The 72,089-nt window shown below is 35.6% G+C and overlaps 1 protein-coding gene across 4 annotated transcripts; it reads right to left on the bottom strand.

The window, feature by feature from the left end:
• Positions 1–12,835: 12,835 nt before the first annotated feature.
• LOC129245558 (uncharacterized) lies at positions 12,836–51,318 on the bottom strand. 4 transcript variants are annotated; one of them, XR_008582414.1, is made up of 3 exons: positions 15,522–16,771; positions 13,366–15,372; positions 12,836–13,279 (listed from the first exon to the last, which is right to left on the bottom strand). XR_008582414.1 is itself a non-coding variant. In XM_054883775.1 (3 exons), exons 2-3 carry the CDS (start codon positions 16,671–16,673, stop codon positions 14,044–14,046), a joined length of 2,481 nt encoding a protein of 826 aa, XP_054739750.1. In that variant the 5' UTR covers positions 16,674–17,049; positions 51,244–51,318; the 3' UTR covers positions 12,836–14,043. The 4 variants fall into 4 exon arrangements, 1 of the variants encoding a protein (XP_054739750.1); XR_008582413.1 differs by having other exon boundaries at positions 12,836–13,614; positions 13,677–15,372; XR_008582415.1 differs by having other exon boundaries at positions 12,836–13,816; positions 13,879–15,372.
• Positions 51,319–72,089: the final 20,771 nt, after the last annotated feature.

Below are 72,089 nucleotides of genomic sequence, written 5' to 3'. Positions count from 1 at the left end.
ATATAAGATGAAGTGGTGGTTTAAATGTCATGATATTAATGCCAATGTTATGGCGTTGGCCGTAGAAATTTGTCGATTACTGACATCACCGCTACTAATTATTAACTGTATGTTAAATTGTTCAGGGACGAATGATTATGAAGCTTCCCAAGGTGTCTAGAATATACAAGGTGGTATCTTCTTTTTCTTCTTAATTGGCGCGATAACCGCTTACGCGATTTTGGCCGAGTTTAACAAAGCACGCCAGTCGTTTCTTTCTCGTGCTAACCGGCGCCAATTGGGCACACCAACTGAAGCCAAGCCCTTCTCCACCTGATCTTTCCAGCGCAGAGGAGGCCTTCCTCTTCCTCTGCTCCCACCAGCTGGTGCCGCATCGAATACTTTCAAAGCCGGAGCGTTTGTATCCATTCGGACGACATGACCCAGCCAACGTAGCCGCTGTATCTTTATTCGCTGCGCTATGTCTATGTCGTCGTAAAGCTCCAACAGCTCATCGTTCCATCGCCTGCGATATTCGCCGTTGCCAACGTGCAAAGGTCTAAAAATCTTACGCAGAATCTTTCTCTCAAACACTCCAAGCGTCGCTTCATCGGATGTTGTCATCATCCAAGCTTCTGCGCCATACGTTAGGACGGGCATGATGAGGGCCTTGTAGAGTGTTAGTTTTTTTCGTCGAGAGAGGACTTTACTGCTCAGTTGCCTACTTAGTCCAAAGTAGCACTTGTTGCCAAGAGAGATTCTACGTTAGATTTCAAGGCTGACATTGTTATCGGTGTTAATGCTGGTTCCTAAATAAACGAAGTCTTTTAAAATCTCGAAATTATAACTGTCTACAGTCACGTGGGTGCCGATATGCGAGTGCGCCGACTGTTTGTGGTCCCTTCTGAATACTGCTAATTTATTGTTTGCGATTTTGACAACCGGATGGCGCCTGCGTTGCGATAAACAAACAAAAGAGAAATAAGTTACTTGTTTGTAAATATTTCGAGAATGGCTTGGTAATATTGTGATTTTTAAATTAATAAATTTAATGAAAGCGGTTCGTTTAAGTGGTGATTAGCGCTTTTGACCATTTGTTGAAACATCCGCGCTACCAACAAGTCATACGGGTTATTCCGTTACGACTATATCCATTTTGTGCGATTGACAAAAAATATAAGGTTGTTTACGTCTATACGAGCCAGCTCTTCGAGGTTCTCAAAAAGAGGTTTGCCAAGGGTTAACACCCTAACCTTCCATAGGGCAGGACATTCACAGAGGAAGTTAAAGATAATATAAGGGTTACCCATTTGGCTTGTTCACCTATGGGTCAGAAGTCAATTATCACTGCCGTGGGTCTACCGGCATTACTTCGTTTCATATTTATCGATGGTGATGTTTGTTTGTGGTTGTAGGTGGGCCATAACGTTATGCTAACTTTGCATGTCGTCTGATCCCCCCATCTACAATCCGCGATTTCGTAGGTATTTTGAGGATATTGCATTCTTGATTGCACCCAGTGGTGTAAATACCGATTCTGTAATAATATTACTCATGGCAGCTCCCCTCTTGCCAGTTCGTCTGTTTTTTCGTATCTTTGTATGCTCTAATGTCCAGGAGCAAGATTAAGGTAACGCTATCGTTTTTGTTCCACCAGTTTAGAGGGATATTGTAGCCGAGTCCAGTGCTTGGATTGCAGTAAGGCTATTCCTGTTTTGTTCCACCAGTTTATGGGGATGTTGTAGTCGGATCTAGTTCCTGGATTTCAGCTTTGCTATCCGAAAGAATAGCGATATTGCTCTTAAAACAGAAGTCTGCGATTAGTAGCGTACAAGATTCCCTCTATTGCCAATACTTCGGCCTTTAAGACACTGCAAGTAACAGAAAGACGCACAGATTTTTCATTTCTAAGTCTATGAGAATATATAGCTGCTCCAACACCACAATCCATTTTTGAATCATCTGTACAGACTCTAGTGTCGAAGTTGTTTTGTGAAAGTCCCTTATACCATTCCTCCCGAGATGGAACAATCAATCCTATTAAATGCCACCGTTGGGACGATGTAATCAGTACTCCCCGAGGTGTACTGAGTTTGTCGCAATACTAGACTGGCATTACCATAATTTTTTCCTTCCAGCGATCAAATTCATGTAGTCTAAATGCAGTCATGGTTGCCATCTTTTTATTATACAGACCAATCGAAATAATATGTGTCAGTGCATTAAAACCCTCCCTAGGATCTATTTGTACCGACTGTTATTGCACAGGCTGATCTTTATATTCTCTCAATTAATTTGAAATTGTAATCTATTTCTAGAGCTTTGCATCAAACTAACGGTCAGTATGATAAAATTTGTAGTATTACCGCTTTATACAACCATAAAGTATACTTAGGTTAAAGCCCCATCTTTCGACTTCCGTCGAGCCCAAATTTTCAGCATCAACATGTTGATATTATTGGGGCCAATGAAAGCTTTAGCTTTTTTGATGGTGGCCTGGACTTTATTGCTGAAGAAAGCAAACGGTGCAACCAGAGAATGTTAATGCAATGAGAAGGTGCAAATGTTACTGTGAGCTTTTTTTAGTACAATTGAGATTTGAAAGATTTGTAATAAGGTAATTTAGCACACCGAGTTTATAGGCATTAACATTCTCTGGTGCAACATTGCTTGGCAATTTGTGCAACCGTCTGGTAACACGATGTTTCGATCTGTTTGATTTCAAAAATGAACAGCAAGTTAAATTTAAAGTTTACTTAATGCTACAGTAGATGACTGATTTTTTTTAAATAAAACCATGGTATGACTTAATTTTCAATTAAAATGTAACGAAAACAAGAATAAAATGTGAATTTAAATGTGAAAAAATATATTTACTTAGTCTTTTTGGGCATTCCAAAACGTGAACACTTTTGTTAACGTGAACTGTCTTGGTTTGAATTAGTTCATGTTATCGAGCGTGCGCTGTACTTGCTTTCAAGACCCTTTCACCAAATGTAGTGGAACTTACACTTGCTACCGAGGGTACCTCGGGATTATTCTAGACTAATAAAGTCGACTGGAAACGAAACATCGAAGACAGGCTAAGAAAAACCCTCACTATCCATTAGCAAGCAGGGCAAGTAGAATACATTTGTATGCTCTGAATAAGAAATATAGAATATAGAAATTATAGATTTAGAAATACGATTTTTAAAGCAAAAGCCTACCCTTTCCTACGACAGTCGGTTCTACGTTACCGGAACGTCCCGATGTTGGCCAGACCTCTGCATTCTGTACATCGTGTATTTTGCATAGATAAATGAAGATTAATACGTAAATAAAAATAATGCAGTTTTCTATAAATATTTTCCTTGAACATTTCATTATTAACAGTAATTTACTATTCTTATGATGCCGATTTAAAAGAACAGTTGTGATTCAACTCTAACAAGCCTCTATTGCCGTTCTACGTTACCGGAACGACGCAGACTGACTTTGAAATGGAAATTAACATCAAATACCCCAATTTTCAAAACCGGCAAAAATAATGATGTTACTAACTATAGATCTATCTCTAAGCTGTCTACTATTTCTAAACTGTTCGCGAGTATAGTGAAAGAGGAAATGTGTTTTGCCGTTAAGAGTTCAATCTCACCTCACCAGCATTGCTTTGTCGCGCTGGACGGTCTACGCTTACAAACCTAGCGGTTTTAACGAATACTGCATTGACATGTCTTATCTGGACTCCAAGTTGATTGCATATACACAGATTTTTCCAAACTACAAACGACAAAGTATCCCATTGCATTCTACGAGTATTGCGCAGGTTGGTTATGCTTGGTTTACACTCTCAATTTCTGAAGTGGCTGAATTCCTACGAGTATTTAAGTAATATCTGCTGCGTGGCCTCAATCGAGGCGGTTTCTTATATTCTCTCTTAATTGCATCATCTGACATACCTCAAGAAGGCATCTTAGGACCTTTTTTTTGTTTTCTAGATTCTTACTTTACGTGGACGACCCAAGAGTTTTCTCTTCGATTAAGAGTTCTGATGAATTTTCTAGGGATCAACATATTGCATTTATGGTGTGGTCGGTCGCACCTATTTCTCAATAGTGATAAGGTGAATCACTTTATGTTCCTTAAACTAAGTAACGTAGTGGGAACGTCGTACATTACCTGTGGTGCTCCCATTCAGTCTGTTCGTTGCCTCAGTTCGATGCCTTTTTTTATTCAGTAACCACATCAATTTTATCATATCTTTGTTCGTTGAAATCGTTGTAATTTCACAGATTCCTACACTCTTAAATTTATCTACAAAAAATTATATAAAAACTGGTTGATTCGAGCAACATTTGAGTGCTTTTGTAATCATTAATGGTTTCCAAAGATTCTACACGAATTTTGTTAATTTCGCAAATCGGTTTGTTTATTTCCTCAATTATTATTAAAATAGCGAACTATCGAGACACATAACTTTATCATAAATAAGATCAACTTTATTTGAAACTTTTCACGAAGATTTGAAAATGAAGGTAATCCTTAACACACATGAAAGACAATCGATCTGCTTTGTAAAACGTCACGTAGTATCGCTGATTTTAATGCGACCGCCTGAAAGTATGCTTTGAAAATTTTTAATACCCCAATTAACACATACAATATCAAGGTGCACAAATAGGAGGAGTAGCTCGGTCAAACACCCAAAACGGGTGTACGCGCCAATTATCTATACTAATATTATAAAGAGGAAAACTTTGTTTGTTTGTTTGTAACGAATAGGCTCAAAAACTACTGGACCGATTTTAAAAATTCTTTCACCATTCGAAAACTACATTATCCAAGAGTAACATGGATTACATTTTATTTTGGATAAAAATAGGGTTCCGTAAGATATTTGGATTTTTCGGACCCAAACTGAAAAAAATCTTATATATAAAATAAAGTCAACTTTTTGTGTGTGTTCGCTAACCGGCCGTGTCTGCACCGAATTAAACCAAACTTACACACAATGCTAAGAAGGTATTGAAGATGGTTTCCGTATAGTTTGGATACCTATTGGTGGATAGGGCTCGAGATATAGGTCAAAACGTGAACCCGGGTAACCTTCGGATGTGTATGTACAATATGGGTATCAAATGGAAGCTGTTGGTGAATGCTTTAGTTCAGAGTATTTTTCATGCCGCTCCGTGACTAGGGTCTCGGATAGAGACCAAAACGTGGAACCTAGAATGTGTTTGTACAATATGGATATCAAATTGAAGCTGTTGGTGAATGCTTTAGTACAGAGTATTTTTCATGCCGCTCCGTGACTGGGGTCTCGAGATATAGGTCAAAACGTGGGCCCGGGTAACCTTTGGTTGTGTATGCACAATATGGGTATCAAATGAAAGCTGTTGATAAGTGCTTTAATACGGGGTAATTTTCATACCTATTGATGACTAGGGTCTGGAAATATATGCCAAAACGTGGACCCGCCGTGTCTTTGAACCGAATTAAACCAAACTTACACACGTTGTTAAGGAGGTATTGAAGATGGTTTCCGTATAGTTTGGATACCTATTGGTAGATAGGGTCTCGAGATATAGGTCAAAACGTGGACCCGGGTAACCTTCGGATGTGTATGTACAATATGGGTATCAAATGGAAGCTGTTGGTGAATGCTTTAGTTCAGAGTACTTCCATCCGCTCCGTGACTAGGGTGTCGAGATAGAGACCAAAACGTGGACCCTAGAATGTGTTTGTACAATATGGATATCAAATGAAAGCTGTTGATAAGTGCTTTAATACGGGGTAATTTTCATACCTATTGATGACTAGGGTCTCGAAATATATGCCAAAACGTGGACCCGCCGTGTCTTTGAACCGAATTAAACCAAACTTACACACATTGTTAAGTAGGTATTGAAGATGATTTCCGTATAGTTTGAATACCTATTGGTAGATAGGGTCTCGAGATAGAGGTCAAAACGTGGACCCGGGTAACCTTCGGACGTGTATGTACAATATGGGTATCAAATGAAAGCTGTTGGTGAATGCTTTATTACAGAGTATTTTTCATGCCGCTCCGTGACTGGGGTCTCGAGATATAGGTCAAAACGTGGACCCGGGTAACCTTTGGTTGTGTATGTACAATATGGGTATCAAATGAAAGCTGTTGATAAGTGCTTTAATAGGGGGTAATTTTCATACCTATTGATGACTAGGGTCTCGAAATATATGCCAAAACGTGGACCCGCCGTGTCTTTGCACCGAATTAAACCAAACTTGCGCACATTGTTAAGTAAGTATTGAAAATGGGTTTCGTAAAGTTTGGTTGTAATTAGGAGCACTGGCAACGGGTACAGCGTTCTTTTGAGCCAGCCATAATGTCGCTTACTTTTTTAACGCTTGGGGCGGAACTGAACTGTCAAATTGACAGTGTGAGTTATAATATGTCAATATTTCTTTCTGATTTGGATGCCATAAGGAAAAAACGTAAGTGCAACATGTAAAAATTGTTTGTGAATTTTTTTGGAGTGGATTTTGGAACAGTGAATAATTTCTTACGAAATTTGAGAATTTAATGTGAAATCCGAATGAAATTAGTGTTCGTGGAAAAAACAATTTTTTTCGTTTTTTGTTTTTTTTGAAAAATATAAATGGATAATGGTTAAAAAAGCTCCAATGCTTAATAAAACATATAAATTGAAACGAAAAATTCATGGATGATCAGGAAAAAAGACGATTGTTTCTTAGTTATTCATATGCGTTGATTTGAAATTTAAAAACAATCTTCTTTTTTCCTGATTTTCAATTTATATTTTATATTTACTCAAAAACAAATAGAAAAACAAAAAATATTGCTTATGCCAAAGCCCTTGAATAAAGAATAAAGAAATAAATAATATGAAAACTATATATTTTCTGTTCTAAACCATATCTATTCTATTTTAGTGTGCCCAGCGAAGGGGGCCGGGTTTGCTAGTATAATATATAAACATATATATAATATATATAAACACGACACGATGGCTTATTCCGCCAATTTTTTGTTAATAAAAAAAAGAAATAAAAAGCAGATCAAGTTTTTTATTGAAATGAAAAAGTGTTTGCTCCAACCACTCAAAATCAAAAAGTTAATTTAAACCACATAAATAGGTGAATAAAAAAGTTTAAAATATAAAATGTTTCCTTTTATTCAACGGGTTTTATTTAAAAAATACATCAAAAGTGGGAAAAATATCTGACATCTGCAGAAGTGTTACTAGATCTTGCGGGAAAGGACACGCAACCTGAACCAGGGAACTTGTTTAATGCAAAATAAGCGTTTCGGTTGCGCAACTTGCACTACATCAGTTCCCCCACTGTGTTCTCCAGCATGAGATTAAAGTATTCACACCCAATAAAGGGTCTTTCAATACACGCGCCTTGATGCTGTTTTAAAATAAAACATGTAAAAATTTATATTCTTCCAGGTTTCACTATTTTTTATTCAAAACTCGTCTCTTCACAAATATTGTATTTTTAAATTTTATATTTTCTTTTATTCTACAGCGATTTGTTTGCTGATTGGCAAAGGTTAAGTATTCATCCGATGGAGCTCTTTCTGCTCTACAGAGCAGGAGGCAAAAATCAACATTTTCGACATCTGCTCTTCTTTGCTTTTCATCGAGGTCAAAGAGATGCCGAAGCAGCCCGAGACATTTGCGACGTGTATGGAGAAGGTGTCATAAGCGAGTCTACAGCACGGAAATGGATTGCAAAACTAAAAATTTGCGACTTTGACGTCGATTATACGTTCCGCAGCGGAAAGCCTTCTGAATTCGATGAAAAACGTCTTAAATTACATTTGAAGGAGAACGGTCGCCAAACTAGTCGGGAATTGGCGGCAAATATGAACTGCGATCATAAAATGATTCTCAATTACCTGGGGCCACACGAGCTCAACAAAACAAAAAAAACAAAGAAAATCACCTTCAAATTGCGTCTCCGCATCTCGCCAGCCATCGAGCAATACGCGGTCATAAACAGCGCTTTTTGTACCGAGTCGTCACTCGAGATGAGAAATGGTGCCTTCACATCAACATGAAGCAAAGAAAGGAGTGGGTGGTCCAGGAGATACGCCACGCCTCATCCAAAGATCATGATATGTGTTTGGTGGGACTGGGAGGTCATGGTGCACTGGAAAATGTTCGAAAAGAATGCCACGGTCAACCAAGATCTCTACATGTCCCATGTACATCGCGCCAATGAGGTCATTCGACTGAAAATACTTGATCGACATGGTCACACCACACTCCTTCACGACAACGCCAGGCGACATGTTGTACAAGTCGTCATAGCCGCACGCTAAGAGGTCGAATGAGAGTTTCTTCAGCATCCGCCGTATTCCCATTTTTTCGGCTCCCTGCCAAACCATACGAAGGGCGTTACCTTCGATAACAGAGAGGTCCTTAAAAACTGGCTCAATAATCTAATCCAAATCCAAATTTGGTGGAACGGCATCAACAAATTGATCGAGAGGTGGGAAGAGGTTGTAAACAGCAACGGGGAATATAAAATTGATTAACTTCATATAATTATTGATTTTTGTTTAAATAAAAGTGTTCGGTAAAAACGCTACGAACTTATTCCCCAACTTAATACATGTGAAAAATTACATAATTTACAAACGTCGAGATGTCGACGCTACAGCAGCAATATTCTCAACAGAACTTCCCCCTGCAGTCGCTTCTGCGCTACCGGAACGTCCCGGATTTACTATATATCCGGTTAAGGACTGTCACTCCAGTAACACTCCCCGCACGTGTATGGGAAATGTTTTTGCTGCTACAACAACAACAACAACAACAACAACAACAACAACAACAACAACAGCAGCAGCAACAACCACAACAGAACTTACAGTTTTTGGTCTGCCAACCCTTTTCCTATCATGTTGTTGTTGTTGTAGCAGCATATTCATTCCCAATACGTGTACGGGGAATGCTGCTTGAGTGACAGAATATATATCCGGATCCTTTCGGCAACGCTGAACCGACTGCCCTATTTCTATTCTCGACAGAACCAGTTTCTTGAACATTTTTCGCCAACCTTTGAATTTTCGACTCATTCGGGTGATTGTTTCCACCAAAAAATTATGAGTTTTGCGATATGTTGCCCTTAAAGATCGACCATTTTCATAATAAGTTTCAATAGTTTTAATATCTATCGTGCAAAATAATACATCTGTCCACTTGACAAATGTCAAAGATGACTAAAAAAAGGTACCGACTAGGAGTTTTTCACTACTGACATCTAGGCGTCACTTTTGAAAGACCCTTTACAATGCCTTGAATATTGCTCGACATCAACTTCCACTGCTGGGCAAATCGTATATTTATGCAACAAAATGCAAGAAGTTCTAATGCGCACGCATTTTCCTAGGTACACAAGGGCCCTTGCTTATAACACTGTTAACTTGAGAACCAGCAGTATCTCCGGGAACATCATAAGTTAGAAAAAGGTTAAATGGTAATTATGGTATGTCCGTCCAACGGAGCATACATCTCAAGGACTCAAGATGGCATCTTTTCCGCTGAATTACAAGCGGCCTATGACCTTCCAAGTCTCCTTCTCACAAATATCGTAAAGGCTTGCCTTAACGTTTCCACATATCGGGAGTATCGACCATTAGTATTGATGCTACAACAACAACAACAACAACAACAAACATTGCCAGAGTGGTTTTCGTCCTTAAGGGAGGCAAGGCTTCGTATGTGAAACGAAAGTCAATAAGGCCCACCCCCTTCACTTTTGAAAGACCCTTTATAATGCCTTGACATTTTCTCGACATCAACTTCCACTGCTCGGAAAATCGTATGCAAATATTGTATATAATTGATTTAAAAGCGTTTTCAGCTAATTTTTAACTTAGTTTTTTATTTGAAGTTTGTTTGCGTTTCTTGGTTTTGAATTTATCAGTCAACATGTTTTAATATACTAAAATCTGAATTCGGATTAATTTAAGGATACTAATCTAACTATGTGCATATACTCGTATGTAAACTGTTTTTAACCAACGAAATGTTACTGGCAATGGAATCAACACTTTACGTGGACACAAAATAAAATTTAATTTAAACGAAAAATAAACATGACAATTTTACCAAATTCTGGTTTTAACTGTTTCAAATTACTTTATCAAATTTTAAAAAAGACATATAAACTTACATACATACATAGATACATAATCTTACAAACTATAATAATAGACTCTGAAATTTTCTACTTGAATTTATATTATTTACAGTTAAATTTATTAATTCAATTTATCTGAATTTTTGTTGAATGCGAAACGCCAATCCAAATTTTAATTGCATTGCCCCCAGCGCAGATTTTGAATATTTATCAGAATAAATATTCTTTGTGTGTTTAAAATTAGAAGATTTGAGAATTTATACTATGAATTATTACCGATTTATTTTTGAAATGTTAAAAATACATTGTACGGTTTTTGTCGATTTTTGAATTAATTTTCATGAAAATGGAAATAAATTTAACATTTACTGGTTCATCAGGAGTCTAAATGTTCCATCTGAAATCCTGTCTGTTATTGTATGTTTTTTTTATTATTTTGTGGTAAGTGTCAGTCTTTTAAAATTGAACTTAGTTTGTGGCGAATTTTCAAAATTAAAAAAAAAAAAATTTAAAAATATTTATTACAATAAAGTAAAAGCTACAAACAAAAATTTAACATCTGTACTCATGTACGTACATACATATGTAAGTATGTATGCACATGTCCACAAGGACTTTACAACGCCGCAGTACTTATATTTGATTTGAGGTAGAATTGTTGTAAATATGTATATTCACTTAGTTGGTAACTATACTTACTTATATATTCTTCATACTTGAGCGACTTTATTATTAATTTAAGAAAAAATACTAAATTAAAAGTAGACATCTAAATAGTGCAGCAGATTTTTTTTTAGCTTAATTACTAGTCTGTGGATATTTATATAAACAAATCACTGGCATACAACGTTCAAAGATTACAAATTGATTTGAGTGTAGTTTTGAAAACTATTTTTTTTTTTGTTTTTGAAAATTCTCTTTAAGCACTAAACACAAATATGACAATTAATAGCTTCTAAAGTTTACTAATGGCATTTCATTTTGCACAACGCCTCGCCTAAGAAGGCTTTATGTGTGTAGTTTTCTTATTTTAAATTCATTTCATTTAACGAGGACAACCGTTTATTTCAACATTTGTTTAGGAAATCCACTTTTAAGGGCATGCAATAGAATAATGCATAACTGTTTTTGAAGCAGTTATCCACCCAAATTCAAAGACAAGAAAGTGCAATCACGTCCCATTTCTCTAACTGAACTCGGCTAGGCGAATCCAGCGCACAAAAAGCCAATTCGACCAGATTACAATCTATTTAGAGCCAATTAGTTTTAATTAAGACAAATTCCCTATCGTGTTTTGTTGACGGGACGGGCCCGATACTGCGCCGAAGAACATACATACAATATAAAACAACAAGGTTCAGTTGCCAGCCCGTTCCACTAATAAAACTCGGCTAGGAGAAATCACCACCTAAACAAACACCTATTGCAACGAGTGTTTAATGCGTTTCCACCGCAGCTTATTCTTGGGTTTGCTGTCTCTAGCGTGTTTAAGCGCAAAATCCAGCCAAAAGGCTTGTCACATCCCATACAAATATTACAACTCAAATCCATTTCAAACTTTCTCAGCTCATTGTTTTGGGTTTGCATGCAATTTAATATAAAATCGCGGTGTTCATTTACTTAACGTTTTCTCTTTTGTCATTGTGTTCTTCTTAGGAAATCTGACAACAATGTTTTGCGAGTTGTCCAATAGCGAGACAATTTAATTGACTGCAGGTGTCTAAAATTTATATATGATTTTTTAATTATATGTCGTTGCGTCACTAGTTATTACTTCAAAATAAAATTACAAAGTCAGCAAAAAAATTTTCGATTTTATGCATCATTTTACAATTGCAGCAGATCGCACTTCAAAATAAAAAATTAAATAAACGATTTACAGTTTAAACACAATTTTCATCAAACACCCAATGGAAACATTTGGCTATCTCTGAAACACAAAACCTGCATACCCATGCCTTGGTCTTTAGTGGAGTCGTATTATAACAGTATAGGTGTAATTCATCTACTAAAACTGGCGCACAAAATTCACCATCACAAAATCTATCATAGTTAAATCCAATTCGTTAGATTTTAGTACTTAAGTTGCACCTTCTTTTTTAGACGTTCTCTGCCAATTAGTTCTGAACTGATTCGAATTAATTCTAATGTGAATTTTGGTGGTGAAATTTTCTAGATGAGTTTTGTTAGACAAACCGGCCGGGATTGCATCTTCTTGTCTTGTTAAGTTTTTGCTAACGGTTCGTTCATCCACCACAGAGTTGGGTTTTTCGATGCAATTGTACTTTTTCCATACAATACCACTAATGAAAGTACTTAAGTACAACGGATACAGTTTTGATAAATAATGCCGATAATATCATTATTTTTGTATTGCAATGGTTTTAATAAGCTTAATAGAATTTAACATATTTTTTTAATGATTCAGTGCCCTCTTTAGTAAAAACAAAAGAAGAAGAAGAAAAAAAGCCAGAGTGCAATATGAAAATGGAAATTAGAAAGCGGTGAAACTAGTTTAGAAAACATTACCGTGGACGAAAAGCTTTTTGGCAGACAACTGGTGTCATTCTAATTTTAAATTCATTACTGAAAACGTAAACGATACCGTGGTTATTATCCTTTGTGTTTTCTTATGCTTATTGTTATATAAAAAAACAAAAAATAATTTTCAAATGAAGATATTAATTAATCACAAAAACAAAAATTAGTACAATTTTATTACAAAAAGTATAATTTTTAAGAGGATTTGTTACAATTTCGAAAATTCCATACTCAACCCTGATCTATCATAACTCGAGCCCAACATTCACCCAACTAAAAACCTATTGGTTCCGAATTTATACCTTTTAGCACTAATTATTGTAATATTTTGAATGGTGAATGTCGTTTGCAAATTTTGGTGTTGGAATGGGTCTGTTTTTTCTCTGGTTGTCTCCTCTCTCTTCTAGAAGTTCGCTGTTCTGCATGTACATACATGCACAATTTTTCAACCGAACTGCGATTTTTAGTGAAATTTTCTTTAATTTCTCCAGATTCTGCATTTCCGCTTTCCGGACTTTCATCTCTTCTTCAGTCTTGTGTAAGTTTTCTTCTTTTAAAGTTATAAACGGTGGTGAGTTTTGTCTCTACGTTAGCACATGCATCAAAGTGGCATTTCCTTTTTTTTTTGTGGGGTGAACAAATGATCATTATGTTCTACATAAAAATTTCTGAGCCGAGGTTAATTTTGCGTCCTATACTCACTTCTTTGTTTGTTTCATTCTAAATCTAATTTTACACTTTTAGTACTACATATCTAACGTGTAGCATATCAGTTTTATTTATAAAAGTCTACTTTTAGGCACAGGGTGATTCCGACAACAGTAGCTTCCTTTTTCTTTTCTTTCTTTTTCCTTTTGAACGAAACGCAAATGCATTTTTAAGGAATATCTGGCTTTCAGTTTTTTAATAAACCCATTCGTATTCCGTAAAAACATAATTCTTGCTATTTAACTAAATTACGCCAACAAAAAAAAAAATATATATATATACATATATATTTAAAACATATTTACTAGGTTCACGAAAAAGTTTAACTTGTGTAATTCTCTACTACGTTCCGCATATTTTGCTGTTCCTTACATACGTTAAAAACATTTGGGAACTCACTTAAAGCTTCTTTTAGTACTGCCCATTGCTCCATCCACTTATTGCACTATTGCAGTAACGTATATGTGTACATTATATAAGATCATAATTTTATCATAACTAGCTTACTTAAGAAGTTATTAATGTTATGCTATGCTATGTTATGTCAGTTCCCCATTTCTCTGCAGCCTTGTTCAAGCATTGTATGGTCTGTATGGCAGACAGTCAACGGGTCAGAAACAATGATTCGTAACAAGTATCGGTTGCGTAGTGCCACGCCATGGATAGCATTAATCAGTCGGTGCGTCCATCGTCGATACTAATGACCTCGCGTTTTATTGTTGCCATTGTTGTTGCTGCTTCTAATGTGGAGTTTGATTCGTTGTTGTACTCATCAACGCTGTTGTTGTCCGCAATCGTCAGACCGTTACTGTTCCGACTTGAGCTTCGACTTCGATGGTTGTTCGGGCTAATGGCTGCAGGTGCTACAGCCACTGATGCTGCAGTGGCGAGTTTAATAACTCCTGTGCTGCATTCGACTGCTGCTGGAATTGTTGCCGCGCGTGGTGAGGGTGGCGAGTATGAGGGTGAACGCGTGCGTCGTTGTAATGCTTCCTCTTGCGGCGATATACAACGCCTGCGTGACACAGATAAGTCTTCAACATGGCCAGCAGTCTCTTCAACTTCGCGGGAGTGTTGTCGATTTCTGCGATTGTGTTCGCGAGCCCTGTCGCAGTTCTCCCGCTCTTGTCCGCGCTCAAACTCGTGCGCACGTCTCCTATCGTGTGCTTGCTCTCTTTCGTGGTCACGCTCATATTCTCGTTCGCGGTCACTCTCAGTTGCCATTTCTTGTTCATTTTCCAATTCATTTTCCAACCTGTGACGTTCATTTCTGTGGGCACCATCACGTTCAATGGCGTGTTCTCGATCGTGATCTAGTCCACGTTCCATCGCAAAATCTGACTCACTTACGCGCCCATACTTCCTACCGTAATTAGGTGGACTGGGAGAACGCACGGCATTAGGCCCATTGGGACCTGGGCTTGTTGAAATACGATTGGCGGCAGCGTGTGCAGCCGCCGCCAGCAACAGTGCGCCCCGTCCTGCAATGTCTCCACCTCGACTCTCTAAGGCCTGTTGCAGTAATGCGTGATCTAATAACGAATGCGGCAGCTGAGGAGGAATGTGATGGTGCTCAGCACGATGGTGATCTTTAGGTTCACGCTCATCGTTGCGTCCGTCATGCATCGACGACATTAATGGCTCAGCGCCATAGCCGTGTGGGTACGGAAAAGCGGTGGACGACTCTACGTTACTAGGACTACGTTTCATGGTGCGATTCATTGGCCGTCCCGTGGTTATTCCTAATTTCTTAACTTTGTCGTACAGTGTGCGAGACGGAACACCGAACTTGCGTGAGGCTTGCAGCGCACTCATACCTTCCCGCACACACTGAATAGCTGACATAATGTCGCTGCGTGTGTATTGCTTATAGCGTTTCCATTCCGGTTTCTGATTCGAATTGGAGCTAAACCCTCCACCTGCATAATTGCTCTTTGCATCGTAACCATCGTCATCGAAAGATCGATCAGTGTAGGGTGAATGCGGTTCATCAGGATATTTCTGTAAGGGAAGTAGAATTATAAAAAATAAATAAAAGACATTTGTTGCTTTTTTACCTATTGTTCAAATAAAAGGAGTTTATAGGATATAAACATTTTATAGTATAACTAATAGGTTTGAGTGTTAAGTTCTCCATGGAACCTACTGACCTTATCGCTGCTGTAGTCGGCGCCGTTGAAGTGATGACCGTGATTGTTATTATGTCCTGTCAATGATCCAGTATGTGGCGAGTTCTTGTCGACATTTGATTTTTCTGATTTAGTTGCGCCAGACAATGAGAAAGACATTGGTTGGGATGAGTCGGCGGGATTGGCTTGAGCCAAGACATTACGTAAAATAGGGGTGTCACGGTTCATTAGCATTGAGGTCATCGACGAAAGCTTCTTACGCTTTAGCGGGTTATCCGGCACAGAATCATAGACAGAGCCCAAAAGGCTTACTGCTGCTGACGGCGATAATGGCCATTGGCTACGTTCGGCATTTGATGGCTGAGATTGTGAATGAGTGGGTGTCTGTGGTGTATTCGAGGACTTAGATTGTCCTGCGCCCTCAGTGCCAGCAGACCCACCACTATTGGAGGGGCCAGGAGATTTGGAATATAAATTTGAGTATGGGGACTTATAGTTAACGTATGGTGGCGAGGAGGTGCTGGAAGTTGCAGCCGATGGCGATATGTTTGAGGACGTTGAGATCACGGATGATGAGTTCTTTTGTGGTGGCATTGGTAAATCGACGCCATGATCTTTAGCACCATTGTGCACACCGGTTGGTATGCTCTGGGCGGATGTTGAACTAGCCGTCATGGCATAAGGCGCTGTTAAAGATGACGCGCTGGTAGCCGCATATGGATAACCATGGCTTGATCGTCCCGCATGCTCTTCGCTCAGTTTGTTGAACTTCTCCTTCAGATCGGCCATATCGAAAAGTCCTTTCACTTCTAGCTCTTCGGCAATACGCATTATAGTGGGTATTTGGCTCTGTGTTACATTCACTTCACCGGTGTACATGTAATCAAGCAGTGCGCGCATTTCGAATGCTTTCACACCGGGAAAAATAATGCTGCAATGATCCATTGGTACATCCTGCAATATGGCCTGGAAATATGGCGAATTGGCGGCTAACACTACCCTGTGCGCTTTAAATTGCACTTGGTCGTCGACAACAATCGTACAGTCCACATAGCTCTCAACCTTTATAAGCGCATCGAGAATTTCGACCAGGTTAGATTTATGATTATTCCAACGTAAACAATATGTTTGACCCTCAATTGTGGGCGGCAATGGGGGGTAGGGGCCACCCATGGCTGTGTATGTTGTGACTGCAGTGACAGCGGTCGTTTGTGGGCTGCAATCGGTGCTGGTAATGCTGCTTGAAGTCGGAGGCGCTGTTGTCGGGGGCAGTATTGTTGATGACGGCGGCGACAGAATGTTATGCGGCCTCGGCGTGATGCCTGCAATGGCGTATGGTATGAGACTCTGAAATGTCGTACTTAGCAATGATGCCGGCAAAAGCGAAGATGATAATGATGGAAGGGTGAGTTCAGGATTATATGCGGATGAGAAAACAAAATTGGGATCGATGGCGGATGATGAAGGCGATGAGGATGTAGATGAATTATAGGTGAGATTTTTGCGAATTTTGAGAGCCAGTTTAAAGCTTTGCAATTGATTAGTGGACCTGTGAAGAGCACACACGAAAAATACATAAAATAACCATTTCAAACTGTTATATGGTACGTATGTAGTTGATAATGAAATTGTTTAAACGTTGATATTGCGAATATTTCTTGAAAAATTGAACTGAATTTTATTCAAATTTGAAATTTTCTACATCATTGCGAATATAATCCAGGTTGGCTTCAATTTTCATAATGGAAACAAACTGTAACAAGTGCGCAAATTGCAAAGTTTATTCGAGTCTACTTGAAATTAATATTTTTTCTAATAAATTTGTATATACACATACATACATACATTAGCATACACAGCAATATTTATTGCTTCTAATTTCATGTAGCCGCTTCTAATGCCTTCCAGGTTATTGGCGATAAATATACATATATGTATGTACATACATACACTCTCCATATAAAAAAGGGAGAACATAAAAAAAATTATAAAACTTATTATACTTTGGCAAAATATTTCGAAATAATATTAAGATTTACGTTAGGTCCAAAAATTGAGTTTTTTAATTAAAACAAATAAAGTTTTTCAATAATAGAGTTTTTTTTAATAAAAAGAAATAATTTTTAAAATATTTTTTTACAAAAAATCACCTAGTTGATAGAGGTGATATTTTAAGACTTTCAGCAAAATATTTGTTTATATTAATAATATATACATATACATATGTACGTATGTATATGCCTTGACTCGGGTATTGAGTCAGGATACTCGTATACAGTAATATTTATAATTTAAAGCCCAAAATATGAGTTGTCTACTTTATTTTTGCAAATCCAAAGCAAGTTCAATAGTCATGATTTTACAAACGCATAAAACGTGTACATATCTATGTATATATTTAATAGTAATTACACAGATTAAGACAAATTGTAAAATAAAGCTTGGACAAATTAAAATTTTCATTTGTTTATATGTCAAATATCATAGATATGTATGTATGTATATAAATATTTGGCTTATAAAAAAATGTATGATGTGTTGCTTTACTTGCAGTATTAAGTTTTTTTTCATGTTTTATACACTCAAAAAATGGTGGTGGAAATGAGAGCCATCAAAGTGTATGTAAGCACATATATATATATGTATGTATATACCTTTATGTGTACTAATTTTTGCTAAAAAGTACTGCTTTTTTGGGGGTGGACATTTTTAATTCTCTCTTTCCTTGGCTGGTATAATTTTTTATTTATGCATACACACATAACTATGTACATACATACACACATATGTATACGACTATACACATTAACCTGAATAATAGTTTGCGTGCATTTGCATGTCGATTTCAAAATAGTTATCTGAAACTCCTAAAATGGCGCGACTTCCGCTGTCTGTTTGGTGGTACTCGTGCAAGATGTTTCTGTTTCAATTACTTTTTTTTAATATTTGATTTTTCCCCTCTGCTAAAGGTTTGGTTACGCGCATCTTCGCGTGTGTGTATGTGCGAGCATATAACTTGTCCAATGCAACATGTGTGTGTATGTGCGTGGCAGTTTCAAGTAGTCTCCAAATGGTGGCAACTGACAAAGAGCACCATATGTGACATTAAGATACCAAAAGCAAGAACTAAATTTGTAAGATACTCTAACGTTAAAGTACAGTTTACACTTGATAATGCTCTCACTTTTTCCATGCATGTACTCGTACATATGTACATATCTACATATGATTGTTCATATACCATACGTATATGTATACTTATGTACTAATGGCCACGAAAATAGGCACATATTATATATTACGGTATAGAATCTTTTTAAACTGATTTACAGTTTTCAGATGATTTTCCGAAAATTGTTTCTTTTTTTCATTTGTATAAGCAACTGACATGCATTTTTACTGAGCAATAATTGCATTCAAAATGTTGATCTAATAAATGTTGTACTGAGCACAAGAAGCTGTGAAGATCTATTGAAGTTAAATTTTTTGGTGGAAGACAATTTTCAACTTTAACAAACAACTTAAATGCTGAATTTTTTGGAATCAGGTTTCTGAACATTCTCTGCGCTAATTTGTTTAACTTTTTTCAATGAAAACAACTAAGAAATTCTAAATGTGGTTCGAACCAAGCCTTTTACAGCCTGCGAACATTTTAGTAAAAAGAGTTTCGAAATCATAAAAAAAATAGTAGGAGCATGTGCATTGGTAAAAGGGAGCAAATAACAAGAGCAGATAATTCAACCAGTGAGCTATGCACAAAAAAGTAAGCTCATAAGTGAAGTTTTAAAGGCTACAAACCAAAATAAAGAGAAAACAGTATGAGTGTGTATTATGCTAATGCTTTAAAAGGTGTATCTCCAATGTTAGTTGTTAAGGCAAAAAATGAACAAAAAATAAAAAAATACACAAACTGTTGTAAAGACTAGGCTTGATCTTCAAGGAACTACATACTAGTTGTAATTATTTTTAATTTTTTATTTCCAATACATATTAGTTGGAATTTTGCAGTGGCTTATTTTTGAAATTTTGTAAGCCGTTGGAGCTCCTTATATCTGCTGGCAGTTCGTTGTACATTGTTTAGCCTTTATAGGACAAATCTTGCTGTAGATTTTCAAAACAGAAATTTAAATTATTTCTAATTTTTATACCTCACATTCACCGGATTTATGCTCAAACGGACAACGCCCACACTTTAACTTCTTAGTATACAGGTGTTTGCGTTGTGGTTGAAACCCAAACTTTTATAGCATCTTTTTATATTTTGATCATCAGCTGATATTTATTTTTGCATGCTTTAACGCTTCAGAGTATTTCTCATGGTCAATGACAATAATTGCATTAAAAGTGCATCTTGAGCTATTATTATTATTAAATTTGTATTTTTACGAAATTCATTTTGTGATTTTATTTTCGCAACTATTTCAATATCACTATATTCCTCACTCATAGATGACTTCAATTTCTGGTTTAACGTTTCTGGGTTCACTGATTTCATGCACCTCCAAATTTAACTTATTCTGCAAAGTATTATATTTTTAATATTATTCTTTTCAAAATTGTCGTTTGCCCTAACAACAATCGATGCATATTTGCCTTTCATCCTATTAATTTTCATATAACCATCAATTTCTATAAATTGATTTTTCTTATACCAACTTTTACTTAGATCTCGGTTTGACAATAATTCGTGGGGCACCTTTCAAAGTGATTGCATAGGACACCTTATTTTTTCCTAATTTTTATTCTGTTCCCCACCTTTTTTCTGCTTCCTGTATTATCTCCTCTCTTTGGTTTGACAGGCTTTCAGCAGATTTCTCCGAATGCTCTTTATTAACCGAGCGCAATTTTTCTACCCTCCTAATTAGATCGTCTTTCTCCTTATTTGCTTTCTTAATCTGTTTGCCATTGCTTGCCAATAAAGCAATGATCTCCTTATTGTGGTTGCTTATTAGCTTCTCTATTATTATTATCTGTTCGCGAATTTTTATTTTGTTGATATTTGATATAGAGAGCATCTGCTTAAGTGCATCATCCACATTAGATATGTTCGTAACACAATCGTCACACATAAATTTCAAAAAGGGGCCATTCACTAACCTTGCAGGCAGTATTCATCTCTATCTTCACACGCTTGTGTTTTATGATAAACTCTCCCACACCCACCCGCATAGTGAATACCAGTTTCCCCTCGTATGCCCTTTCGGCACCTGTGACACTCTCCCATTACTCCCAGTTGCTGTAAGCTAAGTTTGCCGTTTTGTTTATTTCCGCAACTATTATTTATGTATTGGCGGCTGCCGTAGCCGAATGGGTTGGTGCGTGGCTACCATTCGCAATTCACAGAGATTACGTCGGTTCGAATCTCGGTGAAACAACAAAATAAAGAAAAAAAGAAGCATTTTTCTAATAGCGGTCGCCCTTCGGCAGGCAATGGCAAACCTCCGAGTGTATTTCTGCCATGAAAAGACTCCTCATAAAAATATTTGCCGTTCGGAGTCGGCTTAAAACTGTAGGTCCCTCCATTTGTGGAACAACATCAAGACGCGCACCACAAATAGGAGGAGGAGCTCGGCCAAACACCCAAAAAGGGTGTACGCGCCAATTCTGTATATGTATATGTATATATTATTTACGTATGAATGTATACTTATGTCTTTATTTGTTCCGAATTATTTACTTTAAGAGTTGTTATAACCAGTTATTTTTAATATTTAACAATATTAATATTTTGTGTCCTTTCGCTTTATTTGCGTATCCAATTGTGCTAATACGTAATTTCGCAATAGATATAAAATGTACATATGTATGTACATAAGTATTTTTTATTGCTTTTCAAGAGCGATGTCCGTTGACTTTAATAATCAATTACATACGTTAAATCATTCTTAGTATTTTGGTTTATATAATATGTATGTATGTTGTATAACCATACGTCTATATCCATCTCTCCATCCTTTCTGCTGTTACATACAAAAGTTATGTTTATGTGCTCGTGGGTATAACAAATAAAATTTATGAAATTATTCAATAAACAAATTAGATTAAAAAAAAAATAATAATAATCATTATCCGAGTGAAAAGAAAAAAATTTAAAATAAGTTCGAGCATCTGGCGCGACAGTATCCTATGACATCCATTAGGCCGTCATAATTTATTTATTTAGTTTACTGAACAAACAAAACTTCATTACGGACTAATAACAAAATCCAGCTTAGTTACTCATTAATAATATGTAATTACAGACTAGAAAATAGAATTCAATGAGTTTTTAAAAACATCTGTGGAAAAAGCAATATCAAATGATATTTTGTTCGAGTTCATTTTAAGTTCGATTCTAACACGTGTAATAGGGGCATTAGTACCAATTTTTCTAACATAAGGTTAGGAACCATTTCCCTGTAGCGCTCACCATTAACAGCAATGTTGGCTCCACCTGCAGTTTTGAAAACGTTTGCCCCAATGTTGCTTTCCCCATGTCAACCACACCGATCAATCACTTTTTTTAAAATGTAACGGGCACAGGAGATCTTCTGCTTGAGGAATGTTCTTACTCCATATACATCAATTCTGCTAGCCCACATACTAGTCCGGGAGCCAGGGGTCATTTTGACCTCATCATTTCATGCCGACTGATTTTAATACTGAAGGCAGACGCCATCCAATGGATGACGAAACCAACCGTCACCTGGTCCAGTAGCGGTGGGTACGTGCGTGGGATGCTGCGAAACGTGTCGAAAAAAAAAAATTTAACAACTCATTTAATACCGGCTGAATTTTTTTTGTGTGTATTGTTGACATTTAGTAAAATAAAAGAAAAATAGTCAGCTGCGCCGTAGAGGGGAGAAAATACGTCAGCTGAACAGGCGAACTTGTAAAATTAATTAAAAAGTAAAACTACTTATGCCGATTGAATTTTTTTACATAATTTTGGACACATATGAAAATATAATAATGATGGTCAGCTGCGTTTATAGTGGTGGGAAGACCGTCAGCCGAAGCAAGAATGTATCATTGCGTTCAGCTGACATATTTTCCCCCCTCTACGGCGCAGCTGACTATTTTTTTTTATTCTACTAAATGTCAACAATACATGAAAAAAAATTCAGCCGGTATAAAATGAGTCGGTAGACATTTTTTTTCGACACGTTTCGTACCCTCCCACAATCTCACCCACCGCGCCCGCTGCGTTCACTTTCGTTATTCATGAAAGCTAAATCATAAGTATAGTCAAGAATTTAACGGTATAAAAACGCAGTCTAAAATCGACCCCTGGCTCTCGGACTATACCAGCGAAAGCTGATTTAGTGGTAAAAATTCAGTCAACTTCATATTGGCACCAAACGGATTAAAGCGAATTCATAGTTATAAGGAGCAGCTGATCTGTTTTTTTTTCTTTCGATTTGGTGGTTTGAATTTCAAACTGATCTGTTTTTTGTTGGGGTTTGTTTGTTTATATTCTCAATGAAATTTTCACAATCAAATCTCCAAATCGGAAAAATAAAATTCAAGCAAATTTTGTTTTTATGCTGTTGCTATCTATTATTTTGTTTCGATACGCCCTGACTTGGATATTGAAAGACTATTCAGCGGCCGAGTAGCCGAAAGGGTTGGTGCGTGACGGAGGGACCTACATCCTAATAAAGGGTCTTTCAAAAGACGCATGCATATATACATATATATCAAATGACTGAGTCGAAGAAGTTAATTTAGTTCGGCAAGAATACAAAAATCACACACTGTGCAGGAAACATTTATGTATGTAACGCAAAAATGTGTTTGAGGATCGGTCGATGGCGAACCAGTGGCGACACAAATCAGTAGGAACAACTTCTTAAAAGACATTGGACTTACCAAACGTGTGTGGATAAGATATTCATCAACGAATAACAAAAAAATATATCGATGAAACGCATTTGCGGTGAAAGGCCTTATTGTCGCGGAAACACATACAAATGTGCGAAACCTATTCATTTTCTTAGCACGACAGCAATATCCAATACTCACTTTCATACACTCGTAAATGGAATATAAAGGCAAACAATTGTAAGTTGAGCTCTATCTAAGCGATCTTATCAAACAAACAATAAGTAAATAAAGATCCAAGAGCGCGAGCTGATATTGAAACGTTCAGCCTGATCGACGAAGGAAGCAAGTGCGATTGAAATTTGAGAAATTGCATGTAATGTGCGTCGCTAGCATTTCGCAATAACTTGTCAAACAATGCTGAATATTCCTTTTTCTAACATATCGAATTGAGGAGCTTCAAACCGAAAGGAAATAAGGGGGAGAAATAAAACGTAAAAAATTGAATGCATAAAAGCAAAAACAAAAATTATAAGGATACGAAAAAAATCTATTTCGTATACAATTTTCCACTTCGGAAATTATTGGCACAATTGTTTTGAGCGTTAACCATTCGAATTTTTCATTTTGATTTCCCTTTTATTTCCTTTGCGATTTTCACCTTTTTCTTTTGATAAGAATTGTGCGTGTGCGTGTGCGTGGAAATAATTAATGGAGGGTGCAAATAAAGAAAAGACGAACGCCAGCATATTGATGAAAAATGTACGCAATGAAAGGAGCGCAAAAACAAAAACAACTTTTGCACATGCAGATAAATGCAGACAAACGCAACCAAACAATAGGTGCGCAGTCAGGTTGTCAGGCTGTCAGTTTATCAGGTTGACTGCTTTAAGGGATCCTTTCAAAAATGTGTAAGATCTCTTTTGTTTAAGAACGCAATTTTTTTATTGTTTGCGCTATTGGTATTTTTTGCGCAATAAAATGCAGTAGCGGGTAGGTATTCTTATGACGTTAGTGACCTGCTGGGATAGTTTTCGTATTGCGCATGCGCAAAGATCGATGTTTTACAGCCTAGCGGGCGCAGAAGAAACGATCTGTGATCAAATCGGATTAACTTTTGCGTGTTGCTGAGCGAATTAGGTTGTGAGATTTTAAGAATTGAAACAATAAGACGTATGATGAATGTTAACACTTTCAAGCGATTAGGTGCGCTTCAATGTGCTATTAGTCGCACCATGTTTGACGTTATGATTAAAAAAAGGCTAAGCGCAGAGAGTAGTTCCTTGAACTGTTTTAAAGTTAGAACAAAAATGTAATATTGTTATTTTTGTTATTATATTGTAATTATAGTTATTTCAGACTGATAGATTACTAGATTACGACAACCATGAGAGTAATTCTGGCTGTGACGTAACAATAAATAAAGCAAGTGCATTACGCTAGGGGAGAAACTCGCTCGTGAATAACACCCACATTTTATCGGTTTGGCAGTTCTCAGTTCAGCAAAATTGTTTTACTGTGAACAAACTTTTTGATTTACTTCTGTTAGTTTGGTTATACCCTTTCACACCAACTACGACAGCCGTTTGAAAAGTCCGTGCAAAGTCAGAGAGAGGGTACTGCTGGCGCATATCGAGGTTATGTTTAGTTAGCAGCATATCTCGAAAGAACACACAGCCAGCTCGGCATTTGTTTGAATCGAGGAAGTTGAGTGAAAAAACGGGAAAATTACAGTCCTTTTCCATCACGACAACGCACCAGCTTACGCCTTAGCAGTTGTGGTCGCAAAATTAATGCAAATAGGGTTCTGACTCATTTCACATCCCCCTATTCTCCAAGCTTGGCTCCCTCGGACTACTATTTGTTCCCCAATTTCAAGAAATGGCTAACAGCAAAAATATTGTATTCAAACAAGGAGGTGATTGCAGAAAGGAAGTACTATTTTTCAAGCTTGGACAAATTCTATTATTCGGATCAACAAACTAGAACAGCGTTGGACAAACTGCAATCGGTTCTACGTTACCGGAATGACCTGGATTTATATCCGGGCAAGGACTGTCCCTCCCGCAGCATTCCACGTACATGTATGGGGAATGTTTATACTGCTACAAATAACAACAACAAGTATGCAAGCCTAAAAGGAGACTATGTCGAAAATAAAAAAAGTTTACCCCAAACAATTAAGCAGCTTATATTCAGACGCACTTTTCAAACGACCCTCGTATTCATAGCAAGATAATTAATTGGAACATCTTAATTAATTGTATAAATATAACCTAACAGTGCGCATTTCCTATTCAATTCACCAGAATTGGTTTACAAAAATTGCTAACTTTCTTTTTCCCCTCACTTTTTAGTACTTTAAACTCAAATTTCGCGCCTGACCAGCAAATGACAATTATCAAACAGCTAATTAATATTTTTCCCGCTACTGAACAAATTGCAAACTTGCCACCGCGGCACTTCGCTACTTTGCACTTAGCCGCTTTTGTTGAATTTACAAAAAGGAAATATGCGTAAAACTGGCGGAAGTACGGAAGCAATGAGCTTGTTGTGAAGACCCCTAATAAAAAAAGAAAAGCAATGCAACAATAAAATGGTTCTGTCAAATTTACTGAGAGTAGAAAAGCGCTTCGCGGATGCCGCCACCTCTGTATTTCAACTGGTATTATTGTTATTATTTTTGTTTAATAGGAAGGAGTATGCTTTATGCACTGGCCAAGCATTCTAGTTTTCAACATATAACCTACCCGAGTATAAGGCTCCCACTAAAACCGTTTCCACGACAGTCGGTTCTACGTTACCGTAACGACCCGGGTTTATATCCGGCCCAAGACTGTCACTTCAGCAGCATTCCCCGTATGGGAATGTTTATGATGCTACAACAACAACAACAACTCCCGCTAAAACTTACTCATCTAAGAACTAAAACTCGAACTCCTACCGCCCACGCGTTTGCTCCGCACCCGGCTCTACGATAGCATTACTTCAGATAAGGAGGCGCCCTATGTGAGCCGCTGGAATGTTCTCTCTAAGATGGCTCATTTATTTAGGCTATTTTTAACAGACAGCTTCTGTTCCTTGCTTCGCGTCCTTAACTGGAGGTAATTGCCCCGATGATGTTACTCGGCCCAATGTTCTCTACTCTGTATTGCACATTTCTTTGCGAGGCGGCGAAGTGTTCACACACAAAGAATGTATGGTGCGCACATCTCCACAGTATAGGCAGCATGGAGATTCCACTCTGCCCATTCTCTGGAGATGTTTGCGGAAGTAACTGTGGCCCGTGAAGAATTGCGTGAGTTTGAAATCAACCTCCCCATGAGGTCGTTTCAGCCATAGCTCTAAGTCGGCTGTTAAAAGTTTAGTCCACCGTCCTTTGATGCTCTCGTTCACTGTTGCGAAAGCCTGCCACGCGATTGTTGTTATCATGGTTTCATCACCTGCAGTATTTGTCACTTGGGTACCAAGACTTTTGTGCGTCGACTGTTTACTTAATGCCTTCGTTTTGGCCTCGCTCACCTGTAGACCCATTCGCTTCGCTTCTTTATCGATGAAATTTCGGTTTATGCGACTATAATTATACTGGACACACTTTTCTAGCATTATGTTAAAAAAGTCCCGTGATAGTGTGTCACGTTCTCTGAAACCTCATTGGTGTCAAACGATTACTTCTTTTTCTTCTACTTTTTTTTGCAGAATACTTCCATCTCAAAGTTCGCTACTTTTTTTTGTGATGTTTTATTTTCGATAAGGGTACCTAAAAAATATATACCCAAAAAAATTTAAATTTTAATAATTCTATCCTCGTGTATATATATAGATATATGTATATATATATATATAATTGGCGCGTACACCCTTTTTGGGTGTTTGGCCGAGCTCCTCCTGCTATTTGTGACGTGCGTCTTGATGTTGGTCCACAAATGGAGTCCTCATGTACATATGTAGTTATATTACAATATTATAAGCAAATCTGTTCTTAGATAAGCTGATTTCTTCTTTCATTCGCCTTACAAGTATGGTGTGTATTTTGATTTTGATTTGCTTTTGCGTGTTTAGCTTTCAAATCAATCAAAGCAAAAACCAAATACATGCAAACACTAACTTATATATTTATGTTACTTTTTCCCTTCTCTTCCAAAATGCACCGTGTCTTAATTAGGACAGAAAGGTAGGGTTCGTTGTTTGTTTTTAATGTGAAAGCCTCCCCTCATCGAATTGCGGTGCAAGTGATTTTCCCTTGGCTATGTGCCAAGGAAAAGTTCTCTTATATTTTAAGGAGCAATCATTAAAATGTTCCATAAAATGATCGTCGCAACAAAAAAAAAATACTATTCTCAGAGAGAAAAGAAGAGAAGCCGCCAGATGTACTGAGGAATTGTAGTAATGTAATTTCGCTGGTGTGAAGATCACTATTATATGGGGAAATTATGCCCAGTACGAAAGGTTTGGCTCCGTTTGAAAGCTTTAAAAATATCAGCTACGGCTTTTGTTGCTTTCAATGTATGTACTTATAGTTTTTGCACACACTAGGCCGAGAAAAGCTCAATCAACAAAACACAGTTGCGGCGCATTTGTTGGTGCTTGTTGAATGTGATTTTAATTTCCGGTTTATAAGCTTTATTGCTGCTGCTACACAAGTGTATGTATAATGTATATGTATATGGTATAACACATAGTGAGTAAACTTGATCGCCAAAGACCGCTATTAACAGCAGTGCAAAGCTTTTCGCACTGAGTTACGGGCTATGAAAAAAAATCTGCAAACTGTCATTTATACATACACATGTACTTATATACACACTTGCTTTAATACTTTACCTATAAATATATGTATGTATTTACCATACCACGCATAATTTATTGTAGTCTCAGTGGGCTGATATGTATTGGACCGTGATTATTTATGCGCCTCATGCACATTTAGCCCTTCAACGTTCCTTAAATGATATGCTGCTTTATTCAGACAAACGTTTCTTCAGTTCCCTGAAGATACTATTAAGTTTAAATTTTGTATTTTTGCAAATGCGTTTACCAACACTACTATTTGAAAGTAATAATGCTGAAATAACTATAGGTTCATATCTCGACATTTAAATTTTTGTAGCGCTTAGCGGTTTGTAAGGCGAGAACGGCTAAGCAGTTTGTAAGCAGTTTTTAGTTTTTAGTTTTCTTTGACCATCATCTAAAATGGGCTACATAGGGTTTTCAAAAGTAAGTAATTTAATTATCTACAACGTATTAAAGTAATTAACGTATTGTGTGTTTTTTAGCTGCATGAGAATTAAGTTCTCAAGCTCTTAAAAAACACCCGATTTTTCACAATTTGTGGATCGCGGAAAACATTGTATCCCGAAGAAGTGCCATTTGCTATAAAGGCTGATAAGTGAAGTAGTAAGTTTATTTATTAAAATATACAAAAATAATATAAAATATAAAAAATAAAGTACACAAAAATTAAAAATTTCCTCCGCAAAAATGATATCTTATGCGCTTAAACACCATCTCAAACTTCTCATCTGAAACACAGTACCATAAAAAAATTTATGGACGTCTCTTGTGAAACGCATAGGAAGGACCAAGAATGATCGTGCAATCTGGTTTCGCTATCCGAAGCGAAATTTTGATAGTAATTTCGAGCACCACGTCATAGGGTATTCGGCAGCAGAATTATGCCACTTCACCTCACACACATTTTTACGCTCTTCCAATCAGTAGTTGTACAGACGGTAGCAAAGTAATATGTAGGTATGTGTATTTGCTGCATTGATTATTACTTATAAAGGGTGATTTTTTAGATATTATCTTTTCAAACAGTTGGTTTAAGCAGCTGACGCACGTTTCGTGTTTTGTTTCACTGTCAAACATCATCAGTTTGGTTTATAATTTAACCATGAATCGTCTTACAAACGAACAACGCTTGCAAATCATTGAATTTTATTATAAAAATGCGTGTTTTGTTAAGAAAGTTTAAAGTCGAAAAATTGTGTTCAGCGACGAAGCTCATTTTTGTATCAATGGGTACGTAAATAAGCAGAATTGTCGATTTTGGAGTGAAGATCAGCCAGAAGAATTGCAAGACCTACCAATGTGTTCAGAAAAGGTCACAGTTTGGTGTGGTTTATGGGCTGGAGGTATCATTGGACCGTACTTCTTCAAAGATGCTGCAAATCGTAACGTAACTGTGAATGGTGAGCGCCACCGTGAAATGATATTCAATTTTTTTTTGCCCAAAATGCAAGAGCTTGACTTGCATGACATTTGGTTTCAGCAAGACGGTGCCACATGCCACACAACACACGTAAAAATTGACTTGTTGAGAGGCGGCTTTGGTGAACATTTTATTTTACGTTCGGGACCTGTCAATTGGCCACCCAGATCGTGCGATATAATGTCTTTAGATTATTTTTTTGTGGGGCTTTGTTAAAGCTCATGTCTATGCAGACAAGCCTGCTTCAATTAACGCAATGGAAGACAACATTAAAGCATTTATATGTGAGATACCGGCCGACACATTAGAAAGAGTATGCCAAAATTGGACTAAGCGGATGGACCATTTGAAGCGCAGTCGCGGTCAACATTTGCATGAAATAATCCTCAAACATTAAATCATATGGACTGTGCTATCGATTTAAATAAAAATTGCATGCATTTTTCTGAATTTTACGTGTGTTTTTTTGAAAAACTTTCCTATAGCTCTTAAAAAATCACCCTTTATTACTAACATAATCTCAGGGCCGTTTAACGATCTGATGTTAGCCACACACGGTCTGAATTCTCCCTACCGTGTAAGTCCTACCAGAGCCACTCCAACCGCAACAATTACCAAAATTAAAGATGAGCTAAAATTGCCATGGGGAGTAAATGCGTTCAGAAGATGTTTGTTCATATGATGAAGTAGCCAACACAATAAGCAGGCCATCAATTCTATTTAGAGCTTGTAGACTGATATGAAGAAAATCGTTTAGAAATAAAAACCCACAAATAATACAGATTGGTGGGAAGTAATTCAAGGGCGTGAAAGATGTCGGTGCCTTGTCGACTCCATGAAGAACAGGTGTATGGCAGCCATAAAAATAAAGGAATGCAACTATAGGGTTGTTCAGTAGGTGCGCTTCAACTTTTTTCCGATAGGGAGGGCGAACGACGCAATATTTTTTATTTTTCGCTTGTCATTTGTAAACTTCATTAGTATACATTTCATCATGGAATGCTACACACTTGAGCAACGATTGCAAATCGTGCAAATTTTTTATGAAAATAATCGTTCTGTTGCTGCTACTTTAAGAGCATTACGGCCATTTTACGGTCCATTTAACAAGCCGTCCCGTTTTGGGGTTATGTGAAGTCATTGGTCTACAGTAACAAGCCGGCGACGATGTTTGAGCTCAGAGCCAATATTGAACGCGAAATTGCTGGAATTTCGGCCGATTTATGCAAAAGAGTGGTCGAAAATTGGGTTCAACGATTGGACTTCGTAAAACGTGCACGCGGTGGTCATGCAAAAGAAATCGAATTTCATACTTAAATGTATATGTTCAAACTCGATAATAAAAAAAAAAATTAGTTAAAAAAGTCAAACCGTTTGTGTTTTATTCAAAAAAGTTCAAAAGTTGAAGCGCTCTTACTGAAAAACCCTATACATAAGTACTAAGATTATCAATAAAATGAAATATAAATTCACTTTTATTTTTGCTGTAATTGTCTACAAATAGAAAAAATCCAATTACTGCTGTTTTTATCATTTTATGTTACCCTCTTTAAAAAACTATTTTTTTTTTTAACAAATATCATGTACAGCAAATTGTTTTGCATATGAAAACTGCTATTTAAGTTGTGATAACAAAATTATGAACTAAAAAATACTGATATTGCAAACTAAAAATGTGTGTCAACATTTCTGGATACATGGCGTGAGCACTACTATTAAACTGCTCGCAACTATACTATAGGTATCTAATTAGTTTAAACGGTTCTTTGATACCTTCCCTTGTCACAATGTGCACTTTCAGTTTAATGATGCATGACTCGCCAAAGATTATTTAATAAGTTTCTTCTTTGAAAAATCCAAAGTATTGAAACGGGAAAATTTTAGAGATGAAATGATGTAGAGTTTGTACTCAACATAGTTATTTAACTTGTGAAAAGTGTATATAAGAGAAAGGATGTTTGTTTTTATTGTTGTTGCAGCATAAAAATTCACCATACATGTACGGGGAATGTTGCTGGAGTGACAGTCCTTGGTCGTCCCGGTAACGTAGAACGAACTGGAATGGGATTTTTCTAAATTTCCTTAATTGAGAGTAGCGTTATATACCAGATGACGCCTAGTTCCATGTATGGATTTCATAATGAGAACACTTTATGAATAAGTTGCTTATGAATGAAATTGCTATCAATTTAAAAAAACTGAATTTTTTAAAACTGAGCAACTTTACATGTTTGTGGACTACTTTGTGGTTCACTTGGGAACTCAACGTATGACGATAAATGATATACAACTTATTAAATATAAATGTATGTGTGTGTATGCATGTATATAAGCTCATGTAAATATCCCCATGTATACATACTTATGCAAGTGCAAGTGTATATTTGCAAATTTTTACGCTGCTCAATTTGGCAGGTAATTTCGTCGGAAGCGCAAAAGCGCAATGAATCCATGATGGTCTACATGAGTAGGTGGGTGGGTGGATGGGTGGTTTTCGAATACAGCATGTTTGGGGTGGTTGAAATTGTAAAAGAGAGTATTCCGCATTAAATGATTGCGCGGTGGTGGGTAATCATTCAAAGAGGGGGCGTGAAACAACGAGTGAAAAATTTACTACGTAGCGGAGTTTTTGTTTTGTTTTGATGTTGTTGGTTAAATTCAGAGGAGTTAATTGAAAAAATATTTATTTATGCAAATGTATATGTATGTATGTGTGTATACCTTTTTCTGATTTTGATTTTAAGGTTTTTGCACGTTAAAAAAAGAAGAAAAAAAGTAAATAGTTTTTCGAAATCGAATGTCACTGTAACCAATTTCGCATAAAATTTAATTTTTAATTAAATAAAAAATTGCACTTCTCACAATATCTGAGCGCAGGTGTATATTTTCTTTGACGATACAGTGTTCCACATTTCAATACCCATCTATATTTTAAATTTTAAATTCGCTACAATTGTTTTTTTTTTTTGCATTTGTTATTAGCACAACCACAGTCAGTTCAATTCATTTGTATGTATTTACAAACATAAATATATGTGCATATACACATAGGTGTATTCACACACTTAAGCACTCATGTCAGCCGATTTCGACCACCAATGAACATAAAGCCACGTATATATATATAAATATGCTAAATGCATATGTATGTATGTATATCGTTCAATATCGTATTTATAAATCGTCGAAAATTCGCATTTGTAAAACTCCAAAAATCAGTAAAATTTTTCAGATATTAACAAATACTGGGCGGTATTAAAATATGTACAATAACATTTTTGCTCACTTTAAAAATATAGTGTGTTTCTTCTGCGTCTGTACACTGCAATTTTTCCTCAACGCAATCGTACGAAATTTATCTAGTTCGTTGTTTTTGCAGTAGATGTTTTTGTAGCGTTTAATAATTTTTATGTTTTTATTTTTTTTTTTGTTTTTTTTTTTTATGTCACAGAAATCTTATAGTCTAATTATAAATGTATGCGGAATTTTTGTTTTTCCCAATTTTTTGATTTTTCTGCGACACGTTGCGTTGTTGCAGATCCGAGTGCTCAAACTTGAATAAAACTGCGCTGTCGGTGCACGCGGCAAGTCAATCCAAAATTTTCATACTTTGCTTAGTTTCCCCGCTCTCAGTGTGACACACACCCTTCCCTTGAACCACACAAGCAAATAAGACAAGCAGCGTATTATTTCAGAAATGCGGCGCCTCAGCATTGCCCCTTCGAGAAGCAGGCCATAAAAAACATCACACTCGCAACACTGCAGGAGAAATGGAAGAAAACTCAGGCATTATTCGAAATTAAACGGCAACACAAAACGAAAAACTCACTGACCCACGCTCGCACACGCACACTTTAAGGGCTAATAAACTCTTTGCATGAATGTGTGCCACTTGTGTGTGTTGGTGGAGGTGGCCCTTGGACGATATGAATGCAAGGATTGAGAGGAGCACACAATTTTTTGCGTGCGCAGTATGAAGAGGGGAAATTTTATGCTACTATACTGTTATAAAGCAACAACAGTAGTTGCAGCAAAAGCAACATATTTATTATTGCCTACTCTCCTCATCAATTTTCTGCAGCGCAGTGCATTGCACAGACTTTCCCCTTATCGCTCGCATACTGCTTTAATCGTGCTCTTCAACACAACCATAGCTATATCATTTGCCAATATTCCTTTCCCCTCACCAACATGCGTGCACGATATAACAGTTTAAACGTTTTATTGCACACTGCAATGCATTGACACTTGTGTTCAGAGACGCTGCACATTTGCACGTGAGTGTGAGAGAGTGGAAAAATGCGTGCGCCGCTATACTCAATACCAGCGACAGCGATCGTTGGCATTGGCAAAAGAAAAGTAGCAACAACAAGAAATATAGGAATATGAAAAAATGCACAGAAAGGTTGATTTGTTTTTTATTTTGTACATTGCTACGATGCCATCGGAATGCATACGAACAGAGTGAGCGAATGAGCGAGTTCGCGACTTGTGCGAGTAGACGATCGTCACATGGCCACATATGAGTTTCGAGTTGCTGCCGCTGCACTTGTATTGTTGTTGTTAAATTATTATTATTTCTTATTGTGTTATATGCACTTTTTAGCGGCTTCAAAGGGTACGTGTGTGTACGAAAAAGAGATGTTTGCGATCGCCATCGCGTTTTTCACATTCGCGTTCGGCGCTGCATGAACTGAGTTAAATGCATGTATGTATATGTGTTCTTGTGTATGTTTCTATGTTTGAAAATGCATACATACATATATATGTATGGGAATAATATGTTTAAATGCTTGCTTGTGAGCATTTACAACGCCTATACCTTTTAACTTCTTTAAATTGGATAGCCTATGGCTGAAAATGAAATTGAAACGAAAACTGTGATTTTGCAAAGTGAAAAAATGTTTGATTCTAGTACTTGAATTTTGATATATATACATATGTATGTACATATGTGTATATGTACATATTTATTTAGAGGAAGGTAAACGGCGGCCGTCGTAGCCGAACCGGTTGGTGCGTGACTACCATTTGGAATTCAGAGAGAGAACGTAGGTTCGAATCTCGGTGAAAGACCAAATGAAAAAGTTTTTTCTAATAGCGGTCGCCGCTCGGCAGGCAGTGGCAAACCTCCGTGTGTATTTCTGCCATGAAAAAGCTGCTCATAAAAATATCTGCCGTTCGGAGTCGGCTTAAAACTCTAGGTCCCTCCATTTGTGGAACAAGATCAAGACGCACACCATAAATAGGAGGAGGAGCTCGGCCAAACACCCAAAAAGGGTGTACGCACCATATAAATATATACATATATATATATATACGTGATAGTATTTTGCTATATACCACTTTCTTCAGGTCGTGCTGATTTTTTGCTTACTGTTAGAAAGAAAATTACCATTGCCCATAAGTGAAAACCCACTCTGACAATATTCTGCATATAGGGATATATGCATTGTATATCTACATATGTATATGTATGTTTGAGTTGTGACATTGCAAAACGGAGAAAGGGCAGAGGAAATGGGTTGAAGGGAAATTTACATAAACCAACTTTCGGGAAGAGCGGTTTTTATGCAAATTTGCATTAAGAAAATGTATTACATTGTATGCTGAGGGTAGCCGTTAATTTAACGGTCCATATTCGATATTTATGCAATATTTTACCTGTTGTTTTCAGATAGGAATCCATGTACTGGCACCTTTTAATTTATACAAAGCTGTTATACGAAAGTGTGTGAGTGTGTGAGTATATACTCGTACCTAAACATATACATATGCCTTTTCAGGCGTGTATCAATGCTGCTAATTCTAAATTCAGAAAGTCCAATCAAAAATTGATTCTCTCCGAGTTTAATACAAAAGAATAAATTATTGTTGTTATTGGATTAAGAAATTGATTTCTCTTCTTTTACCAATGATGGTATGAGCATATGAATCGTGGTATAACCGGCGTAACATTCATACATTCAGGAACGCACACAGCCACTTGAATGTACATATGACATATAGATGTACGCATATTATAATTATATATTTATGATTGCTTTGCCTTTCTTCCACGCTGTATTTTTCTCTTGAAGCATTCGATTCACAGCAAAAGATTATTGCATTGGCATTTTCATTATTTCCATTTCCAACAAAGAAGGGTAGAGGGAGCATAGAATGCCAAATCTAGTCAGAATTGGCTAAGAGTTCGATGCTAGTGACTTTGACGAAATTAGGTTAGTAATTAATGATGAATTGTTGTTGTTATAGCAACATAAAAAACAGGTAATGGTGTCCAGCAAGAGTCCTTGGTCGGATATGCATTCGGGTCGTTGCGGTAACGTAGAACCGACTTTCGCGAAAATGCGTATCGCTTTAGGCCACCGCACGAGAGAGAAACAAAGAAAGCGAATGAAAGCGATGGTAAGGGGGAGGTACTTTCAGAAACCTACATAATGCAGCCTTTGAGGTTTTCAATTTTATTCCAACTAGTAAACTGAATTCGGATTCAAAAATGTCTAACGAAATGGATAAATGGATAACGAAATTCGCAATAAGTTTTGGCGAATATCTAAACCACATAAAATGCAAAAAATATATAAAGTTAAAAAAAATAAACCACACAATTTCACCATTCGAATATCTTTTGCTTTGGACTCATACATAAGTATTGACTTATGTATGTATGTGTGTAAATTTATTGCACTTCCACTTCATTGTTAGTATATTTTTTTATTACTCGTATCTAAGAACTTCTGCATTTCTAGGCGTCTCGCAAAGTCCATTAAAGGCTTTGCTTTTCGAGCAGCATTAGTTTCACTGACATATCAATTCATCATGCCACAAATTTAAGCCGGTTTCGTTGCTCAGAATTCGTATGTTCCAACGTCAGCTGGTAAGACAAGTATATAAATATGTGTGTATGGTATATACAAGCAGAGGTCAATGCGAAGAAAACTATGTGCAATAAAATTTTAGGTTTTAATGTAAAATTCACCATTTGTGCTGCATGGAGTACGTACTTATGTACATATGTATGTGGTAGTGCGCATATTAAGGTGGGCCCTAAATATTTTATAGCAGATTTATAAAAAAATGCAGTTTACTCATAGGAATGCAATAGGAAATAGTAATTGAAAAAAAAAAAACAACTACAAATAATTGTCGACATTTTTTGGCCATAGATAAAATTTAGAGAGTAGCATCAAGATAATTTTTTTTTTGTTTTGAGCCATCCTAATGTGCACATGTTTGTATATGCATTCATTCGCATATGTGCATCGTGTGCGCAAGCGGGGTTTCGGCGGCATTCTGTACTTCTAAAAATGGATAGCAGATCTCAAAAAGAAAACTGAAAGTTAGAGTTTTACAAATAAATTTGGCAACATATGCTGTATGCATGCATGAATGCATGAGTGTGTGTAATAAGTGTGTGCAACTAAATTGGTTTTTGTAATCATATGCTCATATGCATGTGTGTGATATGCATTTGCAACAGGCCTGACATTATGCCTGCACGCATACACACAAGCATACATACACAGTTTTCATTTGCATTCTTTTTCAGCTTAACCCTTTGCAGTCCAGTCTCACTACACTCATCGATCCATGTCAGTGTAGTATTTTTTCTTGAAAATTATCGCTTCATGCAAACATATTTTGAGCTCATAAAAGTACAAAGATTCACAACCCTATGAATTGGCAATGTTTTGAACCTAAAAAAATTCAGCATGAAAAGTGTAAATTTTTAGTTAAATGCGTAAAGGAAAAGCAAAATAGAAACGTCCTTGGGAAAAATTCAGCTGAACTGAAGAAAACTAAGACAACGTGAAAATTCAGGTAACTTCGCCAACGCTTAGGGTTTCATGTTTATGTTTTTTTGTGTGGTTGAAACAATTGAAAGGGTTAATGGTGAGTTAGTGCAAATTTTTGCGAAGCGTCTGGCAAACCACGATCGTTAAGTTTTTGTCGCACTCTGCCAACTTATTAAAGGAACAATGGAAAAGGACCTAAGTGGAATATTTCATAAAGGTTTGCAGGAACCGAAGCGGACGGTTCATTATTTTTATAGACACACTAATTTTTGTACATTTGCATCTGGGCATAACGACTGGAATCAACAAAGCACAAGGTTTTTCTATGTATTGATAAATAGTGCTCATAATTTAGAATAGAATTCAGTGAGAGAAGCAAAATAAATATTTTGTATATTGGAATGTGCTTAGAGTTCTTAGATTCAAGAAGATATAGTATTCGTGTTGCTATCTTTGGTTTCCGAAAAACCGCGATATGCTTATTTACTCTATATATATCGCACCCTAAATACAAAAGGGTCACAACTCAAAATTTTCCAAAACTGAGTTTTTTGCATAAATTAATTCAGACTACACATTTCTAGCTGCTGCAAATATTTCGTTCACATAACTATCTTCTTTAACTGGAAAAATACAGTTATGTCTATTTTTATGCCAAGTGTGTTGCTTTTGCACGATCAACTAAAGAGAATTATTTTTAGTTGCGTTAATGGGCTCAAGAACAGCTGATTACTTTTATTACACATAAAGAGTTTTATTTTGAGTTCTGCCTCTATAACTGTAAAAAGTGATAAATTTCGTGGTATATTATTTTGCATTGTGCCTCTTTAGTTGTGAAAAGTGAGTTCAATTAGGTTAGGAAACTTATAAAATTAAAACATTTTATCAGTTAAAAAGGCAGAACTTAAGATAATATCACTAGCTAATCGAAAAAATTTCAGTTAAAGAGTCATAAATCAAAATTTTGTTTTATTTTCGCAAACATAATATAAAATTGAAAAAAATATAGTAGAACCTTCTTCAATGTTGTATATTTTCATGATGGAACAATATTTTCTTTAAATATAACAATAATTTTTACATAAAACGTTTTTCGTCTCTCCTGAAAAACTTAGTATTTTGAGTTGTGACCCTTTTGTATTTAGGGTGCGATATATTAAAGGGTTATATGGGTTTCGTCGGGTAAAAAAAGGCCTACTTTCAATATTTTTTTTTCTATGTAAAAAATTATTTATTTAATTCGAACTTTTTTCTGTCTTATAGATACATATTTAAGGAATAATTTCTAAAATTTAAAAAAAAAAAATTATAACTCCTCCATTGTGACGTCATTTCCGGTGACCCCTCGAAAAAAAGGTGCGTCAGCGTTGTCAGTATAACTCCCTGCAGGCTCATAAAAAATGAAAAAACAAAAATAAGGGCTTTATTTAAGACCATAAACTCGTGCTTGAATGAAGGAAAGAAAAAAAAGTAAAAATTGGAATTTTGGCAGACGTTTTTGCAAATAAATGAAAATTTCTGTCAAACTTGCTTGACATTTTGTATTTTTTAAATAGTTGTAATTGAAAAAAAAAAACAAAATCCTTCGTTCAAGCACGAGTAAATTCTATTTCGAACACCTGTGTAAAATTTCATCAAGATCGGTTGAGTAGTTTTCGAGAACATTTGACAACCGACTTTGAGAACACAGTTCCGAGAAAAACGCGTTTAAAGTTTTGAGTAACAATAAAAGTGGCTTGGAGCGCACTCATTCCGAAGGCTGTATCTCCGAAACTATTATTCGGATCGACTTGAAAAAGGATAATATTCTTGAGATGTTGTAGAAATTAATAAGCTAAAAAAACTCGATTTTTTGAAGACACGAAACCCATGTAACCCCTTAATTGAATAAGACAAATTTTCGTAAAGGCTAAATTCTTGAGCGTAATTGGTAAAAATGTTCTATGAATGTGTAATCAAACTGAAAAAATAGTTAAAGTTTTTTTTTTTAATATTTTTTTAGAAAATTGAAATGTTAATCACCCCATCGGAAGATTTATAATTTTTGCAAATGGCCTCGTACATCAATTATACACTTGAATTAGACAGCTGCAAGGCTGTAAAATAAATTTTCCATCACTCAAAACCATTTTTTATTTAGTAAACGAGTTATTCAAAAGCAAAATTGAAACAAACAAATTGAGCCAGAAACTATTGTCGGAGTCTTGTTACTGTTTTTTTTTAGGAACTTTCCTTTGGACCAGTTTTCGCTCACAATATTCATACTCACTAAAAAATCAACGTACATAAGTGTTGTGAGAAGTGAAATAATCAAATTCAGTGTGGTTTTGCTCTTAGACTAGAAAATGAAATGGAAAGGGAATTCCGCCCAGGGCGCTTAATTTACTTTTTTTTAATTTAAACGGGAAACTTAATTTTCATTTAGCTCCTATCTTCGTACATGGTTTTGGCTGAAAGCAGCTTGAAGAAACGAAAAATTCTAGATTTACCAATATGCACTTCGCATTATTTTCATCCCTTTCTCAAATTCATTAAAATTAATAAATAAAAAATAAAATATCTACAAGTACGAAAATGAGCCGTCATTGTATGGAATAATAATTTGCGTGCCTGTGCATACTTAAAAATTTTATTTATATTTCCTACTTATCTTGAAACTGCAATAGAGCTAAAATCGAATCTGCTCATGGCGTGCATAAATATTTTCCGAATCCAGATAAGAATTCCACAAAGCTTACATACATAAGTATTTAAAATGCAAATAATAGCCAAAGTAAAGTCATCAAGCGACAATGGAACTATACAAATATTTAGCAATTTGATTTGCGAATGTTGTTACAAGCAAAATGAAATGCATATATACCAGTATTTGTAGCCAGAATGGCGATGAAATAACGCTGGAATATGCCTTTGTGATTTTTGCCACATGAAGACAAATACGAGTGCTGATTGCAAAAAGTTCAGTGCCCATGTTTTTAATCCCGTATGTATTATACACAATAAATACATACAAATAATCAAAATAAGTCTGATCTTTCCAATCATGAACGCTATTAGCATACATACATATGTTTATGTATGTAGCTGGCTACGTAAATATGTATGTGCACTTGTGTATGCTTACAAAGAACGCTTCAATACATCAATCAAAAGGTATTCTACATCGTATTTCTACGGCCGTGATTTGTCCGATTCACTTCGAAACGTCTTCATTTTCGCACAAAGAACAAAGGACACAAAGGCAATAAGATGTCATTTGCATACAATTTTCGCACACAGGTAGCCTGGGTGCCGAAGCGAGATCGTAGGAGTGCCCGTCATGAGTGAGTAGGAGGATTATGTGGTTTTGCATTGTTGGCTTATGCAAGTCTCCTTAATGACTTTAAATATCGGATTATGGTTTTGCATTTGTTTTGTTGTTTTTGCAAAACTTCTTAGTGTGCTAAGGTAGGGGATTATCTACCCATGAAAAGTCAAAAAGTCATTATTGCTTTCTGGTTTTTCGAACGAGATTTGTTAGAGAAAGGAGGGCAGTGACACATAGATTAGAAAAGCCGTAAATCAGCGGGAAACTGAGGAGTGAAGGAGTCCTTTAGATGTTGGTGGAAAATATACTTGTGCATATACATACATATGTATGTTTGTATGTATGTATGTATGTTTTTATGCATGTATGTATGTATGCTCCTACTTGTATAGTAGCACGCTGAGTTGTTGAAAACAATATAATTTTTGATGCATATTCTAAAGTAATTAAATTCTAATGCCTTATTAAATAGGTTTGTTTATAGTTCTGTTTATTTATACACAAGTGTACTATAACTTTGTTCACATATCTTTTATGTGTAGTGTAAATATGTAACTTCACGTTTAAGTAAACCTTCATTTGACAGTGCTACCAATCATAAAAAGCAGTGCTGCGAACGACAGAAAGCAAACCGAACAGCTCGGTTCATACATTGAACCAGACGTCTATCAGGATCACATAGTTGTTGTTGCATTTGCGTGCAAGATTTTGATCTGGATCTCGATCATTTACCATTGGAGCACAGCTATAGACATATATAAGTATAGGGTGGGCCATGTAAAATTTGCTTTTTGAATCGGCTATAAAAAAAAAACTAATCAATATTTTTTCAAACTTTTTTTTTTGTTTTGAAGATTGAACATTGTCATTTATGAATGAAAAATAATATCGTTGAAATGACTGCCACGACTGGCTTTACAGTAGGCCATTCGATCAACCCAATTTTTAAGCACATTTTCAATTGTTTGGGCTCCAATTTCATGAATAGCAACTTCGATTTCGTGTTTTAAAGCATCAATCGTCTCTCCCCACAAAAAATAGTCCAACGGGCCTAACTCACAGCTCCGAGGCGGCCAATTGATATCGGAATTTCGGCTGATTATTCGGTTTTCAAAAACGGTAGCCAAAAGTTCGAGTGTAACTTTGGCAGTGTGACAGGTTGCACCGTCCTGTTGAAACCAAATGTCGTCCATGTCATCCTCTTCAATTTTTGGAAACAACTCGTTCAGCATGTCACGGTAACGCTCGCCATTTACTATAACCGCGGCTCCTCGCTCATTTTCGAAAAAAATGGCCCGATGATGCCCCAGACCAAAAACCGCACTAAACAGTGACTCGTTGTGGATGCATTTGCTTCTCTACAGTAACGTGTGGATTTTCTGAGCCCCAAATCTGACAATTTTGCTTATTGACGTAGCCACCGATGTAAAAATCAGAAAAGAAGAAGAAGACTCACCACTTTGAAAATAGGTTTTCAATATTTCCCAATTTTGTTCAAGCGTATAGCCTCCCATTTCGTAAATGTCAAACTTTTAAGTAAATTATGAACACATTTGACATGTCATTTGTGTTACCATTCTCAAAAAAATAGGTGGTTCAAAAAGCAAACGCTATATGGCCCACCCTGTATATGATCGGATGTTTATTTCATTATAAAGAGGAAGGAATGCCGTTAATAGTGGAAAATAACACCAGGCAAATGACCACCACGACCACGCTTACAGGACAATATCCTTTTCATGAAATTTTCCATAACCGAATTGCAAAGTGGCTGCCCTATGTCCTCGATAGCCTCCCGAATTCCATCTTTGAGGTCTTGAATCGACCGTGGGCTGTTGACGTAGATCTTCTCTTTCACGTGGCCCCAAAGAAAAAAGTTACAAGATCTCGGTGGCCAATTGTGATCACCTCTTCGAGAGATAACAGGGTCCGGAAACTTTTCCCCTAGAAGATCTATGGTTTCGTTGCTTGTGTGGCACGTAGCGCCGTCTTGTTGAAAATAAACGTTGTCCAGATCAATACCATACAATTCCGGCCATAAAAAATCGTTAATCATCCCTCGATAGTGCAATCCATTCACCAATAACACCTGTTATTGGAAAACTCTATATAATTGAGATCGGAGAAAAGCCACGCTCATTTTATATACATATATATGTATATATTATATATATAATTTTATGTCTATATTATACATATATATGTATATATATATATACATTTATTTATTTATGAATTTGGTCAGAAGTCACTCAGTCTCATTCAATCGGCAATCAGATATTGATAACTTGTTTACTTCTTCACTTTACTTTCTTCTTCTTCTTCTTAGACTTTCATTATAGGTTTGCACCTGTTTTCCTTCACACAATTTACAGATAATAGTGCTTGTTTATTTGGTGTAGTAAAAATAAACTAAATTTCATTACGAACAAGTGTTGTCAAATCGCCTGCTCCAAATCCCGTTCCCTTACCTCCATTTCCTATCATTTAGGTGCTTCTAGATTAACCAGTAGTGGTGAAATTTCTAATCTAGGTGTGGTATTTGACTCAATTAACTACTAACTACTACTTAACTCAATTATACCATTGTAAAATCTTATTCAATGCTGGCTTTCATCGCCTGTTCAGCTCAGATTTCACTTCACACTTTCAACTAAAACTTTCCTCACTTGTGCGATTGCAGTTCTAATACGCAGTCTCTTTTAGAGATCTATGTAACATCAATAGATTTAAAAGAATCCAGAAAGGTTTTTTGAGGTATTGCTCTACGTTCAGTGCGTTTTAACGTTCCTATTCCCTCTTACAGTGCCAGATGCATGCTCAATAACCTGAAATGATTACACAATAAAAGTACTTTACTCTCGCTTAATTTTGTTTTCCGTATCACACGCGAAGCTATTGGTTCTCCGTTCTCACTAGAACGCATTTATTTTAATATCTTGCATAGGAGTCTAAGGAATTATGACATTTTTTCACCGAAAGTAGTCAGAACTAATTATGTTGCTAATGCTGCCATTTATAGAGCATTCAAAGAGTTTAATCCCATTTCATGGACGAGTTTAATCTCCAACTCTTCTGCAACCGATATCTCTTATATTAAATACAACTTAAATAAAATGTGGCGTATACAACCTTACGCAATCAAGGTTTAAATCATGTTTCCTCTACGGATTGTGGTGTGTTCCGCGATGTTTTTCTGTGGTATCCCATAGGCTTTGCCCTTCAGTAGGATTCAAGCTTGTATATATAGAGCTAACGTTTATGCACAAAGATATCGTTGTATGCATTTTGAGTTGCATTTATAAAGAGTTTTGCAATAATAAAAAATATTAATTTCCTCAGAAAGTTTCTTTCGATTTTACAGATTCTACAATTTTACACAACTTTTAATAATTAAAAAATCTTTATCAATCTTTTGAAAACGGGGAAAAGACAAAAACGCTATGTGATTATCGTCAAATTTCCACACTTCTGATAAGAAGTTCCAACTGTAAGAAAATGTACGAACTACAATAGAAGTGGGAGCAGTAGTCAATGACTTATGAAAAAATGGAGGGGTTTTCACAAATAACTGTACGTGCGAATGTGCATGCATGTCTGTGCATGTACATATGTATGTATACGTCTGTGTTGATATTTATACTGTAGTAAATGTCACAAATAATGAAAAGTAAACACATACTCGTATATATTTTTGAATTTAGTTGCTTTTCCATATAAAGAATCATAAAAAATGTGCACTGAAGTACCTAAATACAAGTAAATATCTACTTTTTGCTGCTGATAAGATTAGAATGCATGTAGTTTTTTCAGTTTTGTTTTTAATGCAACTAAAACAACAAAGTTGCGATGCGAAACACAGTAGTGGAGCGAAGAGTGAGGGCAATGCCGAAAAACAGTTCAATGCACTTTGCTGTTATTTAAACTATGGTATCATTTATGGGAAATATTGAAGAAAGCCTGGCGATAACGAGGCATTCAAGCAAACCCAACCGCTGAACAAATAGAAATATGATTAAATTTTATAAAGTGCATTATTTCGTGTTTTAGCTAGTGAAAATTCGAATGCAAAATTACTCTTATTCGTATTTTTTGTTTAGATAGAGTGATAGAGGAAATAAAAGGATGCATTTTGGCATTTTTAATGTTTGACTGCTATGTACTGATGCATACCTACATAATATCAATATATGTATGCAAATAAATAAATGTTTTTCCTACAACATAATGAAGCTATGTTCATCTTATTTATTAATGACATTTCTTCTTGCTTTTCCACGTCTAATTTTTTCTATATGTCGATGATCTTAAAATTTATTCTGAAATAATAGGTTTCTGTGACTCATCGATGCTTCAATTTGAAATCAACTAAATAGTTTTGTAATTGATGTACATATTAGGAACCGACAATCTTTTAATAACAAAAAGTGTCACAAAGTAACTACTTCTTTTATGATTTCGAAACCTTAGGAGTGTGTTTTGATAATAAATTGAGTTTCACTACGCATTTAAATTACATTACTGCCCTTCCATTAGTTGTGCTTGCATGTGTTCGACGCCATTCTTCTCAGTTAGCTCCTTTTTCATTTATACTTATAAAATTCTAGCTTCCAGCATTCTGCTTTAGTTTCGTACCAAACTTGAATATGTTGGAAATAGCCCACAAGATCTCTCACTGCGTTCTTTTAATTTTTCTGATCCGATTCCGTCCTTTAACAATAACAGATAGGAGAGCTGTCTTGTAAGTTTCGTTATTTTTTTTATTTGGTTTCAGTTTCATTGAACTTTCCTTCTTCCCCGAACAAATTTGAATGTTCCATGTCGATAATTTCCGAAATTATGAAGCTTTTAGTGCTAATGCTACGATAAGTAGAACTGCAGCTGAATTTAACTTTTTCTCAAATTTTTTTCATTTAGATTTACCTACGTTAAGCGAAATATGTATATACTACAATTAAAATAGTAAAAAAATGGGTTTATGTTGTATAAATCAGACATAAATAAATATGAAGAATTTGATTGAGTATTTCACAAAATTTACACTTTCCCCGTATTTCGTACTGTCGACTACATTTCAACTACATATGCACATACATACATATGTACATATGTAGGTAATGCACTTATATTTATATGCATATCAAAGTGGCAAGCAACGCGAATAGTGTCGCAGTGCGCCATTTTGTTATTTGCTACACGGTTGGTGCAGCAGTGGAACAGCGCAAATGGTAGACAGAGCCAGAAATAGCAATAGCAACAATTGTTGCAACCGCAAACATTATGCATACTCGCGCTTTGTGTGCAGCTGCTGCACTTTTACCGAACGACACAATCATTGGTTGTATATGCGTATGTATGTGTGTATGAAGTTGAATAATTTCCTTCGCCCACACACCTTCCCCTATGTGTAATGTACACTTGGTTAATTTTTGGAGGATTTCGAGTTTCATTACTTTCGCTTTGCAAACGTTGCTTTCGTACAGTTTGCGCACTCGTACATGCGCTTAAAATAGTGCATACATGCATATATATATATATATATATATATATGTATATATATATATATATAATAATTAGGGTTGTCCGTATATGAGTGAATTAATTTCCATTTTAATCAGAAATATTAGAAAACCCAATATTTTACTATACCTTACTAAATAGCATAGGCCGCCGTAGCCGAATAGATTGGTGCGTGACTACTATCAGGGAGAGCGTAGGTTCGAATCTCCGTGCATGAAACAGCAAAATGAAAAAGTTTTTTCCAATAGCGGTGTCTCCGCGTGTATTTCTGCCATGAAAAAGTTCTTTATAAGAATCATTTGCAGTTCGGAGTCGGTTTAAAACTGATGAATTTGAACTTTTAATGTATTTTAAATTTATTTTAGCTTTTCAATTTGTGCGTTGTTATTTTCATTCCATTTGAAATGTTTCTGAGAGACGAGTTGTGAAAAGTACAAATTTATGGCAAAAAAAGATTTAGATTAAACATAAAAAATGCAGTAGAAACTCATTTTTATGCCTGGCTTTGGAATGATATTAATTATTATTATTATTGGAGATTGCAGGCGCTCGTGTGCTATATTTGAGACAAAAAGATGGTGAGACGTATTTTCGATGAATAGAAATACTGCTTCTACTGCCACTGAGTATGGAATATGAAGGAATGCCTAATGATTTGAGGCCAAATTTTAAATAATTCTAATAACTCAAGTTGCATAAATTATTTAGAAAGACAAATGCCGAAAGACTTTCGACATTAAACTTTTCGTAATCAAACGGGTTAGGCTATTAAAGGTGTTTAACTTGGCATTTTAAAGGTTATCAGAACAATGCGTATTGAAAATTTTAAAACATTTTGAAATATTTTTGGATTGTACATATTGGCTCAGCACGGCCATATTGTGGAATAAGAATGACATTTGGATTGCATCGTCATTGTTAGCCATCCTCCAAATGCACCAAAAATGGTATCAGCATATGCTTTAATTATTGATTGATGATTGCTTATCCCATACTCAAAGTGATTTCATTAAAAATTATAAAAAATCATCTGTGAAATGGAATTGGAGGCTTCTCAGATACTTGTGTATCGCATTTTGTCCGGTGCTTTTTATCAATTGGGGAGAAGAGAGTGAATTTCTGACCAAAAATTAAATTATTTTTTTGCATTGAAGGGTCATGAATAGATTGAAGCCATTCAAACCGATGTAACATGATGGTAAAATTTCTAAAACACCACAGTTAATTTGATTCTTATTATTTTATTTTTTTGCTTCAAAATATATTTTTGTTAACTTGCATAGTTCACAAATACTCAACCCTCCCCACCCATCTCCTTTTCGTCCTATCGTTTTTTCCTTCACCTCCTTTTCCCCCTTGCAATGGTATCACAAATCGGCGGCCGCCGTAGCCGAATGGGTTAATGCGTGACTAACATTCGGAATTCACAGAGAGAACGTTGGTTCGAATCTCGGTGAAACACCAAAATTAAGAAAAACATTTTTCTAATAGCGGTCGCACCTCGGCAGGCAGTGGCAAACCTCCGCGTATATTTCTGCCATGAAAAAGCTCCTCATAAAAATATCTGCTGCTCGGACTCGGCTTGAAACTGTACGTCCTTCCATTTGTGGAACAACATCAAGACGCACATCACAAATAGGAGGAGGAGCTCGGCCAAACACCCAAAAAGGGTGTACGCGCCAATTATATATATATAATGGTATCACAAAGGATGAACCAAACTTCTTTCGTCCAAGTGGGCCCACTCTATGGGCAACCATTACAACCTAACCTTACCTAACTTGCAAAAGCGGTTCCTGCGAAAAGCTATATGAGGGTTTCAGTTTATGTGGGAGATGGCACGCCCCCTTTTCCAATACCTAGCAATTTTCACCATTATACAGGTATTGACAATTTGTGTAACTGTATCAAATTTCATTATCTTAGCTTTTGTGGTTTCGGAGAAAAGCGATTTGGAAATTTCAGCTTATATGGGAGGTGCCACGTCCTCTTTTCCAATACTTATGATTTTGCACTAAAAAGACTATATATAATATATAACTTATAAATTCTTGCCTAGTTTTAGTGCCCTAGTTTAACTGAGTTCGGAGATATTTTTGGTCTATATGTCAGTTGCCATGTTCCCTGTACGAGTTTATCGGGCTTAAAGATTCCGCACTAAAGGAAGATATTTCTTTCATCGGGCGCATTATAAATGTAATCTATATATATAAAAAGAAGTTACATTTCCTTGGTAATCTTATAACTCAAGAACCGCCGAACCGATTGACACAAAAATTGTAGAGTTCTTTTTGAGGAGGTGGTTTGTGTGAAGTTTGATTGAAATCGGTGCAGCCGTTCCTGAGTTATGACATTTTATGTGAGTAATGGTTTCCTCTCATACGAAATGCCTGTATGGGAAAAACAACAACAAATACACAGCCGCTTATGAGCGTTTCTGTTGTACTGTTGTGGTTGTAAGTGTATTATGTTAATATTAATTTTGGACGAAAATATAATAAAAACTGGAGCATTCAAGGAACTGGAAAAACATTTTTAACTTTATTTATTTTAGCATAATTTATTTAGCGTAAAAAATTGAAATGGAAATTAAAGAATCAAAGTTTAATTACAAGTTTTTATCGGCTCTTTCACCTTACCTGTATATAGGTGACCACCGCAATCAAATTTTAAAAAAGTACAGAAAAGGCTATTGGGACATCTTTAGAAAGTATGTTGAATGAAAAAAATCAACTAATTCAACTGTTTAAACATTTTACGAGTTCTATAAAGAAAACTTATTTAATATGAAAAATTTCTTGCGATATAAAAAAAAAACATTTTATGTATGGTGGTGCGAAGCCCACTGGGAAATGCTAGTGATTATATAGAAAACGGATCACCCTTATGTACATATGCACACACAATCATTTAATTAAGTACGTAGGCATATTATGCACACTATGTTTGTGATACTTTTGTTAATTTTGTTTTTCTCCATTATACATTTCCTGCTGGTGCCAATCTACGAGTATTAATGAAGTGTTTGCATTTCATTTGCAACCGACTTCGACATCAAGCGAGCGGCGCCGAGTTGCCTTGCATACAACAAAATACAAAATAGCTTGCGTTTGCTATACTTTCTTACTTTTTCACTATCTTTCCCCTTTGCTTTTCCCCTCTACACCCATGCATAGTCTTACAATATGTTCGTGCGTACGAATTTATCAAAATATTGGCTTGCACAACTACTTTATTGATACCTTTATGGTAAAAATGGTTTTATAGCGTTGCAGCATAAGCCTTGTTGCTGTAGGTGTTGGCACTGTATATGCTGAGTGCGTGTTGCCAAAGTGCAATGACCCAACAAAAGTCGCTAGCACCAAATAGGTGCTGCCAAACGTACATATCTATATGTATACATATACATATGTATGTATTTACATATGTATACTAATACACATATTTTATGTGCGCATATAAACACACGCACATATTATCATACTTATATTGTAGATATGTATGTACGTCAGTGTGTACCTGCAACCAAGCGATGTATGCAGTATTTGTGCAGACAACGTGGCCGGCCAACGTGGCAGCAAAGCCAAAACGTCGCGACACTCCACTTTCCATTCTCTTTGGGCTTTACATTTTGATAACTGCAATAATAGACTCAAGCAAATCGAGAAGAACAACCCGACCGCTAAGGAGCGCAGCAATAGTTCCAAAGTTGCACTATGAAAACCAGATATTCGCTGCGAGCATTTTTACAGCTTTCGGGGCTTTTGTTTGGTACTACATATATACATACATACCTACCACACGTATGAACATAAGTATTTGTCGTTACCAAAAATTTAAGTAATTTGGCTTCATTTAGCACTTTTTGTTTTGTTGTTTAATATTTGTTTTTGTTTTTCTTGTTTAATTCTAAGCATGTATGTGAACATATGATGCTTTGTTGTTGGGATTGCGCACAGCTAATTATATCTATGCACATACATATGTAGGCATTATAATTTTTTTTTTTTGATAAGTTAATAAAGTTTTTAATTTTCCTTATGAGGATTTTTTTAAATGAAATATAATTATAAAAAATTACATTACATGAGTAGCGCAACTATCAGCTGGGACAATCGGCCTCTATTTATTTTTAAAATATTAATTTGTTGAGATCAAATAATATTAAATCTTTACACTTTCGCTTTTACCTTTTCATAAGTTGGGAATGAACTAAATCTAAGAACTTAGAGGAGAGTACTACTCGTATAAGAGTATCACATCCAGTGGTTGCTTCTTAACGCCGGGTTATATGCCTCATTGGCCACAGCCCACATTCGGAGATGACTTGCACCTTTAACAACCTTTTATAATATAACTTTTCTTACAACTTGTCGTACCCATTGGACCATTGGATTTTTATGGTGATTTGCTTTTTCAGGGAAGCTGAAACTAGTAAACAACTTCTAAAATATACTTTTATTGTACACACATATGTATGGTATTTTCTTGTTCAATTATAATATTAAATAGGGAAATTTTCTTAGTGCGTATGGCCTAATGCGGCTATAATAAGGGGACACTTTTTTCGAGAAAAGAAAGCACTATTATTTTCAACAGCTACAAAAAAAAATTATTCACGACGAACTTCGTTGGCTTTATGCACAACCTCATGTAATGCAGTGTGTTTTCATTTTGACAGCATTTTTTTTTAATTAAAGCTTTATTAAGTGACCTTTTCACTTTCATTTATTTTGAGATTTTCATTTATTTTTTTTTACATCAGTAGTATAGAGTAAGACTTAGGTCGTTTAATAGTACTTCAACTTTATTTTATACAACTAGAATGATTTTAGCATGAAAAATTCTTAATCTAAATTTTTCACCTTTAACTGATATCTGGAGAAGTTTCTGTATTCCTGAACTTAGTGGATCCCTAGGGAAGAGTTCCTTCAGCTATTTTGAATTTAAAATACTGGAAGTGGTTGTTGCTAATGAAGCGACAGTTAATACTTGGTTAAAAAATCGATAATAAATCGATAAAAATGGGAATTCGATTGAAACCAGTTTGTAGTAGTTATTTACAAAACCGATTGGTTTGCTAGTCGTAATTTAACATACCATATTCCGTTGAATGTTCCAAGACAAAAAGTGCATCTTGCATTTCTTCGAAGAATCGCGTAGTTGTTGATTACAAATTTGTCACACAAACATTCCGAACATTTTCGGCTGTAAGTCGAAATTTAAGAATGACTGCTGGCGAAAGTGGAAGAAATCTATGTACCTGTATGCACACATATATACCGTACAAGTTTTCAAGTTTTCATACAATACTTCAAATTTAATAGGATAATGGCGCCTTTTATGTTCGGCGTATTTGCTTGAAAAAAATATCATCTGTCTTATGAAAAACTATGATTCATTCTTGAAAATGGTATTCATGTCACGCCGACAATGTTGCCAGATTCACCGCTTTAACTGCCAATTACAGTGTTTTAGGCAAGCCTAGAGGTTTTTCAGGTTCCTCAGAGTACAAATTACAGTTTTGCGGCATTTATGATTTGAACGAATAGATTAAAATATCTTTCATTCATAGTCGTTTAACAAATGTAATCTGCAAGAAGAATTGCAGGCAGTTGATGATGAATAAATAGTGCGAAGTACGTCACATAAATTTGGATCGGCTAGAATGATGACACTAATATTGAGTATTTTGGTAGTAAATTTCAGGGACAAAAAGATGCCTCAATCGCCCCTCAGCGTTTCCTCTTTTGAAATAAATATTTTCAATATTTCAGATGCCCTTTGCATTAAGTCGCCAAAATATTTGTCAAAATCAATTTGAAATAGATTAGCACTCTCTGATATTTTAAGAACAAAAAAATTCCTTAAAAAAAATGCTTCCTATTGCTTACACTATTGCTGAGTTAACGAATCAAATGTTTTAAAAAAGTTAACAAAGCAATTTACGAAAAAACGAAACTGAATTTCATCAAAATAAAGTGTAACTTATTCCAGTTTATAACTTAAGTATAACTAAAACTATTCATGTTATTTTATTTCAGATAGTTTTTGTTATGTATTGTTATTTATATTAAAAAAATTAAAAAAAAAAATTGTTTTCCAAAACATCTATTTAGTTCAGAGGTTATAGTTTTCCTTTGGATATTTACAGTTTTTGAAAAAAAAACATAAAAAATCTGGCAACGCTGCATGACTGTTTCCTAAATATTTCATATAACGCTTAAATCCAGGTGTGGGAAGAAATCGAGCTTAAAACAAAAATATTAGAGACCAATTGCTTTTTAAAAAGTTGAAATTTAATTTTGGCCTCTGAAATTTTAAAATTTCGGGCATTTTATTATTTTGTGCCGCAACAAATTAATTATAATATATATTGTTCCCTTTCTGTGTTAACTTAGCATCTAAAAATCATAATTTTCAGTAAATCGATAAAAAGTTTAGAGTTACTTAACGTCTATGAAAAGTTATAACTTATTTGACATTTACTTATGGTAGATACGAGGTTTTTGAATTCGAACATGTAGATACGAGAAAAATCGAAACGCTCTGAAAAAAATTCTATAATCATTATGAACTTTGTATGTTTTGTTTTACGTAACAGGAGTGTTTTTCACTAAAAATCTCAATTTCGAAAAAAGGTGAAGTTACGAGGTTAACACAGAAAGGCGGCGATATTCGTATGTATGTACGTAAATGCTAAATAAGTTCGAGTCCACTTTAATATCGCGCTGCAGGCATCAGTTACCAGTTCTTACGTTAGTAATGCCTTCTGATTACTAAAGTGTTTTGAGATATTTTCATATAAAAACTCTTTAATAAGCAGAGTTTATACTATGTTTTGTGTGTGTAACATTTGTGTATAAAAGCAAAAATATGTTTTATAAAAAACTTTGAAAGTTTTCGATTTTTTTTACATGCATGTAATTTCGTGGCTTATAAATTATTAAACTGATATCCTACGTTTTAAAAAATAAAAAAATCCTTCATAACTCTTAGTGAGTTTTTTGAGTGGCCAGTGCGAGAACATATTGCAAATAGTCAAATTGCATTCAAATGCATTTCAATCCCGACTTCGTTTTGCATTAACACCTTCAGTCCATTCACTTTTCACAAAAAAAAAAAATAAACAACAATCAAAGAACATTTTAGCCGACATTTAAACCACGCCACGTCGACAGGACGTGCTTAGCAGAAAGGATGCGAAACAAATGAAAACTCAGAAGGAAAGGGTAGGCGACAATGAATAAGCCGTCCATAGCGAGGTGTCAAAATAAACACAGCAGGTAACTCAATTTCCACCAGCTACCACCGCATGCTGGTCCATTCAGCACCGAAATTGCTCGTACGAGTACTACCACAAATTAGATTTTGGTCTTTGTTTTGCTACAATTGCATGCAAAAAGTGTGTAAAAACGAAAGGTGCATGTATGTATTTATGTTGTTTATTGCTAGGTTTTAAGTTCTTAAATGGCGCTTGGGCAGGAATGTGCTGTGCTGCTTTTGTTGATCCGACTGTGAGCCATTACACTCCGCTCGTTGGTGGTATTTTCACAGGAGTTGCACTCATAAAAGATTTTGCTGATTTAGGCATGGGTCATATGTACGCATAAAAACACATATATATAAACATACATACGTAGCTACTCCACAAGTTGTCGGCGTTTATCTTGCATACCTGGCTCATTATTGTTCAATTTATTGCCAACAATGGATATAATCCACTTGCTCGTAAATTACCAGCTAATGAAGTACCCGCATGAGCGTAGTTCAATTTTGGCGTAAACTGTTTTTGGCAAATGCAAATGTACATATATAAATATATTAGGAGGACATAAATATACCATAAATATATATATTTTTTTTATTGATGCAGCCCCTAAATTTGTTCTAGGGCTAATTTTTTATATTATTTAGCTTTTACCCGTACCGCCAACGCCTTGAGAATCGCCATTAAATTCTCATAGGAAAACGAACTTTTCCGTTAATTTCGTAAAAATGTTTACAGATCGATATTATTTACCTCTTCCTCTAATTTCCGGATAGTCTGTGCTTTATTTAAATATGAAAATAATTTAAAAATGTTAGAAATTAAAAAAAAAAATGTATTTCTGGCTTAGGAAATTTTTAATAACAAGCCATGTGATGTACGATGGCTTTATGTTTTCTTTAAATATTTTTTAAATTATTTAAACATTAAATTGTTTATATTTAATCACTTTTTTAAATTTTTTTATCGATCTGTAAACATTTCGGCCACCGTAGCCGAGTGGGTTGGTGTGTGATTTTTGCTGTGCGTAGGTTCGAATCTCCGTGCATGAAACAGCAAAATAAAGAAAAAGTTTTTTCTAATAGCGGTCGCTCCTCGGCAGGCAATAGCAAGCCCCCGAGTGTATTTCTACCAAGAAAAAGCTCCTCATAAAAAAAATTCTGTTCGGAGTCGGCTTAAAACTGTAGGTCCCTCCATTCGTGAAACAACATCAAGACGCACACCACAAATAGGAGGAGGAGCTCGCCCAATCACCTAACAGAAGTGTATGAGTACGCGCCAATTATTTCTTGTTTTTAACATTTTATACCAAATTTATTTCCTATGGGAATTAAATGATAATTTTCCAAACGTCAGCGGTACAGGTAAATATTAATACTTTTTTATTATTCTTTTGATATTACAACCAAATATTTAGTTATTATTAGAAAAGTATATAGAAGTTTGCTATAAATTTAGTTTGCATTATATTTAGGTTTAAGAAATTCGCAGAAATGTAAATGTAAATATTATATAAAACAGTTTTCTACTAAAGGCACACTGTTTCACGAAAAATACAAACCGAACGATCGAATAAGAAAATATAAATTAAATATTAATATTAAATTAAAAAAAATATAAAAAAGTTAGGTTTTAAATTTTTTGGCCATAGAAAAACATTTTATTTTTGTGCCATATAAATGTACACAAGAGTGGCATTACAGAAAAAAAATAAAAATAAAAAGTACAAGAGGAGGAGCAATAAGCGAAAGCAGGTAGAATGTTAGAATAAATCGGGCGTACAAACATTACCATATATTTGTTTATTTTCTGTGCTGGCGTCACTCAATTGTCAAATTCGCCAAGAACAAAGCAGCGGTTTTCGGAAGGCGCCACCTCCGAATTTCTGTATCGTGAAATGTATACATACATATATGACACAAGGTATGAAATCCATATGAACAAACTCTCTTAATTAATTATAGGTGCTTCAGAGACCCACCACCCATTAGAAGTCATCCTACTCAATTGAGTGCAACCATATCTTGAATTGTGGATTTTAGATTTCAAATAATTGGCGTTAGTGCTCTCGTGTTTTTCAAAGCTATAGAAAAATTATTCGTGGGTATTGTGCTTTTTTTACATTAAAACATCAGCTTAAGTTGTGCAACGTGAGTACTGTGCAGGTATGCCCATTATTTTTGAAATCTTATAATAATTACTGTATAGTCATTTGTTTTCACATTCAGTAATGAATTCCAAATGTAATAGTGGAACATCACATCCAGCGATTTGAGCTCGAGCACCTTAAAGTAAATAAAGTTTTTATTATCGCATCCCGAAACGTCATGGAGGTGGTCATCAAAATACTGCAACGCCACGTGAAATAGTTCAAAAAGTGAAGAAGCGACTTGAGCGAAATCCCCGGTGAAGTGCCAATCAAATGGCGAAAGAACTGAAAATATCTGACTGTAGCATCCGCCGCATACTGAAAAATTATCTGAAAGTCAAGCCTTACAAAATCCAAAACGCTCACGATCTCACACAAACCAGCAACAAGTCAAACTTGAGAGAGCGAAGGAATTGCTTCTCTTGGCTGAAAGCGACCAATTTCCGAATATTGTGTTTTCTGATGAGAAAAGTTTTCAAATTGAGCAATTTGTAAACTCCCAAAACGATAGGGTTTATTTGACCGACCGTTCATACGAGAATTGGAGTCATCGATTGGACACCAGGAGGCAGCACCCGCCACAGGTAATGGTTTGAACCGCTGTAACCTCAGATAGGCGCTCTCCAATCGTTTTCACCGAGCCTGATGTCAAGGTAAATGCGAAATATTATCGCATAAGTATTCTGGAGATTGTTTTGAAACCGTAAGCGGACAAACATTTCGGTGGCAGACCATGGACGTTTCATTAGGACTCAGCACCGTCTCACAAAGCTCGAGTGAACCAAGAATGGCTAAAAAAAACAACGTTCCGAACTTCATAACGTCGACACAAATGCTCTCAAATTTACCAGACGCGAATCTGATTTTTCTCTTCAGACCATTTTAAAGAGCAAGGTCCGAACTAAAAGATTCACCAGTCTCGAGGCGCTGAAAGAAGCCATTGTCCGTGAGTAGGCCAAAATACCTGCAAGTCACATTCGGGTAGCTGGCGATTCGTTTCTGGACCGTCTCAAGGCCTTATAGTAAATTGAATAAAAGTAGTTTTCAAAACTAAATTTATGGCCTTTTTAATTGGTTATACTTCGAATGCCGGACCCTGTCCAAAAAAAATCGTGTCAGGACTACCTCAAGAAGAAATCAGATACTATCCCACAAAAATTGAAAAAAAAAAACAGTTGCGGGGTGTCTGTTGAACCAAGATTATTTTCCAAGGCAGCAAAAAGGAAGGAAAAAAAGTCCTGCTGTTTGAGAAATAATTACGACAAAACCCTGTAGCTTGAATCGAAATGACGACAAAAATAATGCTTAAGTACACCAACATCTTGCAGCTTGAGACAAAATATCAGATCATTTTTTTATCACTTCAAATTATGTTTTACAACATATTTTCAAAAATGTTCTGCTTTATATACAAAAAATATTTCAATCCAAGCCCTTATTTTTACAGAAAACAAAACCTACTGATTTTCACAATTAACAAGTGCTGATAAACCTTAAAAGTGCTTAACTCAGAGATGTCACATACTGTTTTATTTTACATTATGAGCTCAAATGCCATTAGGGTGATCCAACAGTGTCCTTTATCAATGCAAAGTGCTCAAAAACTGTATTCTCCTGGATGCTAAAGGGTTTTCCAATAACAGGTGTTATTGGTGAATGGATTGCGCTGTCGAGATATGATCAACGATTTTTTATAGTTGGAATTGGATGGCATTGATCTGGGAAACGCTTATTTTCAACAAGACGGCGCTACGTGTCACATAAGCAACGAAACCATTGATCTTTTACGGGAAAAGTTTCCGGACCGTGTTATCTCTCGAAGAGGTGATCACAATTGGCCACCGAGATCTTGTAACTTTTTTCTTTGGGGCCACGTGAAAACGAAGGTCTACGCTAACAGCCCGGGGTCGATTCAAGACCTCAAAGATGGAATTCGTGAGGGTATCGAGGACATAGGGCAGCCACTTTGCAATTCGGTTATGGAAAATTTCATGAAAAGGGTATTGTCCTGTATAAAAATAACGCCTCTGTTTAGAAAACCCTGTATACTTTCATTTTTTTTAATTGATTTTATCTCCCTTTGTGGTAATTTTAATTCATAAATAAAGATGAATCCAAAAATATATTTGCACTTTTCATTTGACTAATGGGTGAATTAAACCATATTCTCGGACTCCTATATTCTTGTTCTTTTCATTTATAACTAGCAAACCACGGGCTGGAGTGCCAGTTGGGCATCAGAATTACGCACGGTTCGCTCATGTACACACATTCATACATACTAATATAATATATGTACATATGTATGTAGGTTAATCTATAGGTGCATATGCAATGAGTGGCGGAGCGGCAGACTGTCTCGACAGTTACGTATTTTTTGTGCAATATTTCATTGTCAACCCGTGACACTTACCCTTTCCTGGCATGCCGGCCAGGTACGCTGTGCAATTTAAGCGGAAGCGATTTGTCTTTTTTATTTTAGCCCTTCCGTGTTTGGGGTGAGAGGCGTAAAGTATTAATGTAATCCTGGTGGTTATGTGAGTTAATTTGTGCAATTAAATTCATTTGGAAAATTTCTTACGATTTGGAACCAATTTCCTTTTACCTGTGATTTAAAAAAATTGAAATTGACCAAAAAAATGTTTACTTGTAGAATTTTAAAAAATATTGATTTTAACATTCTCCACTGCACTAAACCACGAAATGCTTGATGAATATGTGTACAAATGAAGAAATGAATGTGAGATGGTGTAAGATTATTAGAGCCGGGCACAATTGCAAAAGAAGTATCCGAAGTTAGAACTTTTACTTACTTATTTCGATTTCGGCCATGTTGAAATTAAAAGTTTTTGCTTCCATATTAATTATAAAATTTGAAAAAGTATATCCACGCCCTTTATTTTATTATCATTTTATCAATATGTGTATATGTATGTGAATTTGTGTGTACATAAACTTTATTTTATTTTCAATGGTGTTCATTACTTCCCCACTTTGAAATACATTTTAATTTTATGCATTTATATTCTTAAATCAATCCCAACCACATCAATTTTTGCAACACAGAAAAAGTGAAATTTTTAGTTCAACCATTTTTAGCCATAACCCTTTTGTACACCTCATTCCGATTTCCTCGACGTTGAGTTCACATGTTTTGCTTGACTTATACATCAGTTAGTAAAAGAAATTGACATTTTTTCTGAGGGAAATTCTTTTTTTATGGCAATTTTTATATGCTTTATAATCTATTTATGTCTACTGGCATTTATTCATAAATACAACTCTTTGAATTTTTTATTTCCGACATAGAACCACATTTTTGCAAATTTTTGCTCGGCAGCCTGGTCGTTTTACTTATTGTGTGAAGCTTTCTTCACCATTTTGCACGTTCTCCAACTTTGCTTGCTCACACGAAAGAACTTTTCTAATCGGCATTTAACATTTTATTTTTTTTTTTTCACTTTAATACATACATACATAAAATTTGCGTATATTTTTTACAAAGTTTTCTAAAACATTTTTTACAAATTTAACATTTTTTAAGAGACTTTCTTCTAACTTTTCTGCGAATCCGAAAATACTAAGTACTCTTCGGTGTCCACATTCATCCGCGCGTTTGTCGTTGCGTTTCGTCAGCTTGTTAGCGGCAGACTTAGATGCCCATCGTCAGCCGAAAACTTTTGCCCGACGTTAATGTATTTTTATTTTATTTTTTCAAACACATTGCCAAAGCGCTCTTCTCCGCAAGCCCGCTCCATGCCATCAAATCTCGACAACTGTGCATGCAAAGCCCTTCAGATGCTTCCTCGATAAGTTGTTTTGAAGGGCGCAACATAATTATGGGGGCGAAAGGGGAGAAAAATTGCGAAAGATCGGCAAAAAGTGCTGAAAAACAATTCTATAATATTAAGTTGTATTTGTTGTAATGGCGCGCAGAACTTAACCGGCAGCTGTTACAACACGAAAAAGCATAAAAATAGGTATGAAAAATACGAATAAGTAAAAAGCAGAGAACCAATACTGTGTAAGCTCTTTTTTAGCTGTAAACAAATAGAAGACAAAGGCAACATGGAAAAAATTATGTTGTAACGTAGAATAGAATCGGCGCAGCGAGCGTACGTGCAAACCTTACCGCAAAAGAGGCAAATAATAAAAAAGAAAATAAAATTAAACTTTGACTTCGCAAAATTATAACATAAAAAACAGCACTACCTTATATTTTTATTTTCGTATCTCACTACATACACACATATACGTACATACATAAGTACATATAAAAATATGTATGCATGCATGCATGTATGTATGTATGTATGCACGTATGTATGTATACAATCAATTTAAACAAAAGCTGTATATGTATGTACATATATTTGGGCGCGCTGACCTTGGAATTTACTCGCCTGTGCTCACCGCGCCAATGGCGCCGACTGCTGATCAAACTAACGATCGCCTTTGGAACCAGTGAATTCAATGGTGCGCCAGTCGATTTCCATATTGAACTGGTGTTTGAGGAAATTTTCACCCACTTTAATTTTCTGAGCTTAGAAATTTCATTATGCACTTAATTAATATTATTAATTCATATGCATACACACACATGGCTGTACATATATGTACATACATATGCATGCACTTATACATATATATTTATTTATTTCTTCCAGATCGAACATACGAAAACGTGCACATGATTTGATTCGTGAATGTCCAACGAAAGCTTACGAAGAGAGCAACGTAAACATAAAAAATTACGAATGCAAAGTAAAATTTTTGTTATTGTAAATATCTACCTAATCTGCAAAAAGCCAACAATTACTGAACTATAAAAACAATTTCATAGCCTTCTAGCATTGAAATGCAAGCCCGAGAAATTTGGAACAAATGTAAAAAATCTTATTTTGAAAATTCATACCTACATATGTATGTATGTATGCATGTGCATATCTGTCCACATGTGTGAGCATAAACATACTTACCTATTATATATACTTGTTTAATATTACATACATGCATACATATATACTCGTACATGTGCTTTTGAGTTATTGCATTGTTGTTGATAAAATTAATTGTATGTTTGTTGTTACTTTTGATTAGCTTGATTAGAGTATAAGCTTGCTAGAGCTAACACTTGCCCATATAAATATTTACATATGGATATATGTACATATATACGTATGTATATGAGTAGGCACTTACATACATAGATGCCTATTTGTGTGCTTGTGTAAAAAAGTGCGAAGCATAAACATCTACTCATGAGAGTTACAACGTTACAAAGTTGTTTTTAAGTTCTTCAAAAATACAAAAAAAGTGCACACAACAATAGCATAAACGTTCTGGCTCGCTATATATAAGTGCATACATATCTATGAATGTGTACTAAATATGTACCGAGGCACAATAGGGGTATGTCATAATGACTTGTTTAAAAAAATGTGATCCACTTTTTTAGAATCAAACCCCCCCTAGAAACGCACTGAAACTTTCACAATACTTTCTGTGCTCGTTTGAATATTAAACGGGGAAATGGTAGTCTCCTAAGCATATTTTTGTTGTGAAAAAATTAGCGGTAGCCTTTCCCTTTACAAGTGCAGCTCATTAATGAAAAACTTGAGAAGACTTTAAAAATATTTCAGTCCTGAAATTTTATAGATTTTCAAACTTATTGGAGTGATTAAGTAGACAAAAATCGATTAAGCTTTGTCTGACTGGTTAGAAAGTGAGCACTGGAATTCACACAGCTTTGCTTGTCTGATATTCTGCAGTTTTGCAACTATTTGGGAACTTGCGGTACCGCCTTACCACCCAGTAAGTAGAATATAACCTTATCGGGTACAGAAGTATAAACTTCTTTCGTTTTTTTCAATCATTAAGCCGATATACGCTTCTGGAGCGAATTCCGTCCGAAACTTTCTTTCTGGATCAATAGGCTAAATTCCAAACTTGTTTTCCGAAATCTGGGCATATTGAAAATCAAAGTGGCCTTTCTTGTTGAAATTTTTTTATTTTCACGACACCTTTCTTCTATGTTAGGAAATGCCATACCCCTAATTACATATGTGTAGATACATACATATTTGTTGTTTACAACAAGATTTTTGGCGCTGTAACGACGTCATCGCATGGTAAGCATATTTATGCAGTGTACATATATTATGTTCTGTTGTTTGCTTTTATTTATTTAAAAGCTCGCTAGGTCAGTTCCGAGTTGCTCAATTTGCGAGCCTTGTACATATGTACATACCTATGTATACATAGATATATAATATTCGTTGTATTTGTAAGAAGAGCAGAACCATTTTGAACGATGTCTGAAAAAGTATCAATCGAAGCATTACGATTTGCCATTATGAAAACGGCAAGTAACATTTGCAGGTATATCTATATACATACACACACACACACATACATACTACGCATAATACGTAGCTAGACTTGTGACCCAACTTTTAAAAAAAATTTACGGCATTACTTCGTGTGACGCCGACGACCAAAATTGTGCTATTTAATACTTATGCATACATCTACATCTACGTATATGTATGTTAGACGTCTGTATACATATGTACATACATTTATGTCAGACAAGTAGGTTAGATATCTGCGTATGCACTTACACATTACAACATATTTACATACAATGATTCCGGAATTTATTTGCCTTTAGTTGTTTACGACTAGAATTTGTAATTTTTTTACTAGCAATCATGATTGAATATTTGCCAGTTTGCCAAGAATTTGTTATTACGTAAATTTTGCGCTGACACACTTTTTGTTCCGAGGCTGTTGTAACGCAATGTATGTACATACATACATATGTACATATGTAAGCATTCTATTAGTATTTTGTTCATGTGTGCGTGTATGTCAGCTTTTATCTGTAAGCGGGCTGAAGGGCCTGACTGCTCTATCGCTGAAGGTCAGCAGAAAAAAATTATAAAATCTACAAAAGTTCTATGTGAATTGTAATAAACACCAATAAATGTTATCTGCTTAAAATTACAGCAATAAAAATGAGCGAGTCGCTAAAATTTGGCAATGAAATTTGTTAAGTACATACATACATATATGCATATATAATATTTGTAAATAGTGTTTATATATTTAGTTTGAGTAGATAGGAAGCATTTACAGAATTTTAAAATTCCTTGATTGAGTTCTACTAAAATATGCAAAGTGTTTTAGAACGAGCCAAAATGTGGAGTAGTGGACAGAATTTATATTTATTATAGAGTATTCAAATCTACAATATAAATATGTACACCTATTCTTAGAAGTACATTTTTCATATCATAATTGTGCCTAATTATTCGAATATGCTTTTGCATATAATTGGAGGTGGTAATTTTGCAACTATTCATCGCTACTTGATAACAAGCCTGCTCGTTTATTACAGACAGGATTAAAAATGCTATCATCAATAGATATGACAGATCATCATCATCCTGTTTCTCCCACTGGAGCATAGGGTCTCAGTAAAACACCTCCATCTGGTTTTGTTTTTTGTAAGAAACTTGATTTCGTTTTAAGTTTTTCCTGACGTTTCAACTTCCTTCTGGACCGTTTTCTTCCAAGATACTTTTGGACGGCCAACCTTGCGAACACCTTGTGGATTCCAATCCACTGCCTGCCGACAGATTTCATTTGCGTCCTTGCGAAGCGTATACCTAATCCATCTCCACTTTCGCTGTTTTGCCATGTTAGCTACCGACTGAATTTTGCACCTCTCGTATAGATCGCCGTTACTTATGATGTTGGGCCACCAGATCTTCAAAATCTCTTCACACAGCTTTGAATTTTGTTTTCAATCCAGTTGCTTGTGAGCCAAATTTCCGTTCCATATAAGAGTACTGGTAGTACATTTGACTTAAAAATCCGTTATTTTGTGTGTACACTGCGGATGATCGTCGACCAAATAGATCGGAGCTGTGAATACGCGCTGTTCGTTTTATTTAGTCTGGCGGTAACGTCTAGTTTTGCACTATTTGCAGCGGCAATGGCATTACCCAAGTAAATAAAAGTGTCAACGTTCCCAATGTGATCACCATTTAAGAGAAACGGGCGGCTGCTTGTGGTTCGAATTTTCTTGGCTTTCGTTTTCTCGTGATTCATTTTTAGTCCTATATTCAATGAGGTTGAAAACAGTTCGTCAATTTGGTTCTGAATGGCGGGGTGTTTGACGGAGAGGAGACACATATCATCAGGGGAGGCAAGGTTTTCGAGATGTTCATGGAAGTTTCAATAGAAACCTCTTCATTTTCCCTCAATGCAGCTTTTTAGTGTATCGTCAATAATAATTAAGAAAAGCCAGATACTTTATCCCATATCTTGTCGGGTTTTATTGAATTAATTAACGGTTGATTTTTTCGGCGTAACAAAGTCTGTTAGTAGCCATTGTTTTTGCTTTCTCGAGTTGTTCATAGAAGGTGGCGCCAAATAAATCGTCCTATCGAAAAATGTGTAATTTTTTCAAATGCAGTCGAACGTCAGTTAGCAGCATACAAACAAACAAGCAATGGAGCGTGTAAAGGTCAAATAAAGACTACCATTACTTGAAAGCAGGCCCGACGAGAGGGGGGGGGGGGGGGGGGGGTACTTTTTCCCCCGGGCCCGGAGTTTTCAGAGGGGCCCGCACTCGAGATTATACGTATTTATATGAATTAGACATCATTGGAAAGGGCCCGTATTTGCAATTTTCCCCCGGGGCCCGGATATGCTCTCTACGGCCCTGCTTGAAAGTATTTTTTTATTCATTAAAAAATGGCACAAACACAAAGTTGGGTGATTAATGTACATTACTTGTTACGCAGCTACACGCGGCCTAAAGGTTGCGTTCAAATTTTGATGCACAGTTGGATTTGGTTAGTTATAATATGTACTTTTGATCTTATCCTACACGAAAAATTTTTACTTATTAAGACATTCTGTTTAGGAATTATGTTTTGTTTAGAAGAACATTTTTTGTTTTAAGATTCGAAATTTTCGTGTGAAAAATATATATAATATTAGTGAATCGTGTAATTTCGAAATCGTGTAAAAAAAGGCCGTGTAAAAAGAGAGTTGGATGTACTCCGAAAGGCAGTCATCCACTCGGCTAACGCGATTGCCGACTCTTACAAATTTTAATTCACAGAACCAAAAAAGGTCACACCTGCCACAAAGTTCCACCCAAATGATAAATTGGATGAAAGTCCACTTCAACTTAAGATGCCTCACTCCCTTGTGCCAATTTCATAACAACTTCGTTTCGTTTTGTGTGAAAAATGTGAGGCACGAGGAGTATCTCTTATTTTGTAAATCATTGGAATCCACGCAACAATTCACTGAGTTCCACAAAGTCAAAATATAAGTCAATATAGCTAAAATAAACTACTTGAAAGAATAAGAACAAAACAACTTAAATTGTGGAAGTAAAATTCATTACTTATCCACCGTCTCATTTCACATTGGTTTTCAAGAGGCTTTTAGCTAAGTTCCGTGTATCTAGCAGTGTTAGACCATCCTCTTCATTTGCCACATCTTGCACCGTGCGTCTACTACCACCATTAAAATTTTCAATGCATCGAATCTGTGGAAGAAAAAGTGGTACGAGCCCTGAAGGAGTTGCCAGAGGACTTCAAGTACTGCTTCAAACAATGGAGGATACAAGAAGCGTTGTAGGGCTAGACCAGGGGAGTATATTGAGGCTGGTAATAAGTAAATATGTAATTAATCAAGACGATATGAATTATAGCGTCAGATTCGCTATTTAAGAGGCACATCTCGTACAATGATTTTTTATATCCCATTAGCCCAATCTCTTCGCTCTGTAAACTTACAAACTCGTTCATGAATTATTTCAACTAATCGTCTATTAAATGTTTTATTGCAAATTAGCTATCCTAAGCACTAACTTTTGGCCGTACGGCAACAGTGGTTCTATTTATAGCCCAAACAAGTAGGTGGGATGAATGCGGGAATCAGAGAGCTACAAATAACTTAAAATTCAAATCCGCACAATAGTCAACGGCCGTAACAGATAGTTGTGTATACACATGCGTACATACCTACATACATCTTACAGGCTGCTGTTTCTAATGTCGCCGGCCAATTCCACGTGTGTTCTCAACAAACTTCTGACGTATTTACATTTAAAATTACTTACTTACATAGGTTTATGTATGTGATACTTATATATATATATACGTTAGAGAAATATGTGAAGTTTTGCAAAAAAGAGCATAGCAGCTGCTGTTCTGCCTTACCTAGCGCAAGTTAAAGCTGCCATTTTAGCAAAACAAAGCTACGGCCGGCAAGATGGCGTGGCTGTTCATTGCTCTTCATTCCCCGTCATTTCGCAGAAAACATTAAAAAAGTAACTGCAAAAGTTCTAAAAACAAAATAAAATAGGCATAAATTTAGCTGTTGATAGTGGCAGCGAAACGTGGTTGAACAGAGAGCGAAGAATATATGCATACATACATACGTGTGTTACATGCATGCAACCGTAGATAAGAGCCAACAGAGGCCAAAAACAAACATATAGTTTTGCTATAAGTTTTATTAACTTTTATTTGCAAGTTATTTATGTTAACAACGGAACGATTAATTCTGCGCAATTGGGAATATACCGGAAAGATGGGCGGAGCGGCGGTGAAGAAATGGCGAAACAAACCGAACTTTAGCAGATCGAACGGCCATCATGAAAAAAGACAGAATACGTGGCGGCGCGACACGATTAAAAGCGCGAAAAGAACAACATAAAAAGGCGAAACGAAAAATGGCAAGAGAAATAAAAAATAATAGAATTGTGAAAACTGTTTAAAAAATAGCGAAAAAATTATTAAAATTATATACCTAAAATATGTGTATGACTAAGAATAAAACAGAGAAAACCCTAAATATAAATAATATAATAAAATACTTGATACCTTAAAAAGTCAAATCGACCTCCAAAAACGAGCAAAGATAAAATAAAGTCAATCATCATTCGCAATTTAACATTGAAATAATTCGCTATCGCACACACAATAACAATAAACACATTGAAAATTTCAGCTCTCTACGCAAAAATACGCGAATTCAAAGCCACGGCCAATGTGTTGCGTCCATAAACTTGAACTTGAAAACGCAATTTCAAGAGCAACAACAATACAATCGCCCGAAAACAAATACCGAAAACACCAAAATGAATTTTGCAAAAAATGAGCGCCGACAAAATAAGCCAAACAAAAATAAAAAACAACAAAATCGCAACAACAGTACCCTATGAGTGCGTAACTGCTATCTTAATGTGAACAACAAAAGTTCACTTGTGTGCGAGCAGACAACCAAATCCTGAGTGCGTGAGTGTAGCGCAAAAGACAAAATAAAAAATGGTAAAAATTAGCTAACACAAAAAGAAAGTTTCACACTAACGAGCAAGATTTGCGCATAACATTATTGGCATAAATATCATTAACCCACTAAAGGCCGTTTTAAGCCCAAACGAAATTTTAATTACATCGCTTACTGTTTAAAATTCATGTGGAAGAGCGTATGATGTCCGTATGGGGGTTTGCGTATTTAAATACTTGCGTATAATTTCAGTTGATTGGACTCAGCAGCATCACCGTTTAAAAGATGCAGAAGATCGCATAAAAACGCCTAATAGTGAAAAACTGTCAATATCCAATATTTAACTCACAAACCCACATCTTATTTTATTACATAAAATATGCGGTTTTTAATAATAATAAAACGAAAGCATTGTGTTAAACATTTCGCAACCCATATATTCAAAACCAATTTCTTCATTAATAGCAGCTTTCGACACTGCAGTTCCACTCTCACAAATTAGTACTATTAACATATCGACAGATTAGAGTGAAAAGTAAATAAGACCACTTTTTCAAATTTTACATATATAGGGTTATTCAATAGGTGCGCTTCAACTTTTTTCCGATAGGGAGGGTGAACGACGCAATATTTTTTATTTTTCGCTTGTCATTTGTAAACTTCATTAGTATACATTTCATCATGGAACGCTACACACTTGAGCAACGATTGCAAATCGTGCAAATTTTTTATGAAAATAATCGTTCTGTTGCTGCTACTTTAAGAGCATTACGGTCATTTTACGGTCCATTTAACAAGCCGTCCCGTTTTGGGGTTATGTGAAGTCATTGGTCTACAGTTACAAGCCGGTGACGATTTGTGAGCTCAGAGCCAATATTGAACGCGAAATTGTTGGACTTCGTAAAACGTGCACGCGGTGGTCATGCAAAAGAAATCGAATTTCACACTTAAATGTATATGTTCAAACTCGATAATAAAAAAAAAATTAGTTAAAAAAGTCAAACCGTTTGTGTTTTATTCAAAAAAGTTCCAAAGGTGAAGCGCTCTTACTGAATAACCCTATATATGAACATATACATACCAGTATATAAAAAAAATTTCATTCGAACAATATTCCTGTTTTGTATTATCGTTTTAAGTTCTCTAATTCTTAAAAGAACACCCGCTAAAATTGGTGATTACACCATTTTTTTTGCACAAATGGAGGCACCTAGAGTTGTATGCCGCCTCTGAACGGCAGTTGATTTTTTATGAGGATCATTGCCATGGAAAAAATGCACTTGGAGGTTTGCCCTTGACTGCAGAGAAGTGATCGCTACTAAAAAAATCTTTTTTCATTTGGTGTTTCGTGTGTGGGGTTTCGAATCTGTCCACTGCGAAATGGTAGTCGCGTAACAGCCCGTTCGGCTACTGTAAAAAAATAAAATCTTTCTTAGAGTATATGCTCGTATTTTGCAACATTTCTAATACCAAATGAATCAATATTCACAACGCTTATAAAAAGTTTTTATATTTCGTGGGGCCTATCACATTTCCGGTAAGTAGTCTGGACTTAACGAAGCTGCTTATCTTTGAATAGAAACGGTTAGAAATACAGAAAATAGTTTGATATCTTAGGAAATTATGGGTTTATTATTTTTCTTGCTTCTTGCATTAAAGTAGATGGTTTTAGAGAAAAGTATATATCGGGAATTAGTAACTTTTAACTCTAAGTTATATAAAAGTGATATAAAGTTTAAATGCTGGCAATTAGATTTTCTTTAGGTGTCAGTTGGAATCAGTTTTCAATTTATTTTAGAATTCTTAAGCGAACAAAGGAGTTACCGATAAAAAACGCTTTTGTTGTAGAGAGTTTAAAACACGAAAAAGGTATCTTTAACACATCACAAAAATATATAAAAAAATAAAATGTTGAAAAGCAAACAGGCAAAAAGTCGCACGAATCTAAAAATGTAATTTCTATAAAAAACGGGGTCAGTGGAATTCGCAGTCAAAAAATGTTAACAATAACACCGGATAAGAATGTGGCATTCAAAAATATAATAATAATAATGTTTTTATTTAGTTACAGCAGGTCAAATTTATGATCTTTTTAAATATGTCGACAAAATATTTTGTATAACTGTTTTAAAATTTATATAACTATTAATTTGCTAATCAAAAACTATTTCAATGGTACAAATAGCGTTATTGGAAGTAGAATAACATTTTAAAGAATAAATTATTTAAACCGTAATTGTAAATGTCCTGCCCATGGGGATATATGTAAATAGTTAACTTGAGAAAAGAGATGTTCAGCTTTTATTTTGGCATTGGTATCGAATATCTCTTACAACCATGATTTATATTAAATACATCCACAATCAATGGGTTAACATAGGCAGAACCCGGGAATTACAAATTTAGAGAGGCAACTAAAAGCCGCAGAAAAAACACATTTGCACGCATACGCTTAATGTACAATACAGATGCACGTATTTATGTATAGCGATACATCCACATATTCACACAAACGCAAATACGTAAATAGGAATTGCCATCACATCGGGAGCAGTTCTCTAAACGAACAAGGGAATAACCAAAAAACCAACGAGAACCGCTCTTTCGCTAAAAAACGGGAAAGCAACTAAACACAACACATCAGACACATTAGCAAAATCAAAAACAACACACACACATACGCATGTACATTAAATGCTTCCAAAGCTACCGCATACGTTTGTTTGAGTCGCGGCGCGAGGGAGGCAATAAACGATTTGCGAATAATGCCAACAGCCACCTATCAGCGCGCGCCGAGACAGTGCCGACGTTTCTGCCGGCTGGCACGAAGTTTGCGATAAAGCCGAAGCACACACTATTCCAATACGATGCTAACACGAGTACGGTTTGCAAAAATTTTATTCGCTTGAGCTTTCGCAAATTTTTGCCGAAGTTTGCACTGCATACGTATGATTTTGCAAAGACAACCAATCAGCGGTTTGCCAAATGCGACTTACCAACGATGAAGCATACGATATGTATACTTTTATATAGCGTTTAGGTACACGCGTACAAAAACAAAACAGGTAAACATGCGAATGATATGATACAGCAGAGAAATGCTAAGTATTCACATACATATGTACATACAGTCGATTTGAACCAAACTCGGACACATTTACAATTAGCTCTGTTTAATATGACTCATATATGTATTCGCACTATTCGTTGTAAAATGATTATCCCCACCATTTTCGACTTCTATTAAACGAAGGGAAATAAGTGGTTTTGTATGAATTTGTATGGAAGGGGCTGTATTAGTAAGGAACAATATGAAATAGTCAAAATGCGCAACAAATGTGTGAATATAGATTTATAGCCTATAAAATTTGCTTTCTTAGTTGAAGGACGTTGATAGAATGCTGTAAATTATGCAAGAAAATGTTTCCATATCCTAGATGAAAACTTACTAGTTCAGTGGCATTTTTGTGATGTCTCTCTTTATTATAAAAACAATGGTAATAATAGGTTCACATGTAACTAGATTATCTACTTTTTAGTTAATTTCAAATCCGTAATTAAACAACGAGATTACCCATACACGATTTCTATCTCGACCTCTGAGATTATAAAATAACCATAGATTATAAATATACTTTTTTGCGCGCAACCCTGTGTTTTCTGTTATTATTAATATTAATTATCGATAATATAATAGGATGAACGTAAAAACTAAATAAAATGGGCGCCGCCAAAGAAAAGAGGTTCGTAGACATAATTATAATAAAATTTTTGTTCGATATTATTAATTATGGATTCATATTACAGAAAAATTCGTGTGCCCAAAAACGCTTTGGCCTATTATTGCTTATTATAAAATCTATTATCGAATTTCGCATGCCCCCTGCAGCCATAATTTTTTGCAACCTCAGTAGAGGCCGTTTACGGGCTTCCTCCAACTGTCTATTGGTAGCAGGAAATTATGCAATTAAATTTACTAACTAAAATTAGACAAACCAAAAACACTAACATCTTCCACCAACCAATATCTTTGAAGAGAAAATTTTAAAAACAGCATTGACAGCTGATTGGTAATTTTGCAGCTAATTTGCCATATGTGAACGAGTAGATTAATTTTTGTGGATTTATTGCTCATCGCTGCATAAGTAAACTTACTTTAACAGCATCTTTTGCCCCTTGCTGCATACTTTTTCGATAGTTCAGTGGCACCAATTAATTGTTCGAAGTTTGGTTTAACGTAAATTTCTTTTCCAACCAGAGTTTTTGTTAGTATCGCAGGTCTGTGGAAACAAGTTGATACTACACATGACTCCGTCCGCAATGACATTAACTCTTAGGCCAAAAATCTTTCAATTTTCGAATTCATTAAATGTGTTTTCCTTAGACATTTGAATTAAATTATTACTACTTATGACTTTTAATGACAAATCGTTATGGGCCACCTACAACCTCAAACAAACATCAATATCGATAAACATGAAACGACGGGACGCCTGGAGACGTATGGCAGTCATAATTGGCTTTTGGTCTGTCGGCATATCTCATAAAACACACTGCCACAGTTGTAAACAACCTGACAAAAAGGAAACGATTTTCCATTTCCTCTGTGAATGTCCTGCCTTATGGAAGAAAAGAACGTCAACCGAGGGCAAACCACTGTTCGAGAGTCTCGAACAACTTGGTGGCTTAAACGTCAACAACTGGATATAGTCATGTTATAAATAACCGGTAAACAAGCGGAAGTGCTAGTTGGATTCTGGATGAATCACCACTTTAACCTACCAACCAATCAATGAATTTTAATACAATGCAACAAAATTTAATAAAATGTTCGCTGATTCAGTCCTAGGCAAGAAATACTTACTTGATGACAGTAAGAAACAATATTTGATCGGCTTTATAATTTGGCAACAGAGTGTATTAAAAGTCTAAGTCCATTTTGTGCAAAGAAATACAGCTTCTTGTGACACAGCTACTTACATATTTTACGTAGAATTTTATACAAGGTGCCCCCTTGAAGTCGCAGAAAAAAACGATTGGCCTTTAACTTCGAACAGTTAATTTTTATAATGCTAATATCTGCCATAAGAACTGAGATTAAAAAAAAAATGTGAATGACTACGTCAAGTCTTTTCACATTTTCCGCTATCTTTCGGTCAAACTTCTGCGAACTTTCTGTTAACATATGATTTTCATTGATTGAAA

The sequence above is a fragment of the Anastrepha obliqua genome, chromosome 4 (assembly GCF_027943255.1).
Source record: "Anastrepha obliqua isolate idAnaObli1 chromosome 4, idAnaObli1_1.0, whole genome shotgun sequence".
Classification (NCBI taxonomy): domain Eukaryota; kingdom Metazoa; phylum Arthropoda; class Insecta; order Diptera; family Tephritidae; genus Anastrepha; species Anastrepha obliqua.
Note: the sequence above shows the minus strand (reverse complement) of the source record. Positions and strands in the feature narration are given on the sequence as shown.

Excerpts from the sequence above, each read along its gene's own strand:
- LOC129245558 (XM_054883775.1), bottom strand. The coding sequence starts at position 16,673 with ATGGGTGGCCCCTACCCCCCATTGCCGCCCACAATTGAGGGTCAAACA. Across the intron at positions 15,373-15,521 it reads CCGACTACAGCAGCGATAAG|AAATATCCTGATGAACCGCA; the intron begins GTCAGTAGGTTC and ends CTTCCCTTACAG.